Raw genomic sequence first — 70,113 nt, 5'->3', positions numbered from 1 at the left:
AGCATGCTGTGGAGAACTGGTACAATTTACTTTCTCCTCCTCTTCTGCTCTTAAAACAGTCTGGAGAACTTCTCTGTATTAATATTCTCCAATGGGTCAATATCTAAAGACTCTGTGATCCATAAAATTAACAGATTTCTTAATTTGATCTTTTTTGCAGCTTTCTAAGTCTGTAACTTTGATTTTCTTTTTATTGTTGTGAATTTCAAGAGTTAATTGAATAAAAATGTCCATTACTCTGTAATGTCACAATATATTGACTCAAATGTTTTTTGAATCACAAGAGCTTTGTGACTTCAACTTCTAAATGTGGTCTCCTGGGCATCCCCAAATTTAATTGCTTCACTATTGGTGGCTGTATTTTTATTTGCCTTGGCCCTAAGCACTGGAACATCTCCTCTTCTCTTTGACCAAGCTTTTAATTATCTGAATTATTCTTTCCTTGTTTGATTCAGTGCCATAACCTGTTTGACAATGCTCTTGTGTGTAATCAAATTTTCAGCTCCTAGTGGCTAAATGTTGGGTAAATAAATGGAGTATTAATTCTCCACCTGATTTCTGTCATCATGTGGATAAGGTGAAAAATGTCCTTTCAACTGCTATAACATGCAAAGTCTAGCAACCAAATACATAGTTTAGACGTTAATTTCTGAAAATTATCAAAATTCACATTAGGAAGTGCCTTCGATACGGCAACAAAATATACTTCGGAGAGATTTTGAAATGCTGTTGTGATGAACTGGAGCACCAACTCATAAACCGAGATGCCATTTGACACCTGACACCTACTGCTGCAGTTATTGATCTCTGCAGGAAAGTGCAGAGGTGCTTCTCTATAGGAAGGTTCTTTCATTGCTGCTCTTCTTCACATGTTGACAAGCAGCATTGACTGAGTCCTGAGGTAGCTTATCCAGCCTCTCAATGACAGTCAGTGAATGATGCAATTTGGCCAACAATGATACAAAGGAAAATAATAGCTCAATAACAAAGTTGCCTTACCGCTAACAATTAGAATCTATCAATTTGCAGCAACTCCATTGGAAAATGAAATCTCTTTTGATGCAGATTTGAAAACAGGAGTCTAAACATTTTCAAACTTTGCATCCTAAAGCACCCAAGGGACAATTTAGCCTTTATGTTCTATTAAAATAGAAGCATGTATAATCTGCCAAATTGTTAATCATGGTTGGATTTCATTCATTTGCCTGTAGTTGATTAATGGTGCTCTGCATGCTGGTGCTGGTTTACTTCACGAATCAGTTTTCCACAGCCCCACAATTAGTTACAGTGACTAAATGAAGAAAGATTAACTAACATGGTATATTGCCATAAAAGTAGTGGTAAGCTAATACCTTTAATCCAGTTTGACAAGTTGAATATGGTCTTCCTGTGTAGTACTAAGTTATGTGAAACAGAGGTTCTGTACTGAGCTAGCTAAACTAATCCAGAAAGGGCTTCAATTAGTCTTAATGCTAATGGTAAGAAAAGAAAAATTGACCTGGATGTCCAATCACTGGCCTGTCTCCCTTGCTGAAAATTATGCCAGTGCAAAAGAAAGGAATTGACTCACTTAATATATTCCCATGGTGCATTATCTTGCCTAAACAAACAAAGCTAAGATTTAGTTGCTCAGGTTAGCTGGTCCCCCGCAAGGAATTCAGCCAGTCTTATGACTACAATGTTTGGGGTACGTTTCAAGTGTATTAATGCCTGTCTCAACTGCCTATCTGATAGTAGGCACTGATACACAATTAGTTTTACCACCTTCTAACAAGTTGAAAGTCAGTTACTTGTTGGTTCTGATATAACCTAAACTGCATTCATTGTTAGATGAAATGAACTGAAGGAGTGTGAGGAATCAGAAGTGTAATATCATATCCGCATAACAATTGCAGTAAGATTAGTCTGCCTAGTATTAGAAAGTGATTTGGAGATGACGGTGTTGGACTGGGGTGTACAAAGTTAAAAATCACACAACACCAGGTTATAGTCCAACAAGTTTAATTGGAAGCACAAGCTTTCGGAGCGCTGCTCCTTCACCAGGTAGTTGTAGGAGCAGCGCTCCAAAAGCTATTGCTTCCACTTAAAATTGTTGGACTATAACCTGATATTGTGTGATTTTTAACTTCGTATTAGAAAGCATAGCATACAGCAGTTAAGTTTACACAGTTTGATACCAGATTAATTGATTACAGAAATTGATTTCCTCCATTTCATGAAAAAGCCATTAGCAAACCTACAATTTTATTTTGGCAATTGAGAAATTGTCACTGGAACAGTGTATTGAATATCAGCCTAATGTTCTTACAGATAGATGAGGTGTGTTTACCAAAAACATTATTCTGTTAGTAATACTTCTATTTGAGGTATTTTTCTGAAAACACTGCACCACTCTAATTGTATATGATCTAGCCATCACATCAATAAATATAGATGGCATCTGGATTTAAAGTATGGTATTGAATCTAGCACGTAACTAGAAGTGAATATAAGGTATGGACTCATTATATATGTAGCAGTGTGTTCTGAATGGCTGGGATTTGGTAGAAGAATTGAGATGTTTTTCTTGAACTCCCTTAAACAGGCTGGCTATTACATATTACAAAACAGAGATGATATTCAGTTTTTGTGGATAAAACAGTGATTAGTGAAGGATCTTTACTGGAAAAAAAAGTGAAACACAGCATATGGAAGAGTATGGGAAAAATAAACTTGAATTTAAACCTTCTTTGGGAAAAGGCCTCTTATTACAATGGTTATTCAGGCAATCGTTAACTTATTGTCAAGATAGTTATATTGGTGAAGACCAAAAGACTCAGCACCAGGAACAGAACATTTAATTTTGTGGGTTTTGAAATTTCTCATTCGGAGTCATGCTTGGTGTAGCCAAGTTGGCAACTGAGTCCTATAACCAGTAGGTCATTGATCCTGATGAAAGCTTGCCTCCAATGCCAGATACAGAGAATTTTCGGGTAGGTTTGAGGACATTTGAATAGTATTGACCAGTTTTTACTATAGCTTGCTATCTATATATCTGATTACAGCTTCAACCTCCTATTGAAGGGCTAGTGATAAAACAAATGTATAATGTCTCATACCCACAACCACATAGGGGAAGAAAGATCTCCAGACTTTCTTGTCTTTTAAAATTCTTTTTTGGTAAATGATTATCTGTCCTCACTAAAATATTGCATGTGTTGTTTAGAATGGTTCTTTCTTTTCCAATAGAAATTACGAGGCACAAGGAATCCAACAACAGAAAAGATATGTTCGAATAGTATATGATTTTGTGGCAAGGAATGCCAATGAACTCTCTGTCCTAAAAGATGAGATATTGGAGGTGATAAACCATTCTCTATTTATTGTATGCGTGTGTTTAATACTAATTATTATTTAATATTATGCCTCCTATTTACTCAAGATATGTTTAAAAACAAGGACCCATCGAATGTGAGTAATTTAGTACCTGGACAAGTGCATATCAATCCACTGAGAGAAGTCTGCACAAGTAATTTGTTGCTGTTCTGTGCCATTACCTGTCATCAGAAGTAGAAAAAGTTAGAGCAGTAGAGTTTTTACAGAAGTGAAATGGGGGAGGCTGGGAAGAAAAACACAGGAGAGTGTCTGTGATAGGGCAGAAGATGGGGACATATTAAATGCTAGTAGCATTTATGGTGTCATTACTCACTGGGAATAGCGCATTAGAAGTCAAGCTGTAATATTCCCCAAGTCATCGCAAATTTGAGAATTTGATGAGATGGACAAATTATCCAATTCTACCTAGCTATCTAATTTGGGTTAAAAGAATATGTACACCTTCTTTCATCTGCAATAAGAGAATAGCTACTTATTGTAATCAAACTGTCACCCAAAATAGTAGAAAAATGCAGAGGAATTGAATTGCTAAACTTGAACTGTACAATTTACACCTTTTTAAAAATTTCTCATAATTATGGACACAGACATGAGAAAAAAAGACATGTATACGAAAGGTGGGGTCAGTCAGAGAAAGCAGAGTTCTGACACCACTCCAAATCACCGATGGTTCTTTCTCGATTCTTTGCTGAGGATACAAGATTGTGGGATGTTGATTTTCAGTCACTGCTTGACAATTTGTCTGTACACTGTCTCTGAAGGTAGTTTTCTGTTTTTCCTTTGAAAATGATTTACAGAAAGGACAGCTTGCAGAGCAAAGGTGAGGGAGAATAGCTAGCTACTAGGAATTTTCTTCTTCTGCATAGGCAAGAGAGGTGGAACCATTGTCTTTGTAAGCTGGATGTTTCTGTTTTCTTGTCCATGCACCAGGCTATAGGCACCTGCCTAGTCACCAATCATGAGATTGTTACTATGATGAGCACCCCTGAACCTACTACAACTGGTGCTAGTTGAAAAGCCAATCAAAAGCACTATCTCTAGGTAGAGTTACCTTGCACACGTACGAGCAGTGCTGATTTGTCTGGAATTCTGCCTCACTGCCTGAATAAGGTAATGCTCAATATGTTCCAGTACTTTTTCTTTTAAAAGTACAAACACCTTCAGAGACAGCTTCCTTAATTTAGAGTAGTATATTTTCCTGCTTTTCAGCCATAGTCCCCCAAAAAAGTTGATTTTACAGTGGGAATAGTCAAAGGGAGTGATATGTGAAAAGGATCAAAAGATTTACTTCTTGGATGTCAAAATGCAGAACAGCAAACAACCTCTATCCAAAAACAAAACGAAGACTAAAACCTACCAAGAATCAGAGAGAAAACAGGCTTGGGGAGTTCGCAGGAGAGTGCAGGAAAGATTATGGTCTGAACTCGATACTGAGGCTAGAAGTCTGTCAACTGCCCAACTGAAAGTTTTGGTGCTGTTCCTTGAGCCACTTTAAGATTTGCTGGAACATATTAAGTTGATTGAGCACTGCAATATTTGCATGAGACCAAAGTGAAAAATTAAAGTGTTAAATCATCAAGAGCTCCAAATCAAAACTGTTAACAATCTAAACACCTGACTCTCTCCCTGCAGGTAGTGGAAGATAACAAGCAGTGGTGGAAGCTGAAGAGCAAATTTGGAGAGACTGGCTATGTCCCGTTTAATATGCTGAGTGTAGTAAATATCGATGCCATCCCCGCCCAGTCTGACTACCTTTACAGCCAGGTAAATGATACTGCACAAGAACGTCACTCAAAGATATGGTTCAGGCTGTGCATTATTAATAATGTTGTTGTAATCAAAAGATCGTCTTTTATACTAGTCCAACTTAATCAATACTGAATAATGAATCTGTAATGTTAGATGAATTATTAGTTTCTTGTGGGGACCAGTGAGAAACTTCACAATAATTGTATGTTTTATATTATTCCCTTTGCACCCCCAAGAATGCAGAAATTTTCTGCAATGAGGCGTCTTGTTTAAATGCTCGTTCTAGACATTCTCCCAGGGACAAGTGACTGTAATAGGATGTGTCATGGCAATTGCCTAATATATATGTATCTACACGGTTTGTTGTAGCACCATTATTTGTGGGGTGTTGGATTTATGTAGAGTTTAGCATGTCATACCTATCTATATTTAGTCACTTTTTATAAAAGATCTGTTTCCAGGGTGGAATCTGTGGTAGAATAAATTACAAAGTGAATTTGGGAGAGTGGGGTCTGGAGGAATACTATTATTTGCTTCATGCTTTCTTCAGGTCATGATGGCATTTTGGTGGCACAGGAAAGTTCTGTATTTGATATCCTGACATTCTGTCATCTCCTACTGTACCAAAGGTCAGTAATTCAGATAATATTGTGACAAAGAAGCTAATACTTTATCAACACTTAATTTATTTAAGAGTGGCCAACGATACAAAGGAGAAATGAGTTCAAGAGGAACCGGGCCTAATACGCCAGGCTACATTTCACCTGGACCCTTTACCGGTCCTGGCCATGTGAGACATGGAAGCCATGAGCTACCAGGACTAGCAAACAGGCCCTACTCAAGAGACAAGGACCGTAAGTAAAAAAAAGTCATCAACTCTAATATAAATTTATAGGAAAACCACATCATAACGTAAGTATCTCTTTAATAAAGAGTAGGTTTCACTATCATTTCACTGATGCATCTCCTTAATAATAATAATTAATGAGGCTGATGTTAAGGATGCACACCTTCCTACAGTGTGGAAACAGCCCCTTCGGCCCAACAAGTCCACACCGACCCTCCAAAGAGCAACCCACCCAGACCCATTCCCCTATATTTTACCCCTGCACCTAACACTACGGGCAATTTAGCATGGCCAATTCACCTGACCTGCACATCTTTGGACTGTGGGAAGAAACCAGAGCTACTGGAGTACACCCAAGCAGACACGGGGAGAATGTGCAAACTCCACACAGTCAGTTGCCCGAGGCTGGAATTGAACCCGGGTCCCTGGAGCTGGGAGGCAGCAGTGAGACCCATTGAGCCACCATGTCGCGCTCGCATTGAGTGGCCTACTCCTGCACTGACTTTCCCATGTCTACTTTGTAATGAAACTATCCTGAAATAGTTGACATGAAAGACAGAGAAGCAATAACAATCACCTGATTTTACACATCTGACAGCAAGACCTAGCCAGCAAGTAAATGTGCAAACTTTGATTGCAGTTTTAAGCTGGTTGAAAATGATGCTCACCAGTTTTCTGGAGTTCTAAGATTTGCCAACAGCATTCAGGGTTCCCTAGAGGAACATTAAAAATTGGACAACTTATCTTCAATTATTTTGCTCAATTATTTGAAAGGCCAATCATTTTGATTTCAAACCTTAGCACTCTACCATCAAACTATCCCCTGGCATGTAGCTACACCATGCTTTCCTGTTTCTTAGTTATGCTCTGCATCCTGTCCCTATCTTGTTGCTGTCCTGTCTCCACTGCTCAGGAGTAATGCTTCCTGCAATTGAATAATCTAACAACACTCCCTGTTGGGGATCATGTTTTAAAAATGGTCACTTGTGTAAGAAATACCAGTGCTCATGAGGTTGTCTCCTTCCTGAAAAAATAATGCCCGAAGGCAGAACGCAAAGTGGCCAGAAAAATAATGTGATATTTCTGAGGTCAGACATTCAGCTGGGAATTTGCCAATATCCAGAAGAGACCCTTTGAGAAGTGAAAATGAGGACTTGTCTTCAAGAAAGTCTTTGAGTATTTTGGTTTGGCATGGTGTCACTCTATAGCATTTCATCAATAAATCATGATATCAGGAATGAGCTAGGCAAAAATGAAAATGTTTTGTTTAAATCTCCAAATTTAATAAATTAAATACACATCAGGAAGCAGTGGTTTATGCATAATTAAGTAAATGTACTACAGCCATCATAATTCATTTTTCATGTGTTATAAATCATTGTTATGTACAATGCCAAAGGAAGCTGTGCAGTCTATTGAGTCAATGCCAGCTGTCTGTAGAGTAATCCAGTTGGTCCCATTTTCCTGCTTTATCATCTTGGGACCAATTAATCTGTTCCTCAGGTGATGACATATTTCAAAACATATGATTATTTAGAGATATAGACAAGCTGACTAACTTGTGCAGTCAATATAGTAAGATGTTTTATTTTGCTTTTAAGAAAATCAATTTTCTTTGATAGCAAAATGCTATGGTGCAGCCTTCTAAAAACTTGTAAAGCACTTCCTTTACAGGGCCTCATTTATTGTTTGCTCCAAGAGTCTTAATCATTTGTTGTCAAGGGTGATCGTCAGGAATGCTGTGGTACATGCCAGTTCCTGTACTCTGCCACACAGCATGCTCCTGATTTCAGTAATGTCACCAGGCAGTTGGACAGTAGATTTGTGGGGCTTTCACAGAGTAGGATCAAAATGTGTTAAAGTTTCACGAGGTGTAATGAGCACTGATTGTTGCCAGAGTTTGTAGGTAACTAGGAGGCCAGGACATTGGGATGAGATAGGTGGAGACTGAGGTGCTACTGAGACATCTGGGAACAGGATTGGTTGCCTGCATATGGGGTTATGGTGACTAGAGATTGGGAATGCATCTCTCCTTGGTGAAAGTGAGGACTGCAGATGCTGGAGATCAGAGTCCAGATTAGAGTGGAGCTGGAAAAGCACAGCAGTTCAGGCAGCATCCGGGGAGCAGGAAAATCGATGTTTCGGGCAAAAGCCCTTCATCAAGTCTGAAGCCCTCATTCTTGATGAAGGACTTTTGCCCAAAAAGTTGATTTTCCTGCTCCTTGGATCTGCCTGACCTGCTGTGCTTTCTAGCACTACTCCGATCTTGACATGCTTCTCTCCTTGCCCTGGACAACACTTCAATCAGATCTGATTTCAAAGTGAAACTGTTCCTCTTGCACCCGGGGCAGTCACTCAGTCTAGATCATGTTGGTGATTTATTGACCTGATTAGAAGACAGGTTAAGTTATAGAAGACATAGAGTAGAGAAAATAGGTGAGCATGCAAATTGGATGGATTGACCAGAGATTGACAGAGTTGTGTGGAGATTCAACTATTCAGTATGTTTATGAATGACTTGCATAATGATTATGCAAAATCTTGGGAAATATGACGGAATTTATCTTAGGAAAATGTGATGTTATGCAGTTTAGCAGGAAGTATACAGGAGCTGAATATTATCTTAATGGAGAAAGACTGTAAAATCAGACTGCAACAGAATAGAGTGACTTCGGACTCCTCTTGCATGAATCACAAGATGGTTAGCATCCAAGTTCAGCAAGTAATGAAGAAAGCAAATGGAATGTTTGCCTTTATTTCAAAGGGAATTGATTTTAAAAATAGAGAGATTTTGGAAAAGTATACAATAACATAGCTGGAACATTGTGTGAAAGGTTTTGAGCCCCTTATCAAAAGCAAAATATACTAATAATGCAGGTAATCCAGAGAAGTTTCACTCAGTTGATACTGGGTATGGAGAGATCCCCTCATGAGGAGAGCTCGAGTTGTTCGGGCCTGGACTCATTAGAATTTAGAATAAGAGGCAAGCTTTTGAAAGATACAGGATCCTTGGAGGTGTTGACATGGTAGATGTATAAAGGTTGTTTTCCATTTTGGGAGACTCTAGGACCAGAGGGCATAATCTCAGTTTAAAGGGCCATCTATTTAAAACTCATGTGAGGATAAATTTATTCTCCAAAGGTAATGAACCTGTTGAATTCTTTACCTCCGAGGGCTGTCGAACATGGATTGTTAAGAATATTAAAGGCTGAGATAGAGAATAAGAGGGTTATCGGGAAAAGGCAGCAAAGTGAAAATGAGGGTTATCAGATCAGCCATGATCTCTTTGATTGGTGGAGCAAACTTGATGGGCTGAATGGCCCAGTTCTCGTCTTACATCATATGGGAATAAATTTGCCAATTCCATAATCATTGATGGCATAGTAAATAGTTTGTTTAGAATACAGTCACTTTGTGGATGGGTTCATTGTTCTCAGTGGTGAGTTTTGAGAAGATTTGTAGCTCAGGTTGAGGTTCTGGATGTAGGGTTTGTTCGCTGAGCTGGGAAGGTTCATTTCCAGACTTTTTGTCACCCTCGTAGGTAACATCTTCAGTGGACCTCCAGGCAAAACTTGCAAGTAGAGTTCAACACAAATAAGTTCAGATCAACCAATTTGAACCAAGAAGAAAAACATTTGAGTGTTTTTGAAATGGTGACGCTCCTAAGAAGACTGGGCATTCTAAAGATTTAGGGGTCCATGTAGGAAAAGCAATTATTGTTATGAAAGCATTTTTTAAATAAAAATGTTGGTTTTGTTTTTTTTAAAAACAGACATAATGACACAGATGGATGAAGTGAATGATGAACTTTTACATTTAATAACTGCGAGCAAAACAAAACCACCTTCTCGCAATTTTATGGTCCCAAAGCAGTCATCCATTCAAATACCACTAGGTTATGAATCTAACTCAGATGATGTCAAATCCTGGTTGGAAGCAAAAAGCTTCAGCAAAGCGTAAGTAATATTTTAACATGATTGCCTACTACGTATAAGCATACAAAATGAACAAGAGAAGATCAACTGATTGATTCTAATCCAGTAACTTTGTAACATAAATCAGCCCCATCTGCACTGTCCATGTGTTCAATTTCCACAAAAAAAAAAATGTGGCATCAATTAATAACTGAAGGATAGCTTTGAAATCTAACACTGAAAACAGTCAGGTCTACCTGACAAAAAAAAATCCAACTCCTTGTGCCTATTTTTTTTTCTTTGTTGCTAGAACAGAGTCAGTACCCTAAAGTGAGGAAACTCTAAATCTCCTAGTTATAGATATTTTTTTAATTTTACCCCCACCCTACTGCCTAACTGCGGTAGTGCATATATTTTCCCCAGCACCCATGGTGTGTGTGTAGGTGCGTGTGTGTGCAGGTATGTGAGACACTGAAAGACAACAAGTGTACAACTCTTTATTCAATTTCCACCACCAGGAAGAAAGGAAACATCCAAGTGGCCAGTGACTTGTGCCTATTCTTGGAAAAAGTCATATTATTGGATAATTTAGCTTTTTTCTAGTGATGGCACCATATAGTTCTACTATAAACCACTGACTAGATTGCAAAAGAAAAATGCTTAGTGATTTTTATGTTTTATGGTCACATTTTTACTAGTAGATGCAACTATACATTTATTTGCACTGGATGGCAGGGGATGTCACAGACAAATGTTAAATGTTAACAGTAATTTCTATCCTCCTGTCTTACAGTTCTTGGGCAGAAAACAGATTAATTTTTAATGTAATCAGTTGAAGGATCTTTTTTCAATGACCTTAACTTGCCCTATTTCAATGAGATCTACTTAAAGATTACAGTTTTGAAATATAAAAAGGAGCAGGTAAAATCAAACCTATATTTGGACTGGTACGGAGGGCTGGATCAAATAGCGAATCAATTTTGAGCAGTACTTTTGCTCCGAGATGGACCAAGTATGGAGTGCACATGCAGATGGATTAATTCCATTGGCTGGCGTGCAAACTTACAAGCACCATCTATCCTCCTGGTTATTTTTCTGGAAGTAGAATGAAGGACTACCGACCAGCAAGCAGTGGGTACCTAAGGGAATTAAATGCCCTTGTGAGGCCTATTGTTGACCAGTAGATCCTCCAGGATGTTGGGAACTATACCAGCTTGTGGAGGTCACCTCCTGGTAGGCCGGATTGAGGTCAGCCCTCCACAAAGACTTTATGGTCTTCCCATAAGCCTAGTCACAACTGCGCTACAGTCACTTTGCGGATGGGTTCACCATTCTCAGTGGTGTCCTGGCTGCTGAAGGCTCAGGCCTTCACTGCTTCTGGAACGTACTCCTACGTTCTGAGACTAAGCCTTCAGTACTTCTGAAATGTAACATGAAGAATGATGTAGTATCATGTGATAAATATGACCTGATGTAATGTTGCATTAAATAGTCATCATTCTCTCATGCTTCTTTGGCCTTGATTTGCCTTGAACTGTAGACAATGTGAGGGAAATATACAGATCCCTTTAATCTGAACTCTTTTTTTTCCAAAAACAGGACAGTGGCTGGTCTGGGTATACTGACAGGAGCACAGATATTTTCTCTTAATAAAGAAGAACTGAAGATGGTGTGTGGAGAGGAAGGTGCTCGAGTGTACAGTCTAATTCAAGTACAGAAGGCTGAGCTAGATGTAAGGACCAATGTCCTGCATTCTACTAATGCCACATTTTTTTCCCATTTCTTCCATCAGCTGATTTACTATAAATGATGTACAAAGCAAAAATTCCTTCTGCATTTTGCAAGCTTGAGAAGGCACAGCAGTAAAACATTTTGGAAAGGCCTGGCAAACAGTTAAACTGTGCTTGGAGTATTTCTTCTGGTAGTATTCATGCAAACACTGACCAGTGTGTTCAAAGGGGATCACGATTATTTTACGAATAGGAAAGGTTTAGCGGGATATGGGCCAAATGCTGGCAAATGGGACTAGATCAGTTTAGGATATCTGGTTGGTGCGGACATATTGGACCGAAGGGTCTGTTTCCGTGCTGTATAACTCTGACTCTATGTCATGGTTTACTTGAGCATAGAAGGAATTTAGAAGTTGAGATCTAAATTGATTTTATCAGCTCATATAATGGATATCTAGCAATGTTAAACTGTCTAAAACTAGGTTTCACACATAAATGTCAAGACATGAAATGGACTGGCCCAAATCTCAATTATTTGGGAAGGAAAGACCTCAAGACCAGTACTTCCAGCTATAGACTCTGCTAGTGCCTATCTGATTGCAGTATTACATTTCTTTCTGATCAACATAAAATAACTCTTTTCCATGACAGTATCAGTAAAGGTACTTCTGACTGGATATGGCAGGACTGCAGAACTTAATTGAGATCTGTAAGTTGGGGGATCATTTGGTTCTGTCTATCATTTCCTGCTTAATGCTTTTTGGCATACAAGTAATCTTTTGAAAGCTTCACAATTATTACTCCCACATAACGGTACCCCTAGCAAATATTATCATTGTTTCTTCCATTTCCATGTTGAGATAATGTATCATGAGAGAAAATAAGAACAGATTTGAACAACAACTCAGCTCCAGGATATCTCTGCAAGAGATCTTCAGACTAGCCATCTTCAGCTGCTTCATTAATGGCCTTCCCTCCATTATGCGGTCAGAAGTCGGGATATGTAATCATTGGTGAATAATGTTCAGCACCATTTATAACTGTTCAGATACTGTGAATCAGATATTGTGTCCAAATGCAGCAAGATCTGAACAATATTCATGCTTTGGCTGAAAAGTGGCAAGTAAAATTTCCTGGCAAGCAACACAAATGCCAGGAAATGAGAATCCCTAATAATAGACCATCTTACCATAATCTCTTGATATTCAATGACATTATTGTCACTGAAACCTCACTGTCAACATCCTGGGGTGGTGGGGGTGGGGGGGTGGTGTAAGGTACCTTTAACTAGAAACTCCACTAGACTCTGTATATAAACACAGTGGTTCCAGGAGTAGGTTAAAGCCAAAGAACAATGCAGCAGGTAACTCACCTTCTGACTCCTTAAAGCCTGTCCACCATCTACAAGTCACAAGTGGGAAGTGTGATGGAACATTCCCCAATTACCTGGATGGGAATGCAACTTCAACAACACTCAAGAAGCTTGACACCACAAAGCAGCCTGTTTGATTGGTGCCACACTCCATCCACAACTGACGCTCAGTAGCAGCAGTGTGTCCTATCTACAAGATGTAGTGCAGACATTTACCAAAGATCCTTAGTCAGCCAGCTTCCAAACCCATGAACACTTCTATCTAGAAGGACAAGAACAGGAGATGCATGAGAACACCACCACCTTCAAGTTTCCCTCCAAGTCACTCGCCACCCTGACTTGAAAATATCTTGCTGTTACTTTAATGTCACCAGTTCAAAATCCTGGAATTCTCTCCCTAACAGCATTATGTGTCTATCTACAGCAAGTGGACTGCATTGGTTCAAGAAGGCAGCCTACCACAACCTTCTCAATGGCAGCTAGGGATGGGCTGCCCAGCCGACATCCCACGAGCAAATTGAAAACAAAATCTCTTATGCTCCTGACACTAGTTTCAGACTGGTTCAGACTGAGCTATATTGTATGCGCTGCCAACACTTACCAGTTTGTAGTTGGGTAATTTGCTGCCAGGAATCCCCTTTCTTTGGCTGTGTCTTAGGGCAGACTTGGTTTGCAGTAATAGAGTAAAACAACTAGTGAGTCTCGATGACAAGAGGCCCATGTTTTCAACAAGACGTCATTTACAGTATATTAGTAATCAGTTATAACTTAGTAAACGTTGTTATAGAGTCATAAAGCACAGAATCAGACTGGTTGGTCCACTAAACCAGCCAACCATAATTCCAAACTAAACTAGTCCCACCTTGCCTGCCTTTGGCTCATATCTCATAACCATTCCTACTACTTAACCAAATGTCTTTTAAATGTTGTAACTGTACCCACATCCACCACTTCATGTGGAAGTTCATTCCACAGATAAACCACTGTCTGTTTAAAAAAAAATACCCTCATGTAATTTTTTTCTCCTTTCACCTTAAAAATACAGCCCCCTAGTCTTGAAATCTCCCACCATAGGGAAAGACACCTACCATTCACCTTATCTATACCCCTCATGATTAGATAAATCTCTAAGGTCACCCTTCATCCTCCTAAACTCCAGTGAAAGAAGTCCCAGCCCATCCAGCCTCTCCCTGTAACTCAAACCCTCCAAGCCTGGCAACATCCTGGTAAATCTTTTATAAACCCTCTCCAGCTTAATAATATACTTCCTATACCAGAGTGACCAGAACTGGACACACTATTCCAGACTAAGACAATTAGAGATGTGGATATTGGTCTTCACCCTATAAAATCTTATGATGTTCTGCCTTTTCCCACCAATGTCTGATTGGATAGAGCTTAATGCAGTCTTGAACATTCAGAACCATCACCTGTACAACAACCTACAGCAGATGGGTACTTGCCTTACTCTGCAAAGGTTTCTGCTGGATCAGTGTACAGAATTACCCAACCAGTATTGTATTGTCTCAAAACTGGACCATATATTTTCTCACCACCCATAATCAAGGTAACTTTTTTTTTTAAAAAAGATGTTGATAACTTTATTCTCTCCTTTCCATATTCTAATTTTACAGAAGCATCGAGGAGATACAGAACTGGAAGAAATCATGAAACGAAGACAAGAGAGGATTGATTCCAGTCAATAAAGTTTCATTGCTGTTTGCTTTGCGATTGGACAATAAGACCAGAAATTAACCCTGTACAAATGGAAGGGTGGGGTCTGTTATACAGAATTAATAACTACTGATTGTTTTGTGTATTTTACTCCTGTTGTTTCAAGAGGAAAATTCCATTCAGAACCTGCGTGGCTTTCATACTGGTAGTTGGCCTGAAGTATTAATACGTGCACCATATACTTTTAGAAATATAAATATATATATTATATATGCATGTAGCTGTAATAGTGGACAACTGTGGAGCATTGTTGCCAAAACCTGAAGCCAAGTGAACACAATATAAATGTAATTTGCTCATTATTAGTTGAATGGCAAAATGATAACTCTGCAGCAAGCTCCTGACCTATACAGATAAGCTGAGAAACTGCTAATAGGCAACATTAATGGATGAATTGTGACAGTAATCTTGTAACGTTCCTATACCTGCTATTTTATTGAAGAGGGCTGGCATCTCTGCTAAAATGGAAATGTAATTGTTATGGACCAGGCCAGCCCCCTCAAAATGTTTCCAGACAATAGCCTAGACCTTAACTTTTTGTATATTTTTTTAGGCAGATGTAAAATGGATATTCCAGGGGTGATTTATCTGGTCAAACCATTCAGCTTTAAACAAATCAGAATTAATTTAAACACTATGGATGAAACATGAACAAAAGAAAACAGAATTTAGAATAACTGAACTTATTTGAATACCCAACTGCCTCTATCGCAACTTAACGAAGGAGCTAATCCAATCTCTGCAACACCCCATAAACACACCCTTGGAAAAAGGTAAATCCAAACGTAGGTTCTTACAGGCAGGAGAGCTTTCAGGGAGCATGGAATCTCTTTGCCCTGTAGCTGCTTCTCTAGGTCCCCAGCAATTTTTGACTGCTTGCTAAAATAAACCAAACTAGAAAAAAACACCTGAACTGGGAGAACTGGTCAGTCCCCTGCCATTGTTTCAAAGTAGACATTTCCAGACATATAGGAACTTCTGCCTTTATGACCTCTCTTGAAATAAAATCGAGGCCAACATAACCTTGTTAAAGGGGCAGCATTATCAGACAATACCATATAAACTATAAACACTTGCCACATAATATCAGCATTCTATCAATAATGGCTTAAATATGAGTATTGACTTAATAGTTCAGTAGGTAACTTATAAATTCAGTTATTTAAGACTTAACACAAGTGTACAACAGGTTGCACACATAATAATGGTCCTATCATTCTAGAATATTAATGTAGTGACTACCTATTAATAGTCACTATGGTACAGAATGTGAGTCTTGCTAAAAAGACATCCTGTTGAAAATTTTTATCTTGCACCCTTCAGAACAGACAGATCTTACATCTGTCTTGATGATTATAAGATGCTTCTGTTTCCAGTACAACTGCAGAATAATGTTTGCTTAGGCTTCTTGAAACAAGCATAAATCATAACACACCACATCCAAACAGACACTAAACTGAGACAAAGCATTGAACTTTGTTTGGGAACCTCCTTGCTGGAATAAAACACAATGTGGCAGCAAGAGACACCCAACATGCATTTTGCAAGTTGGCCAATCAATGGCTCAGAGCATGCTTGCTGACCAATTTACGATGATAATGATCTCCTGAAGCTGAAGGAGCCAATACGGGTCTCCCAATACAGAACATTAATTGCCCCACCGTTTGAGCTGAGTGGTCCAATACTGAGTGAGGTAAAGACAGCCTTCGCCTCTCTACTGGACAGCCAGATGTCAACTTCTCCACTGGGCAGCCAGCAACTACAGCTTTGGCCCAACAGCCATTGGTTGGTGAGCAGAGAGGATTGCTAGAGGGATGAAGTGATATCCCTGCCCCATCTGCTTGGCAGGCTGTGTCCACTCACCACCAACATTAAAGTGCTGTGTGAGACTTCACCTGCCGACCGAAAAACTCCACAATCTTCCATTGCCTTAATAGACTTGCCACTACTTGCAGGCAGGCAGGCAGTCCTCTGTCCCTGGTATACCCTCTCAAATGGCTTGGGATGTGATGATGGCCACAAATCGGCATCCTGACTGATCTTGTTAAAACTCCAGGCTCATCTACCTCATCAGGCTTTCAAAGTTCTGCCCAAGATCATTAATGTGGATACCAACTCAAAGCTGAAACAAGATCTCCATTCAACAGACATCCATGATAACTCCGTTAGGTTTTTCATTTAATTATAATACAAATTCATATACAGATTCTCTATTCAGTGAATTAATTGTAATTCTAAGAATAACTAAATGGATCCACTTCCTAATCATGTAGATCTCACATATCCAGTACATTCTTAAAAGATGCTCAATTTGAAACAATATCCATGGTCGCAGGTACACACTTGAGAATTAATGCAGTGTCCACTTTCTACAAGCAACAGTCAGTAGTAGAGTATTGGTATTTTTAACCATGGTCATTTATCATTCTGCTGGTAGAAGTTAACTCCTGGCTACAATTGTCAGTACTAATAAAAGTTAGTAAATAGCAGTATGCAAATTGGATCTTGAAATATTTTCCTTTAAATATTATTTTACTGTAAAGGTGTATATATTTGATTCTGAATTAAAATGAGCATCATAAATGGGGTCTCTGCCTAATCGATTAGAATTGCATCTGTTTACAGATGTTAGAAAATGATACAGCAATGGTAGAAAGAATTTTTTTCTCCCTTGTAATCAGGTGATTTTTAAAAAAATTATTTTGTGTCAGGGATCCAAGTTTAAAAGAATTTCTGTTTGGCAGGATAATAAGTGAATCAGTTGCCACTCTGTTCCCATTGGACATGAGAAAGAGTACCAATCTGGCTGCAATTTTCTTGTCTCAATCTGGTCCCAATCGAAGGGAAATGTAAAAAATTCACATAATATACTGGGAAGAGTTGGTTGGAGCATAATATTTTGCAGCACTGCAGTGGTAGCTTTGTTCCATTTCTATTCTACAATATTTTGTTGTGCAGTGTTTGCTGCTATTGCTAGATGCTATGGGGCAATTTCTCAATCCCAGGTCTGATATTACTTATTTTGATCATGTTAGCTCCCTATATATTCAAATGATATGTACTCCCATATCTAATGGAACATAGCAATAGTATTATTCTTGAGTTTTCATAGTTACCCATTTTTTTTCCTTTTCTCTCCTCAAGATTTTTCTAGGAAACCACTCAATACACAACTGCTACTTTCTCTTCCCTCGCCCATAGCTCAGCCTGAAATTGGATTGCAGCAATGGCAGGGTGAGCTGACCTTCATTCGCTGACCTTAATTCACTGACCATGATTTCCCTGTCCTCTCCTCATAGCTGTCATGCACTTCCCCTCTAGCTTGGACTGTCTGGAAGGTGGCAATAGGTCTCTGCATGTGGCAGTAATAGGTCTAGGGTCCCAGACAGAGGAAAGACCTTTGTAGAAACCTCAAGCTTGGCTCCTGATTTACCTACTAGGATCTCTGTTTCTGCCAAGGCATACAAAGCTGCATCTTCAGGTTTCAGAGTTCACTTCCCCTTTGAACTCTGCTTGCAGTTCTGACAATGGCATAGCCACCTTTACATTGCAGCTTTGTTCAGACAGACAAGCGCTTTGAGTTCACAGATTTGTATCGTTCACATACTTGGTATGAAACATTAGCATCAAATGGAACAGTTAGAATTTATCTGATTTCAGGAGATTATGAAAGGGGAGTTCAGCAGTTGCAAGCAAGAATTTATTTTCTTCCCATCTTTTGTTCATGCAACACTTGCCATGGTGTTCACTATATTTTTATGGTGTGAGCAAACCTGGTATAAGATTAAAAGGAAGTGAGTGGTACAGTTGATGAGGCTATACAAATTGAGAAGAAAATATTTAGGAGGTATCCTTCACCAAGCATCTGCAGATAATGCTGGCCTTTTGAGCAGATTTATCTCTCAATACTGAACTTAATGTCCAAACGGTGGTTTTACAGTGTGCACTTAAGTTTTGTAACAAGTGCTTCAATTCATCATCATGCCTACCTTGTTCCAAACAATGACCGCAATAAGGTGCTACTCATGCACCAGGGATGGCAGATGCTGCTTGACTGTACAATAGTATTATGAACCTTTTGGTACTAAAGCAGTCGTCATTTGAGGGTTACTTGTCCCGGAGTCTTCACACATTAAGTCATGACTGCAGTTTTAATGGGCAGTCTGGTCCTGTCCTAATAATAAGATCAGCAAGCAAGGCTCATGAGAAAGACCAACTCTATTGCCTCCCTAAGAGGGCTGGTGTCATGTGTCATTCTAGATATCTCATTTTTCAGGACAGAAGACCTAATAGTTTTCGTTAGAGCCAAAAAAAAGCACATCAAAGGACTCGGTTGCAGCTTTATCTGCAGATCCCCAGTGTCAGAGATCATTTATAATATGCATTTACACTTTAGAATTTCTCTTAAGGACAACAAATGCAAACACATGTGGTGCCATCAGTTGCTGCCCACCTCACATGCAATTTTACATAAATTAAAATTTCAGTTCCATAGTATTTATTTTGAATCTAATCAAAACTGGAGAATATCGGGAAAATTCCATGATTGTAACCTTGACTTCACCATCTTTCAGCAAGTTTAACTCCTAGCGAGCTTTGAGAAGATTTGTAGCTCAGTTTGAGATTCTGGATGTAGGCTTGCTCGCTGAGCTGGAAGGTTCATTTTCAGACGTTTCATCACCTGACTAGGTAACATCTTCAGTGAGCCTCTGGACAAAGGTTCAGTGACCAAACCTACATCCATAAGTTTAACTCCTCAATGAAAGGGCAGGATTGCAGAATTATGCAATCTCTTTTAAAATATGAAAGAGGTAACAGTGGTCATGATGATCAAGATTCTCAGTAATCACTAATAGACAGAGATTGCACTCATGACGTCATTTGCACAAGTAATTCAATTAAACCAGTACGACGTCACATCATGAACACTCCAACTTCCTACATTTATCCTACATTTATCCAATTCTCACAATTTCTGAAAATCTTGAAAGTAGTTTTGACTCCAGATTCTGAACAATGTCAAACAATGCCCCAGTTATCACAAACATAGCTTCACTATTCACCACAAATCTGCAAAAATCTGAATAGAGATTTTACATATTTTGCTGCTGATATGGGCAATGTTCAGATATCACTGATGTAGATAGATGTCAGAAGTCTTTGGTGTATTTGCAACTTAAAGAAGAAAGGAAGCTGAACTCCACATGATTTTTCAGTCTCTGAATGCATTTTATTCTTATTTTAATATCAAGGTCAGCCTTGATCTAATATACTTTAATGTCAAAATTTCATTGTTTAATTTTTTGCTTTTTTATTCATTAAAATAACATATTTTGACATGCAAGTTCTAATAAGAGCATTGTTCTGTTGCTTTTTACATAAACATTTTGTCAGGGAAATGAAAGAACTTAAAATTAGCTTTGTGTAAAATGAACTTCATGTTTTTCCAGTGGTAAGTTATGGAGGAGTGAAAAGAGTTATGCAATAATTAACCAAGATTTTTCAAATCTGAGAATTCATTTTTTAAAAATTAGTGCTAATTTTTAGCTCTTTTTATGAAAACAAGTCTTTATTGTAAACTGAATAAATTAAATAAAGTAAGTGTATGAAGTTTTTCTTTCAAGTAATGCTATGTTTACTACCGTGTCACCAAATGGACATTGGACAGCAGCATAAACACAAAAGAAACAAGTTGACAATCACAATGACCACTCAACCACTGTACAGTATATCTTATATATACTAGTTCACTCTCCACTTGCATTCCTATAAAATATTCTATATTAATCTTTCTCCAAATTGTTGGTTAACAAGTTAGCTGAATGAAAAATACTGACATCTGAATGGGTCAAACCATATAACTCTTTGGATGTAATCTTTATCAGAGTGAGGATATTTCTCTCTCGTACAACTGCCTATCGCACCTCCCTGTGCATCTGAATGCAGCCCCTCATTGTAAGACCACAGGGTCATCTCCTGCTGGGGGCTCTGCAGGTGTTCTTGTGGAAAGATCACCAGACACTCTGAGAATTACTAGGAGAGGAAGAAAATCCTTCATGAAGTTAAACTTTTATTTGCAAATACAAGCTGTGACAATCAGATAATGGCTTCCCAACTGCCCCTGATTCTTGGGGCCACTACTCTTTTTATACTTTTCTAGTTCCTGCGCTTATCTGATAGCATTAGCATAACCAATCATACAAGTTTGCTTTGTCTTTGTAAACTAGTCATCTTCTGCCACACTGGTCTGCTGCTTGCACTTAATCTATCACATTATACCACCATCGTCATTAGCATTAGCTCATCTATCAGTGATTTAACTAGCCTATCATAATGTGCAACCATTATCTGTTACTGGAGCCCTGTAACATGTGCATGCATTACGCCACTATGTTAATTACATAATGCCAAATTAGCTTGCATATACTCCATAGTGGTGACCAGGCATATTTCTCCACCTCTCGTGTGCGGAGCGGCAGGCACATGAAACTGAAGGGACACCCTCAGATCAGCGATATGTCAGTGTCCGTGTTGCTGGAGAGGTGTAGGAGACAGTGTAGGCAATGGTCCCTCTTATGCATCCTCATGGTGATCTGGCAGCTTGAGGAGCTCTCTGCTGTGAGAGATGTCTGTGGACTCTTGGAGGGTGGTGCCCCTGTAAGAGGTAAGAGCTAGAAGGCCAAGTTGCAGCCATGGGTCAAGAGTGATGTTTCATGCTTTGTTAATGTGTCCATTGCAAGGGGATGACAAGTGTTATTCACTTGGATGTCTGCATCCCTGTAGAAGCAGTCCCTGTCTTTTCTTTTCAGGGCAAGAACCCTTTTCTCAGAGGGAGTGAGGACATGGATGTCCAACAACCTACCACCTGTCTGATATGACTCCACCCTATTTGGGCTGTCTTCTGTAATGACATAGAGAGGTGCATGTGTAATTCACAAGTGGGTGGTACAGTTTGTTAGGATATGTGAGAGAAAAGTAGAGGTGTTCGGAGGGAGTGAGGAGACAGCTTGGAGAGCATATCTGGTTGGTGGTGTGGGAGGATGGAGGTGGGGTGCAAGAACAAGTGAGGCAAGATGTGTGCAACATGGAGGATGTCAGAGTATAGGTATTGGTAAAAGGTGGGTACAGTGACATAATGTAAGGTGGAAGAGAACAGAACAATGCACTTACGCTGATGGAGAAAAGAAGATCATTGATCTTCTTCCTGCACTGTTGCCCAGTCTTCCTACGCTGGAAATGACACTGATCCAGGTAGCAATCTCTGACTAGGCTGAGATGACATATTGATGTAGCCTCATCAGCCATTCATCTGGAAGAAGACCTTTCCCTGTTCCAGGACCTTCAGATCCCTCTCTGAGAAGCCTGGCAACACTATCACTTTCTCTACTGCCTGCTCTGGCACCTAACACAGCCAAACAGCACAGCTTGCAAGTGGCAGTTCTCCGGCAGGTTTGGAAGATGGCACAGCCATGAGGAATGCCAGTCTTAATAAGACCTCCTATGAGCAACTAACTGCTCCAAGAACGGTGTGTGGTAAGTTGGGGCTGAAATCAGACGTGATACTTGTCCTGAAGGCTGAAACAGTCATCAATGCAGCAAGTTTGCTCCAATACAGAGAGAAACCTCACTCAGCCTCATGAAGAGAATTACTCTGCCAATCTTTACACCATCATACCTCAGCCAGTGAAGCATATAGTTCAGCCCTTTGAATTTGTTACATCACAGGATAGATCGAGTGAATCCTTAGAAGAGTATAAAGGCAGTAAGAATATACTTAAGAGGGAAATCAGGAGGGCAAAAAGGGGACATGAAATAGCTTTGGCAAACAGAATTAAGGAGAATCCAAAGCTTTTTACAAATACATCAAGGACAAAAAGGTAACTAGGGAGAAAATAGGGCCCCTCAAAGATCAGCAAGGTGACCTTTGTGTGAAGCTGCAGAAAATGGGGGAGATACTAAATGAGTATTTTGCATCAATATTTACTGTGGAAAAGGATATGGAAGATATAGACTGTAGGGAAATAGATGGTGACATCTTGCAAAATGTCCATATTACAGAGGAGAAAGTGCTGGATGTCTTGAAACGCATAAAGGTGGATAAATCCCCAGGACATGATCAGGTGTATCATAGAACTCTGTGGGAAGCTAGAGAAGTGATCGCTGGGCCTCTTGCTGAGATATTTGTATCATCGATAGTCACGAGGTGCCAGAAGACTGGAGGTTGGCTAACGTGATGCCACTGTTTAAGAAGGGTAGGAAGGACAAGCCAGGAAAGTATAGACCAGTGACCCTGGTGGGCAAGTTGTTGGAGGGAATCCTGAAGGACAGGATGTACATGTATTTGGAAAGGCAAGGACTGATTAGGGGTAGTCAACATGGCTTTGTGCATGGGAAATCATGTCTCACAAACTTGATTGAGTTTTTTGAAGAAGTAACAAAGAGGATTGATGAGGGCAGAGTAGTAGATGTGATCTATATGGACTTCAGTAAGGCGTTTGATAAAGTTCCCCATGGGAGACTGGTTAGCAAGGTTAGATCTCATGGAATACAGGGAGAACAAGACATCTGCATACAGAACTGGCCCAAAGAGGATTGTTTTTCAGACTGGAGGCCTGTGACCAGTGGAGTGCCACAAGGATCAGTGCTGGGTCCTCTACTTTTTGTCATTTACATAAATGATTTGGATGCAAGCATAAGAGGTACAGTTAGTAAGTTTTCAGATGACACCAAAATTGGAGGTGTAGTGGACAGTGAAGAAGGTTACCTCAGATTACAACTGGATCTTGATGGGCCAATGGGCCGAGAAGTGGCAGATGGAGTTTAATTCAGATAAACGTGAGGTGCTGCATTTTGGGAAAGCAAATCTTAGCAGGACATATACACTTAACGGTAAGGTCCTAGGGAGTGTTGCTGAACAAACAGACCTTGGAGGGCAGGTTCATAGCTCCTTGAAAGTGGAGTCGCAGGAAGATAGGTTAGTGAAGAAGGTACTTGATTTGCTTTCCTTTATTGGTCAGAATATTGAGTACAGGAGTTGGGAGGTCACGTTGCGGCTGTACAGGACATTGGTTAGGCCACTGTTGGAATATTGCGGGGAATTCTGGTCTCCTTCCTATCGGAAAGATGTTGTGAAACTTGAAAGGGTTCAGAAAAGATTTACAAGGGTGTTGCCAGGATTGGAGGATTTGAGCTATGGGGAGTGGCTGAACAGGCTGGGGCTATTTTCCCTGGAGAGTTGGAGGCTGAGGGGTGACCGTATAGAAGTTTACAAAATTACGAGGGGCATGGATAGGATAAATAGTCAAAGTCTTTTCCCTGGGGTCGGGGAGTCCAGAACTAGAGGGTATAGGTTTAGGGTGAGAGGGGAAAGATATAAAAAAGACCTAAGGGGCAACTTTTTCACACAGAGGGTGGTACATGTATGGAAAGAGCTGCCAGAGGAAGTGGTGGAGGCTGGTACAGTTGCAACATTTCAGAGGCATCTGGATGGGTATATGAATCGGAAGGATTTGGAGGGATATGGGCCGGGTGCTGGCAGGTGGGACTAGATTGGGTTGGGATATCTGGTCGGCATGGACAGTTTGGAGCGAAGGGTCTGTTTCCATGCTGTACATCTCTATGACTCTATTTAGTGCAATCTATAGTATATCTGTGATCTAATTCGCTAACATCAGAGTCATTCCTAATGTCCCTTGAAACATTTGGCTAAGAAAGTCTCAAACTGAAAACTAACAATTGACAAAGCATTAAGTGTTGTTTGCAGCTAGAAGATTCAGAACGTGTATCAGCCTCTGTGTGTGAGCATGTTTTCTGATGGTAGTCCTGAAAGGCTGACTCAAATTTTAGACAAAGTGAATTACACAGATTATAATTGATATAAAGGGGTTTTACATATAGAATATTAAACACATTGCTATGAATTACACTCATAATATTTAATAGAGGAAGAGATTATGCAGAACATGATAGGTATATGAGAGCAGGTTAGACAGTAAATATGCATGAGTTACATGGAAAGCAGTACGTAATTTGCAGTGAATTAAACGAAAGACATAGGAATTGCATGACAATGAATAATTGACTGAATTTCATTGCAGTGAAATATCATTCTTCAAAATTACCCTTTTTACTATTTGTTGGGTGTTAAATCTGTTAAAACAATTAAGTAGATATTCCATAAAATAGCAAATATCCATTTTTTAAAATGTATAAGTAATATGTCAGAATACTCCACTCAATATTGCTGTTGTTCACACTGCAGCTATGCCCTTAAGGTTATAGCACAGTCGCAGCTTATTTCCATAATTCTGGCTTGAAAATGCATTGGCTCAGTGTAATCCAATTTCCTCATTTCAATACTTAAATATGTCATAGTTCTCAAGCCATTTGATTCGGCAACTTAAGTCAAAGTTGTTCTTCCTGCCTGTCACTGTTCCTCCAAGACTTTCACTCACAGCCAAGCATTCAAGAGAGGAAAGCAGTAAAGTGCAGAATACGAAAAACCATGGGCCCAGATATTCCAATGGCTAGATAGTCATCAGAGCAGGGCAGACTGGAATTGCACTTCAGGGCTATGTAAAATGCCAGTCGCAGCAGGCTCCATATGAATTGCCCAAGAAGTTGATTTTGATGGGCAACTCCCCTGGACTCAGACACTAGAAAGTTTGCAAAATCCTCAGCACCTTTTCCTGGTATGTAAATACTGTGGGAACCTCCCAAATTGTGTCACACTACAATCTGGCAGTTGGTTATGTGCTAGTTCAGATGGTTATGCAAAACTTGCATTGGGTTACCAAATAAATACCTCCCACTTAACCAATTATAGCTGTGGAATCCATCATCAATATACTTATGCTCACCTTTTGAAGACTGGGACTAAAATGTTGATCTCACCTTAACTAAGATGTGATCATTTCTTTCTATTTCCATAGTGCATGGTGCTTTTCCCTGGTTTCACCCCCAGTCCTCATGCCCTCTAGTGGTCAATTCATCCAATGAAAATCCTAATTCCCTACAGTACTTGCTACTGAATGGGTTTCTCTTTACTGATGCATGGGTAAAATAAGATGCCATAATAAGGAGTACAAAGAAGCAACAAATGTGCCTTAGCACGTGCCAATAGATGGTAATTTGAGTAATCAAGTTCTTCCCAGTAGGCATTGCCAAAGATGTGAGACAGAGGAGTGTGTTCAACGCTGCAAACCTAACTTTATTCCAACACATCATTTCTCAGACCTATTAACATTCCAGATCTGTGCATGTTCTCACATCCCTAATTGTCCATCCACCTCTGACATTGCCCTCATTCTAATGGAATGTTATATATTTCAATCTATGGTAAGCATTTTTCAACATTTACCAACTGGACTTTGATGCCTGAATTTCAGCCTTACCATCTCCCAAATTCTCTTTCCCCCTTTATCCCTCTGACTTGCATTGCACCTGCTCATTTGCATTTTCAGCTATTGTGGTCCTCCTATACAAGGAGTTGAACTTCTCTGGCTTTTTCTTTTGTGGGAAATGAACGACAGATATTAACAATATGTGAGTGGCATAAATGCTTCCTTACATGAGTTAACTATTGAAAGACTGTTGCCCTTTCGGTGAAGTGTCCTTGAAGACTAACAAAACATTATCAGAGGCTACGTTCATTAAAAAGGTGGTTTAGAACATAGATTTTCATTGTATATTTTCAGAGATCAGTCATTTCTTTGCAGAGGTGAGTTTCCCCGACAGCCAAATGCTGAGACAATAAGAGTAGATTAATTAATGTAGAGAGTAAGATCCTAGTTGACGTACAATATAAGTCAGCAATAGAGCCTTATATTACTTTAATCACTTTTGTGAGATCATTCAGTATCTTTCTGCAGCCTGTCGCAATGAGTATTCCACTGATGGTTTCTCGCCTAAACCTTTCATGAGGCTTCCTCTCCAACTGTCATTGCTTCGAACCAGAAGTCAGCTAGAAGTATCTCTCTGGATGGTATAAAGTATCTGGCAACCTTTACTGCAGCTGCCTGCTTTCCTTCACTCCACCCCCATCTATTCACCAACCAAGGCTGCTGCTTCTTGAGACATTCTTCTCCTTGTGCTTCCTGTTGTTCAAAGTTGAAGTTCCCTTTTCACTAACTCCCAGTAATAGCTAGACAGCACAGAATGGTATTTATTGTTTAATACTGCTGGACAGATAAGCTTTGTAATCACTGCATCAAGGTAATCTCTCACTGACCTAACTGTAAAACAAATGCCATTCTTGATTAACAGCCCTACCTAGCCACAGAGTTATCTTTTCCAACTTCCTATTTTTGTTGCATGTCCTATACCTCTCACTATTTAAAACCTAACTCTTGTCAACCTGCAGCCACGTCTCTGTAATGGCCATCAGTTTGTATTTATTTCAATGTGTGCAATTAGTTCAGTTACTTTGTATTGAATGGTATTGCATTCAGATAAGGAATGCTGAGGTTATATAAATTATAGCCAACTACCCTGACAAATCTAACTATTTCAGACACAGAGTATCTGAATGATTCTACTGCCAAAGAATTTTAGCAAAGTTGTGTGAGTTACAAAATGAAATCAATTATTAAATAGAGTCTTCTAACTGGTGTTCTAATAGTATGAATACACAAAATCCTTGATGTGGAACCTGAGGAGAAACACTGGCAGGTTAGCAAGGAGTCCCATTGGATGTGATGCCCCTGCTCTACAGCGAGGGGTCTGTCAGGTGAAGTTGTATTCTATTGTATTTTGTTTGTCCAAAGTTACAGTGGCTACATGAGAAAATCCACGATCATGGTCACTTATTTCCAGAAATTTAAAATAATGATTCCTAACTACAAGCTCCTGTGTTCCCTGAACTCTGTCCACTGCAACACTCTGCCAAGTTCATTCCAATAATGTTGCTTCGATCAAAGGTTGGTCAAGGAGATGGTTAATTAACTTGGCAAAGGAGAGGTAGTGATATTGTGATATTATCATAAGTAATCTAGAGCCCCAGTTTATTCTTCTGGGCATGTGGTTCAAATCCAATCATGGCAGATGTTGAAATTTGAATTCAACAAAAAATCATTGATGATCATCTAACTGTTGTCAATTGTTGTTTAAAAACACATCTAGTTCACTAATTTTCTTTAGTAATAAGAAGTACTATCTTTAATTTGTTTAGCCTATATATGACCCAATAGCCGCAGCAATGTAGTTGACTCAATAGCCCTCTGAAATTCCCTATCAAAATCATTACAAAGCCTGAAGTAAGGTATTAAACTGAATGAACCATCTAGCATGTATCGGAAACAACAATGTTAAATTCAGCCCTGTCAACACTCAGAAGTCCTTACTAACATCTGGGGGCATGTACCAAAATTGAAAAGGCAATTGGAATTGTACATTACATTTAATGTCCCAGACATCAGCTTTAATATCCCTGGGTGTACATCCTGTCCACTGAACAGGACAGAGTTGGCAACGTAATCACTTACAATTGGGAGGGAACTGCCTCTAGAGTCCTCAACAATGACTATCAATAAAAAGGTTTCCAGAAAGTTTCAAGATGTTAAATCAAACATGGATAAAGAACCCTCCTACTGATTATTATTTAGTCATGCCTGTAGCCAATAACGACAACACTGACATTTACCCTGAGATGTGGAAAATTACTCAGGTATGTCCTATCCACAAAAAAAGCAGAATACATCCAACCTGACCAATTACTGACTACTCTTGATTGTCAGCAAAGTGATGGAAAGAGTTGTTGACGGTCTATCAAAAACCATTGTTCAACAATAAACTGCTCAATTCCAGTTCCACCATGCCCACTAAACTCGTGATCCCATTGAAGATTTGATCCAAACATGGACAAAAGAGTTGAACTCCAGGTGTGAGGTAAGAGTTATTGCTTCATACTCAAGGTAGCATTTAACCAACTCTGGCAAACATTTAACCAACCAACAAACAGTTGTAGCCAAACTTGAATTAAAGGGAATCAGAGAGAAAATTCTTTGTTGGTTGGAGTTATACCTGATGTGAGGAAAATGAGCAATAATAAAAGATATAAGAGAGTAATTGGAGCATATGAACATTGAAAGCTTGCTCTCCATTTACAGATGCCATCAATGGCAGCACAAATATGGAGCATAGAATACAAAAGCAAAAAGGAAATACATATCTTCTATAACATCTCTGTTATGCTTCATATGATGTCCTATGTATTGGCTGCTGTTTCAAAAGGTACTTAAAAACAATAGAAAAAAATGCAATGTAGATTTAATCGGATATTGCAAGAGTTGCAAGGATTCACAGATATGAATAAAAACTTCAAAGTAAGGTTTTCTTCAACAGGGTTGAAAAAGCAGAGGTTGTCTTATTAAGATGTTCAACATTATTATTAAATTTCAAGCTACTCCATATGAATTAAGAAAAACAATTAACCTTTAAGGCCATGAGTCAGTTTGTTGGTTTTGCAATGCTTATAATTGCTCTAACAAAGACACTGTGACATAGCTGTAATGTAAATCAGAAAGTAACTTCATCATTTATCTTCAGGTCCCTTTACCATGATTTGTCAAATGTGACGACCCAAGGGAACAATAATTCCTGATCAAGTAATTTATTAAAACAAATTTACGATTTTAATAAACTCGTTGGAGACTATTCAAAGTGTCCTCATTTAACAAGTTTCCAACATATTTATTTGCATCTTGTACATTGTATTTTTGATTGTTCTTCAAAAAATTACATACAAAATAGAAATGACTTCTAGTTTAACAGACTTCTGTCAGAATCATTCATTCCTTTGCATTCTAAACCATGAAAGATATGCAAATTTAGAGCTTTATCTACGCCTATTTTTCTATCTATTTGGACAGTTGTGTAGCATGTCAACCTAATTCTCATTTGTAGCTGCTATAGATTTTGTCATCAATAGCATTCATATTATTGTTATTTGTGTGAATTTCTGTTGCCCAGTTTCTGCCCATGCCACTGAACTAAAATGAGTGTGATTGGGTCATGAATGGCACCGTGAGAGTCTCTGAGTATGACATATAATTTCCCTGCATCCTTCTTGATCTCTCTCCAGAAACTGAATGATTGACTATGCTATTTTCTTCCAATGGCTCTCTGTTACCTGGCTAAGTGGGATAGCCCAAATTTTGTTTTGTTACCTATCCAATTGTACAATGAGTATTTCCAGTAACAGCTCTGCTTTTCACTTTTGCATCATAACCTCTGAAATCTCTGAGGGTCTACCTTACATCCCATCCCCCCCTCATTTACATTCTCACCCTCTGTGGCATTACTAAAAATTATGGTATCATCTCCCATACACACATTGACAGATACCCATCTTCCACAACCTATCTAGATCCTACTACTACCTCATGTTACCAGCTTGTTTGTCCAAAGTCCAATTGTAGATGAGTTGTAATTTCCACTAGGTAAATATTAGGAAGATCAAAACTATTGATGTTGCTAATCAACCGCAGAAATTATTCTGAAGAACCATTCTGAAGAAGGGTCACTGCATTTGAAATATTAATTCTGCTTTCTCTCAACAGATGCTGCCAAACCTACAGAGTTTATCCAGCAATTTCTGTTTTTGTTTTTGTCACAGAAACTGCATCCTGTTTTCCCAATGCTGTTCACCTTTTGCTTGCAGTCTCAGGCTCCACAAAAAGTCTGTGTCCGACTTGATCATGAGATGAGCCTCAGATCTCACATCCAGTCCATCACAAGGATTCCATATTTTCATTTCTTTAACATCACCCATTTTTACTCATGCCTCAGATGACCAGCTGCTAAAATACTCATTCATGCTCTTGACATCTCCAGGCTCAACAATCATAATCTGTTGCCAGCATCCTATCTTCCACCCTCTATAAGCAATCTCATCCAAAATGTTGCTTCACATATCCTCACTTGCAATAGGCCCCACTCACTCATCACCTTTGTGCTCATTGACTTTAATTGGCTCTGCATTTTCAATTGCTCCTTTTTTCTAATCCTTGTGTTCTAATCCCTCCATGGCTTTGTTTCTTCTTATCTGTGTCATTTCCTACACTCCTTTCAGACCCTTCATAAAAGTTAAACTCTTGGTTAGGTATTTAGCCATCATTTCTTATATTTTTCCTTGTCTTCATATCTATTCTTATTCTTGTTATTTGTGAACCTTGGGATGTTTCTTACACTAAGGTGCTGCATAAATGTTAGTCTTTGCTGAGTCAAATTCACTCTGCAAAGAACATAAAGATTCCCAAAAAAGAGGTCTTTACCATCATTTTTCTAGAATATATTATTTATTAATTCTAAATTTTCTTTTCTAACTTCTGTATTTGAAACAGCATTTCATCAACTAAATAGTTATGTTATGTTTTGGAATAATGTTTTCACTGAAATTGTGTAACAGTTTCAGAATCATTTCCCTTATTTTCTGACTCACTCGTAAATCTTATAAGTACGCTGTTGTTATGACACGGAGACAGTAAACCGAACCAAATCAGTCTACCTCTGTCTCCAACAACACAGCAAATTTAAAACTTTCAAAGAACCTAAAATATTGACCCTAAGCAGACTTTTTGAATAACTTATCCCAAACTCTATGGATAATCAATTCTGTATACCAGTTTGTATCTTAAAGAAAAGACTAAAGAAAAAACAATTTACGAAAAATGTAGTGACTTTAGCTGAGTTAAATTAAACAACAAAGCAATCTAGTTAATATCCATGCTTTAAACCCAAAAACCTTGTTTTCAGCCTCATTCACACAAAAACAAATAGACAAATAAACACAGTTAAGGAATAAATAAAGGCAAATAACTAAGTATTACTTAAGTGGTTCTCACAATGCTAATTTCAACATGCAAAGATGGTGGTTTGCTGTTGATTTTCTAAAGCTGTCAATTAGAATCCCCTTCACAGTTCATTCAGATAAGACCATAAGACATAGGAGCAGAAATTAGGCCATTCAGCCCCAATCTGCTCTGCCATTCAATCAAAGCTGATAGGTTTCTCAACCCCATTCTCCTGCTTTCTCCCCATAACCTTTGATCTTCTCGATAGTCAATCTATCTCAGTCATAAATATACTCAATGACCTGGCCTCCACAGCCTTCTGTGGTATTGAATTCCTTAGATTCACAATCCTCCGACTGAAGAAATATCTCCTTATTTCCATTCTAAAAGGTCTTCCTTTTACTCTAAGGCTGTGCCTTCGGGTCCTAGTCTCTCCTGCCAATGGAAACATCTTCTCAACATCCACTCTGTAACGGCATTAATACTTATAGCATAGATTTCTAGTTTCTGACTTTGCAAGAGCTGCTCATGCGATGTTAGGCAGGGAGCATTCAAGTCTTCATGCAATGGCACCAACAGCCAGATTCCTTTTCTTCAGAAAATGTAACCTAAAACCCAATTCAAACTCGACCACTCCCTAACAAACATGAGGTTCCAATTACCATTCAATATCTGTCATTTGCCAGTCTTGTTGGAATGAACCCTTTACTTGTTAATAGCCAACTTCCACTATCTGTTTAAACATGATGCTCTTTCCCGATGACAAAGCATCTGCAGAACCCTTTGATCAGGAACCAACTTGTAATAAACCTACAGGCTTTGTCTCACAAATAAGCAAATGCTTATTTAGTCTGTTTTCTTTTTGACACAAACTGTTACCCAAAGTCCAAAAGATATCTTTAGCTCACATTTCCCAGCTCACAGCTCCAAACCAAAACTGATAAAAGAATAAAATAAACATTACAAAAAACAATGTGGGCTCTAACATGCATCTTTGGTCTCTATATACAAGTTAATATTTCTAAATCATTATAATTTTTCTGGAATCTTATCATTGTTCTGGAATGCAAAAGTCTTTTGCGCATGCTCGAACTTAAGGATGTATGATTAAATTTAACACTTCCCATTGGAATTTTATTTTGTAGGGTTTCATCATAGCTTTGACTTAGTATGTGACTAGACTGCAGAATAATTTAATTGTCAATAGATTCAGGGACAGAATGTTCAGCAGCAGTTGGTTGTTCGACAAGCTGCATTTATATAACATCAAGGGCACTTTAATGCAAACATGGCTATGGTGCTTTATAATGCATTGAAAAAGAAAAATTGACATGAAGTCATGTAAGGAGATATTAAGGATAATCAAAAGCTTGCACATGGAGGTAGGTTTTAATGAGGTCCTTAAAGGGAGAATTTTACATGAAGTTTGAATGTGATGTAGTTACCTCTAGAGTCTTAAATCACAGCAAAGATAAATATGAGAGTATGGAGATAAATTAGTGAGGGTGGATTGAAAAACTACTAAACATCTAGCAGATTTTTTGGGACGAGGCTTCTATTCCTATGGATTAAGAATTGGTTAAGAGACAGAAAGCATAGAGTATGAATCAATGGATCATTCTAACATTGGCAAGCTGTCACTAGTGGGACATTGCAAGGGTTGGGACTACATTTATAATTGTTTGCAATCTATATAAGCAATTTGGATGTGGGGACCAATTGGAATATTTTTAAATTTGCTGATGACACCAAGTAGGGTGGGAATGTAAGTTGTGAGGAGGCAACAAGAAGGCCGCAAGAGGTTTTGGATGGACTAAGTGAATAAACTAATATATGTCAGATAGAATATTTTTAAAATAAATATGACATTATTCACTTTGGTAGAAAAATAAACAAAAGACAGGATATTTCTTAATTGGTGAGCGGTTCACACGTGTGAGAGATAAAATGAGTCTGGGTGTTCTTATTCATGAGACATGAAAATCTAGCATTCAAGTACAGCAAGCAATTAGGAAGAAAAATGTAGGAGGTCTCATTAGTAATTTTGTAGACATCATGAAAACTGTTGATAGTGAGGAAGGGTGTCAAAGGATACAGCAGGATATAGATTACTTGGAAAGTTGGGCAGAGAAATGGCAGATGGAGTTTAATCCAGATATATCTTAAAACACCTAAAGGTGGATAAATACTCGGGACCTGATTGGGTCTACCCTAGAACTCCGGAGGAAGCTAGAGGAATGATTTCTGGGCCCCTTGCTGAGATATTTGTATCATTGATAGCCACTCATGAGGTTCACTAACGTGGTGTCACTATTTAAGAAAGAGGTAAGGAAAAGTCAGGAAACCATAGACCTGTGAGCCTGACATCAGTGGTGAGCAAGTTGTTGGAGGGAATCCTGAGGGACAGGATTTACATGTGTTTGGAAAGGCAAGGACTGATTAGGGATAGTCAATGTGGATTTGTACGTGGGAAATTATCTCACTGACTTAACTGAGTTTTTTGAAGAAGGAACAAATATAATTGATGAGGGCAGAGTGGTGGACATGATTGATATGGATTTCAGTAAGACATTCAACAAGGTTCCTCACGCTAGACTGGTTAGCAAGGTTCAGATATAGAACTGGCTCAAAGGGATAAAACAGAGGGTGATGGTGGAAGGTTGCTTTTCAGAATGGAGGCCTGTGACCAGTGGTGTGCCACAAGGTTTGGTGCTTTTCGTCATTTATATAAATAAATTGGATATGAACATAGGAGGTAAGGTTAGTAAATTTGAAGATGACAGCAAAGAAGGTTATAATCAACTAGGAGAAAGTGAGGACTGCATATGCTGGAGATCAGGGTCAAAGAGTATGGTGCTAGAAACACACAGCCAGTCAGGTAGCATCTTAGGAGCAGGAGAGTCGACGTTTCGAGCGTAAACCCTTCATCAGGAATGAGGCTTGTGGCCCAACAGGGCTGAGAGATAAATGGGAAGGGGTTGGGGCTGGGGCAGAAGGTAGCTGGGAATGTGATAGGTAGATGAAGGTGGGGATGATGGTGATAGGTCAGAGAGGAGGGTGGAACAGATTGGCAGTGGAGGAGGCCCAGGACTTGTATGTCCTTGGTGGAGTGGTAGGGAGAGTTAAAAAGTTCAGCCACGAGGCGGTGGGGTTGTTTCATGCATGTGTCCCAGAAATGTTCTCTAAACTGTTCTGCAAGTTGGTGTCCTGTCTTCCCAATGTAGAGGATACCACATCAGGAGTATTGAACACAGTAGCTGACGTGTGTAAGTACAAGTAAATCTCTATTGAATATGGAAGGTTTCTTTGGGGCATTGGATGGTTGTAAGGGGGGAGGTGTGGGCACAGTTTTGCAATTCTTGCGGTGGCAGGGGAAGGTGCTGGGAGTGGTCGGTGGATTGGTGGGGGGCATGGACCTAACAAGGGAGTCGCAGAGGGAATAGTCTTTACGGAAGGCAGATAGGAATGGGCAGGGAAATATATCCATGATGGTCTGTTTGTATTGGCGGAAATTGCGGAGATTGATGCATTGTATCCAGAGGTGAGGAAGGTGGGGATCGGGCGATTCGGTCCTTGTTGCAACTGGAGGGGTGGGGTTCAAGGGAGGTGGTGTGGGAAGTGGATGAGATGTGCTGGAGGGTATCTTAGAACGTGAGGGAGGGGTAATTGCAGTCTTTGAAAAAAGGAGGCCATCTGGGATGTTCTGTGATGGAATTGGTCCTCCTGGGTGCAGATGCGATGGAAGCAGAGGAATTGGGAATAAGGCATAGCATTTTTACAGGATGGAGGATGGGGGGAGATGTAGTCCAGGTAGCTGTGGGAATCGGTGGATTTTAGTGGATGTCAGTGTTGAGTCGGTCACCGGAAATGGAGATGGAGAGGTTCAGGAAGGGGAGAGAGGTGTCTGAGATGGTCCAGGTGAACTTAAGATCAGGGTGGATCATGTTGGTGAAGTTGATGAATTGTTCAAACTCCTTGTGGGAGCACGAGCTGGCACTGGTACAATCATTGATGTAGCGGAGGAAAAGGTGAGGAATGGTGCCAGAGTTGCTGCAGAAGATGGACTGTTCCATGTATCCAACAAATAGACAGCATGGCTGGGGCCCATGCGGGTGCCCATGGCTACCCCTTTGGTCTGGAGGAAGTGGGAGGATTCAAAGGAGAAATGGTTGCAGGTGACACCAGTTCAGCCAATCAAGTGAGAGTGTCAGTGGAAGAGTACTGGTTGGGTTGGCGTGAGAGGAAGAAATGGAGTGCTTGGAGGCCTTCATCATGGCAGATAGATGCGTACAGGGACTGGATGTCCATGGTGAAGATGAGGCAGTGGGGGCCAAGAAAGTTGTGGAGGTGGTGAAGGACATGGTCCCGAACATAGGTGGGGAGTTTCTGGACCAAGGGGGATAGGATGGTGTCAAGAATTGCAGAGATGAGTTTGGTCGGGCAGGAGGAGGCTGAGACAATGAGGCGAATGGGGCAGTCAGGTTTGTGAATTTTGGGTAGGTGGTATAACCGGGTGGTGCAGGGTTCCCGGACTATGAGGTTGGAGGCTGTGGGTGGGACATCCCTTGAGGTGATAAGGTTGTAGATGGTCTGGGAGATGATGGCTTGATGATGTGAGATGAGGTCGTGGTTGAGGGGGCAGTAGGAAGAGGTGTCCCGTGAGTTGGCACTTGGCTTCAGCGGTGAGGTCGGTGTGTCAAACTACCACTGAGCCCCCCTTATCTGCAGGTTTGATGGTGAGGTTGGGGTTGGAGCAGAGAGAGTGGAAGGCCTCACGTTGTGAGAGTGAGAGGTTGGGGTGGGTGAGGGGAGTGGACAGGTTGAGGCAGTAAATGTCCCGGCAGTGGTTGGAAATAAAGAGATCGAGGGCAGGTAACAGACCAGCACAGGGTGACCAGGTCGATGGGGTGTGTTGGAGGTGGGAGAAAGGATCCTCAGAGTGTGGGCACAAGTCCTGGTGGAAAAAGTAAGTCCAGAGGTGGAGGCGGCAGAAAAAGTGTTCGATGTCGCAACGCGTGTCAAAGAAGGTTATCTCAGAGTATCTTGATCAGATGGGCCAATGGGTTGGGGAGTGGCAGATGGAGTTTCATTTGATAAAGGTGAGGCGCTGCATTTTAGAAAGACAAATCAGAGCAGGACTTATACACTTAATGGGAAGTTCCTGGGGCATATTGCTGAACAGAGAGACCTTGGAGTGCAGGTTTATAGTTCCTTGAAAGTGGAGTCTCGGTTAGATACGATTAGGATAGTGAATAAGGCTTTTGGTATACTTGCCTTTATTGGTCAGTGAATTAAGTAAAGGAGTTGGTAGGTTATATGTTGAGGCTGTAAAGGACACTCGTGAGGTCACTTTTGGAACACTGTGCAATTCTGGTCTCCCTGCTATAGGAAGGATGTTGTGCAACTTGAAAAGGTTCAGAAAGGGATTTATAGGGATGTTGCCTGGTTTGGAGGGCTTGAGCTATAGGGAGAGGCTGAATACGCTGGGACTATTTTCTCTGGAGCGTTGAAGGCTGAGGAGTGACCCTTTAGAGGTTTATAAAATCATGGATAGGGTAAATAGACAATATCTTTTTCCTGGGATGTGGGAATCCAAAACTAAAGGGTTAAGGTGAAAGGGGAAAGATTTAACAAAGGGACCGAATGGGCAACGTTTTCACCCAGAGGGTGGCACGTGTATGGAATGAGCCGCGAAAGGAAGAGGTGGAGGATGGTACAATTACAACATTTAAAAGGCATCTGGATGGGTATCTGAATAGGAAGGACTTAGAGAGATATGGGCCAAATGCTGGCAAATGGGACTAGATTAATTTAGGATATGTGGTTGGCATGAACGAGTTGGACCATCGGGTTTGTTTCCTTGCTGTACATCTCTATGACTCTAAGTAAGTGTGAGGACATGCACTTTTGGAGGTCAAATGCCAGAAGAAAATATACAGTAAAGGGCAGGACTCTAGGAGCATTGATATAAGGAAAGATCTTGGGGTACAAGCTCCCTAAAATGTCAGAAGGTGTATGTCATTCTTGCTTTCATCAGTCAAGGCATTGAGTATTGGCAAAGTCAGCAAGACATGTTACAGCTGGATAAAACTGTAGTTTACAACACATTTGGAGTATTGTGTCTAGTTCTGGTCATCACACTAAGGGAAGTATGTGGTGGTTTTGGAGATGGTGCTTGGATTGGAGTGTATTAGCTACAAGTAGAGGTTGAACAAACTTGGATTGTTTTTGATACAGCATCAAAGTCTGAGGGTCAACCAGATAGAAGTATATTAAATAACGAGAGGCATGGATAGGGTGGATCGTTGGAATCTTTTCCCAGAGTGGAAATGTGAAATATTAGGGGACATAAGTTTAAGGAGAGAGGGAAAAAGTTTAAAGTAGATGTGTGAGGGAAATGTTTTACACAAATGGTGGTAGGTGACTGGAATGCACTGCCAGCAGAGGTGGTAGAAGTGGATATGATAGCAATGTTTAAGAGACATTTTGACAGACACGTGGATAGGCAGGGAATAAAGGAATGCAGACCATGTGCAGGCAGATGGGATTAGTATACAATTACATCATGATCAGCACAGACAAAGTGGGCCAAATGGCCTGTTCATCTGCTGTACTCTTCTACGTTATCTTTAATGTAAAGCAGTATGTTGGTATTCATTACAAAGGGATTGGAGTACAGAAATAAATATGCCATCCTATGGTTGTATATAGCCATGTTGCAACCCGAGCTGGAACATTGTATACAATTTTCATCTTTTTATCTAAGGAAGGATATGCTTGCCAAAGAGGGAGTGCAATGGGGATTCACCAGATTACTTCCTTGGATGACAGGATTGTGTTGTAAAGCGAGAATGAGGAAACTGTGGCTTTACATTCTGGTGTTTAAAAGATCAGATATCTCATTAAAGCTTACAAAATCTTGTATAGGGCATGACAAAATTGATATAGATAGGATGTTTTCCCTGCTTTGTGACTCTTGAATCAGAGAAACAATCTCAGGGAAAGGGGCAGACCATTTAAGATTGAGATGAGGAGGAATTCTTCACTCAGTGGTTGGTGAATCTTTGGAATTGTGTGCCCCAAAGGGCTGTGGAATCTCAATCATTGAACAGATTCAAGACAGAAATTTATGGATTTCTGTAGATAACTGACATTGAGGGATATGTCAATTGTGTTGGAAAGTGACATTGTCAAGATGATCAGCCATGATCTGGTATGGTGGGGCAGACTTGATGGGCTCAATGACGTACTCTTATTCAAATGTTCCGATGTGGCATATAAACCTGAAGAGCAAGACTTGTTAACAGTATTAGCATACAAGGAGCAGGAAGGCAAGTCAGGTGAGCAGCAAATAATGAGAATAGGATTGAGAGTACAGGAAGAAATGTCATGGACATGCTGAGGGCAGAGATGCCATGAGAAGAGAAACTAGGGAAGGACTCAAAAACATGAAAAAGAGCAGTCAACCACGACTGATTCAGCATTGTATAAAGTTCAAAGAAAAAGTTTATAAAGTAGCCTGAATTAGCTGTAAATCTGAGAATTGGGAAGTTTTTCGAACACAGCAGAGGAGCAGGACCAAGAAACTGATAAGGAAAGGAAGAATATAATATGATTGCAATCTATTAAAAAACATGAAATAGACAGTAATAACATTTACAGGGACATAAAAAGAAATTGTTTTGTTCAGATGAATGTGGATCCATTATAAGCAGAATCAGGAGAAGTTATAATGAGGAATAGAGAAAAAGCAAAGAAGTTAAACGATTACTTTGCGACAGTTTTCACTAAGTTACAAAAAATCTCCCAGAGTTAGAGATCCAAGTGATAAAGGAGAATGAGAAATGGAAGGAAATTAGTATTCGTAAGAATATTTGTTAGAAATTAATGGGGCTGAAAGATAAGAAGTTCCCAGGACCTGATATTCAATGTCACAGAGGTAGATAGTCAATGGTAGTCATCTTCCAAAATTCCACAGATTCTGGAGTAATTACTATTGATTGAAAGTTTGTAAATGCCATTCAACTATTTAATAAAGTAACCCGAGGAAAATAATTGTGCACTACACAAGCATCAGTCTTAATCAGTAGTATGAAAAATACTAAAATCAATCATAATGACATGATAAATGGATCCTGAATAAAAATGATCTATTTGGGCATTGCCAGAATTGATTATAATAAAGGACTGGCTAAAATACACAAAACAGGGAGTAGGAATAACTGAGTCATTTTCATGTTAGCAGACTGTGAATAGTGAGGCAACGTGAGGATCAGTACTTGAGCCCCAGCTGTTGCAATATATATTAATGATTTGGATATGGGGACCAAAAGTAATATTTGCAAATTTGCATATGTTACAAAGTTAAGCAAGAATGTGTATTGTGAGGAAGATATAAATCATTTTCAAGAGGATTTCCTCATGCTTAGTAATTGGACAAGAACATGGCAAATGGAATATAATGTGGAAAAATGTAAGGTTATCCTTTGAGAGGAAAAACAGATATCCAGAATATTTCTAAATAGTGAGAAGTTGGAAAATGTGCAAAAGGACCTTGTCAATAAGTCACTGAAGGCTACTAGAAAAGCTGATGGAACGTTGGCCTTTATTGCAAGTTGATTTGAGTACAGCAGTACTGACGTCTTGCTATAGTCTTGTATAGGAGCTTCTTTAGATCACATCAGAAGTAGTGTGTGCAGTGTTGGCCTCCTTATCTCAGGAAAGATACTATTACCATAGAGGGACTGTAATAAATTGTCACCAGATGTTCCTGGGACTGTGTGCTAGTCCTATAAAGAGAGATTGGGCAAACTAAATTGTATTCTTAGAATTCTGTATTCTCTAGAATTTTGAAGAACAAGAGATGAAATCATTGAAACCTACAATGGTGAGTGTAAAACTGGGGGACACTGTGAAAATAAAGAGGTGCAGATTAGGATGCCCTTTGAAATTTCTATCTCAGGGGTAATGAAAAATTAATCTTCAAGCATATTAAGTAGATATTAATAAATCTTTATTAACGATGTAAAGGTTTATGAGGATAGTATGGGTGAAAGACATTTAAGTGTTCAATCAGCTATAATTGTGTTAAATTGTAAAACACGCTTAATGGCCTGATCCAAAGAGCAGTTGAAGAGTAGGCAAAGAAGAAGACATTGAGAAAGCTTGAGTTTTTTTTATTCAGTGAAATCGAACAATATCTAGAGACTCAGTTGCTGAGACAGGAACTGTATTGAGGATTTCAATCTTTGCTCATAATAATGTGTATAACAGGAGGAACAAATCACTGCAGATGCTGGAATCTCGACTGAAAGCAACAAATGCTGGAGGTCACAGCGAGCCAGGCAGCATCCATGGTTGTCCACCTGATGAAGGAGCAGCGCTTCGAAAGCTAGTGCTTCCAATTGTTGGACTATAACCTGGTGTTGTGTGATTTTTTTAAATGTTGTACACCTAAGCTACACATCGCTGGACACTATGGGTCATTTAACATGGCTAATCCACCTGAGTTGTTTAACTATCACTGCCTTTAATAGTGCACAGTGGAGGAAAGTTACACAAAGTGACGGGAAGCATTGAAATCCTGCCAAGAGGAAGTTGCCGAGAACCACCAATGCCGGAATAAAGCTGAACAGGTTCCCATTCTCTACAGAATGTATGACCACAGTCCGCGGCTGGTAAAAAGGCTAAACCTCTCATTGGCTGCTCAGATCACTACATCATCACCGCCTGACCATGATGTCGGTCATGGGGAGCCCACCCTCTGACCAATCCGAGTGGAGGTGGTGCTTCTCCATGCGGATTGTGCAATCCTCGCCGGGGACGTCCATTGTCTGCGCGGCTTGTCCCGGAAGCCGGGGGGGGAACTGCGATTGGCCGCGGCGTTGTCCATTCGCTCAACCGATTGGATATTATCCGGCTTCCACCACGCCCCCTCCGCCAATCAAACCTCACCCCCTGCTGGCCTTGTCAGCTGCCTATTGGGCGGCTGAGGCTGACATGGCGCTCGATTGGTCGGTGTCGTGCGTGACGCAGATGGGACCGCCCCCGCCCCGCCTCCCTGGGGCCTTCCGCCCTCCCCCCCCCCTCCCCATAAAGCGCCCGCCGCTCGCCCACTCCCGCTATGGCAAATTGCGACCCGACTAGTAAGCGGCAGAAAATGGCGTCCGCGCTCGATCAGCTCAAGGAGTTCACGGTGGTGGTGGCAGACACCGGGGACTTCAACGGTGAGGAGGGGGGCGGGCTTCGCCATGGCAACGGTGGTGGTCTCTATGGTAACGGGCCGGTGGAGAAGTCTGAGCCTCTTATTTGTTCCTTATCCCACTCCCTGGTTAATGAGCGCTTTGATAGCAAGGAGAGGGGGAGGGGGGGAGGGTAAAATCCACGGTAAGGGTCTCCAGAGCCGGCCTCCCAGTCCCACCTCCCACCCCGGATCCAGACTCGGCCTACCTCCCCGCCGGCTCCTGTGAGCCTGTATCCCCATTCTTGGGGTAGCTGCCGGTTTCCTTCGTGCCGTCGTGGCCCGGTTGGTGAACAGTCGGCTCTTTGCTGAGTCCCCTGCAGTGCCGCTCTCCCCACTCCGGAGAGCTGAGCACACGCCGGCGACACCAGGGGTGACATTGTACCGCGGCACCCGGGGTGTCCTGCAGTTTTTCATACGTTTCTTCCCACCCCCCCCCCTTAAGTGCTCGGCCGAGGGAGGCCCTTTCGGTTGAATGTTAAGAATCCCATGGCCTTAGTTTTAAAGGAGGGCTGGGGAGTTATCTGCTGTGGTAGCCCATGTTTACCCTTCAGTGGACATCACTCCTGGTAGAGAGGGCCTTATCGTTATCGCATTGCTTGTGGGAGTTTGTTTTGTGCAAGTTGGCTGCTGCTTTTCCAACGTTCCAACAGTTAGTCAGAGATGTACACCACGGAAATAGAGCCTTCGGTCCAAGCTTAAAAATGTGTTGCTGGAAAAGCATAGCAGGTCAGGCAACATCAAAGGAGGAGAATCGACGTTTCGGGCATAAGCCCTTCCTCATTCCCGAAGAAGGGCTTATGCCCGAAACGTCGATTATTCTTCTCCTTTGATGCTGCCTGACCTGCTGCGCTTTTCCAGCAACGCATTTTTAAGCTCTGATCCCCAGCATATGCAGTCCTCAGTTTCTCCTAGTTGATTTTAACCTACTGTGAATTCTCTTGCAAGGATGCCTTCCTTGAAGAAGTGCTCCTCCTCCCTCTACAAGGATCAGTGAGTCCCTCTCTCTCTGCACCCCCCAGGTCATCTCATCTGCCGATTTCCTGAAGAAGGGCTTATGCCCGAAATGTCGATTCTCCTTTGCTGCCTGACCTGCTGTGCTTTTCCAGCAACACATTTTTAAGCTCTGATCCCCAGCATATGCAGTCCTCACTTTCTCCAACCTGTCCATGCCAACCAGATATCCCAACTCAATCTAGTCCCACCTGCCAGCATCTGGTCCATATCCCTCCAAACCCTTCCTATTCATATCAGGAATCCTGAAGAAGGGCTTATGCCCAAAATGTCGATTCTCCTGTTCCCTGGATGCTGCCTGACCTGCTGTGCTTTTCCAGCAACACATTTTCAGCTCTGATCTCCAGCATCTGCAGACCTCACTTTCTCCTTCCTATTCATATACCCATCCAGATGCCTTTTAAATGTTGCAATTGTACCAGCCTCCACCACTTCCTCTGGCAGCTCATTCTATACACATACCACCCTCTTGGGTCTCTTTTATATTTCTTCCCCCTCTTTCTTTTCTTCTTTCTCCCCCCCCCCCCCCCCCCCCCCATGCTAAACCTATGCCTCTAGATCTGGCCCCTCACCCCAGGGAAAAGACTGTCTATTTATTTTATTCATGCCCCTCTGATTTTATAAACCTCTAAGGTCACCCTTCAGCCTCCCATCATACATCAAAAGTATTTCATTGGCTGTAAAATGCCTTGGAACATCTAATATTCATGAATATTATATAGATTTGTTTCTTTTAAAACCCTGGAAGATGGAAGCTGCTAAGCCCATTCTCCTCCTCAGTCAGATGCCTGTCTGCAACGCTCCCTGCTATATTGTTAAGCAGGTGACAAAAACTAAAGATACACCACATAAAAGGATTTGATTTGACACATAATGTCTATGATGCTTTAAAGCCAAAACTCATGGGTTTTGTTTCACATTGTATAGTTTGCTGATTTGGTTTTTGAGACTAAGGTGCAGATTTCATTGTTTGATATTTTGCTTTCTGATATGAGTTAAGGAAGATGATTTAATGGCTTCTATCTTCTGATTTTAAAAACTTTGAGAATTCCATGTAAATACTGAATGTTTTAAAGTGCTTTAGAGATGGATGGGAATAGGAAGTGTGGCTTAATTTCTGATATGGGTGTTGGTTTTGTGGTAACTTTATTTCATCATGTGGATCTGATCTGTCTGCATTGCAACATATTCTCTTGAATAGAAAAGATATGGAGGCAATATTAAGCAGTTCTTGTAAGCTGTTGTCCTTTTTCTGTTCCTGTAGCTAAATGAGACAGGCTTGGATAAGTATTTTTCTAATCAGCCTGATCAGAAATATTACTAAATGCCTCTGGAGCAAGTGGACATGAATGGGACATTCCTGTGTCAGAGATGGGGGCAATAATGGGGCCCCCTGGATTTTTTTGTTTCAATCAATTTGTTCAAGAATGTTACACCTTCTGGAGCAGGTGGGACTTGAACCTGAGCTGCTTGACTGTAATGCTCATTATAGTCAAAAGTGAATTTGAATTAGAGTTTATTTGTCATTCTAATGGCCAGAACATTAATTCATTTTTATATCCAACTCTTTGCACAAGGGAATTCTGATTTGTCTCCTGGTCTTAAAGCTACAATGTTTCTAGCTGCCCGAGAGATAAATGCAACTGTACTGTGTGATGTTGTTGAATGCTGTTCCCCATCCAGACTGACTGAGGTATCCCAGTTAGGAAGTCCAGGATCCAATTGCAAAAGGAGGTTTCTAGGCCCTGCCGATGTTCCTCAGTGCCTGACTGGAAAGCCACAATAGTGTTGAATGCAGAACTAGTCTTAAGAACAGTAATCTGATGTAGGTGTTCTCCAGGTGGGTAGGTGAGGGTTAGATGGAGTGTGGAAATGGCATCACCTGTTGAGTTTGGGGGGGGGTTGCAGGGATGTGGTGGTGATCTTCCTCACTGCCGTGTCATTTTGAGCCTCCAATTGTGTAGAAGTTGTTCAACTCATCCGGCAGGGAGGTATCACTACTACAAGCAGAAGATGCTGTTCTGTGGTTGGTGGTGGCCTGGATGCCCTTCCACATTTCTCCACGTATCACCATTTGTCCTGAAAGTGGCTGTGTATTGTGTATGCACGTTTTGCCTCTGCCCTGGGTCTGATTGGCACTTGTTGTTAGGGCTGCCTTGTCATCTGCTTTGCAGGTCGAATCGCACTTCCTGAGCAGTGCGCACACCTTTGCGGTCATCTGCGGCTTCTGGTTGGGGCGAGAAGTCATGGTCTTGGACACAGTGGTGTTGTCAATACACTTGCTAATGTAGCAAATCAGTACTCCCAGCTGATGGAATCTCCATCGGTTGCTGCCTCCCTGAATATGTGCCAGTCAGTGCACTCAAAACAGCCTTGAAGAGCAGAAATGGCTCCTGCTAGCCAGGTTTTCACTTACTTCAGAACTGGTTTGACACATGAGTGGTCTGTATGCTGGGGTTAGCATAACAGATGTGGTCTGAGGTGGGGCTGGGGCACCATCCTGTATGCATTGGGGCTGTTTGTGTAAACAAGATCCAGCATGTTTCTTCCCTCCTAAGTCCATATGCTAATGGAATTTAGGAATTTGGGACTTGCATGGTTAAAATCTCCAACAACAATAAACAGTCCATCAGAATGTGTCCACTAATAGCCCCATATAGTTCAGAGTGCCTCCTTTACATTGGCACTGGGAGGAATATAGTCCTTCTCTAAGGACAGCAGTGAATTCCTGTGGCAAATAAAAAGGTCTGCATCTAACTATCTCAAACATCCACCAGTGAGTAGTGTCTGGAGCCTTACCACACAGCTGCATTTCTTTCGGTGTAAAACCAAGGCAAGCCTGTCTAACTGGATTAGTGTCTAGAACTGTTGCTAAGCTGTTCTGTGAAAACAAGTTCAGTCTCTGAACTCCTGCTAAGAGGTCTGCTGCAATCACAGTCCAATTTATTGTCCGGTGAACCGAATGGACGTTGGAGCTGACCAGCTAGTGTTTGTTTTAGCCTAACAACTCCTCTGCTTCTGCCTCTTCACACCACTTCTGATGTCTCAACATCTAGCATCAGGCAAGGCAGAGGACTGGAGGCCTGGTCTCCACAGCAAACATCACTAAGCTCCAGAGCTCTCCACTCTGGTACATTTTTTTCAGCCAGTTCCTGTACTATAGCAGTGTTTGTTTGGGGGGGGGGGGGGTTTGGTCATAAGTACAGTACTTGCATGCCTGCAGGATCAACTCGATCTGTATTGAAATTGACTGACTCTGTCTACTTGAAGTAATTTGCCTTTTAATAAAATGCCTGAAAGTAACTCTAACAAATGCAGATGTTTTTTAAAAAATAATATTCTGATCTATATCAAGAATAGGAATAGTTAGAACCTTTTTTAAAGTGTTCATTGCTGTAATTTGAGTCACTCCATTCCATTGAGAAACTTGGTCATGCATTGTTCAAAATGTGGGCAGGGCACAAATTGCTTAGTCACTTTGACTTTGCAGAAAACCATGATGTACAGTTCATCTGTAAACTAGATTTTCTTGCAGTATTAGCAATGCATTTATGCTATTCTGTGGAGAATGAAGCTAAACAAGTTCACTATCTGTTGACTACAAATGCATTTGAATCCCTTTGTATGCATGTCTGACAATCTAACATTGGGGTTACTGTTCCAATAAGTGTTACTTGCTCTGATTAGTTCTCGATAAGTTCAGTGATCACACCAGGAAATGTTTTTAACAAATTGCAGTGCAACAGAAACAATGAGTCTTGGTGGGATGTTCTTCAGTGGGATGTGTGGATGCAATGGGCCAAATGGCCTGTTCCCACACTAGGCATTCTGCATCTAAAACAATTTTTTTATAAGTATGGGTGATTGCAAGCATCATGTGATCAGCTTAAGTATCCTTCTGATGGCTTGATGTCAGTATGTATCTTGAGTACTTTTTGATTTTTTTCCTTTTACGTATGGCATAATTGAATTTGCTTTTCATGTACAGCCATTGATGCATACAAACCTCAAGATGCCACAACCAACCCCTCGCTCATACTTGCTGCTGCTCAGATGCCAGCTTATGCAAAGCTGCTTGATGATGCTATTGACTACGCCAAGAGTTGTGGCGGGTAAGACCACTTAAGCTGAAGCCATATGGATGGCGATTTTTAAAATTGTGATCCAGCAATAGGTTTTAAATGGAATCTTTTCCCTTGATTATAGTAAATTAAAGGATTGAATTTGTCGGCAAAACTCTTTAAAACCAACACACTAGGGTAGTGTACTTAGTTTCCAGCATTTGAGAATTGCTAATATTTCCAACTTTACTTTGCTTCAAAAAGTAATTGTAGTAACATTTATTTTGGGTGTCAAGTTTTTGCTTAGTTTGAACTCTAATGTGCTGCTGCTTTTAAAACTCATGCATATAGTACCAAAAGTGTATGTTAAATAAAATAGCTCATGTTTTCATCCTGTGATGTTGTTGATTGCTCCTGTCCTGTTTTGAGTGAGTGTAGCTCATCCCAGCTAGAGGACAATCAGTCTCCTTCCTCTGTCTGACTTACCAAGCCAGTCGTAGATATACAGCATAGACAGACCCTCTGGTCCAATTCTTCCATGCCAACCCCATATCCTAATCTAGTCCCATTTGCTAGCACTTGGCCCATATCCCCCTACTCTTCCTATTCCTATTCCCTTCCAGATCCTTGTTTAAACCTTGTAACTGCACAGCCTCCACTACTTCCTCTGGTAGCTTATTCCATATGTTCACCATCCTATGCGTGGAAAAAGTTTGTCCTTTTTTTTAATCCTTATACTGGCAATCCCCCACTCACCCCAAACCTATGCCCTCTAGTTCTAGCTTTCACCCCAGGGGAAAGACCTTAACTATTTATCCTATCCATGCCCCTCATGATTTTATAAACCTGTAAGGTCTCCCCTCAGCCTCTGACCCTCCAGGGCAAACAGTCCCAGCCTATTCAGTCTCTCCAATTTAACTTAAATCCTCCAATCCTGGCAATATCCTTAAGTTTTTTTTTTAGCCCTTTCAGGTCTAGCAACATCCTCCTGATAAGAGGGAGGCCAGAACTGCACACAATATTAACCAAAGAATAATCTGCGAAGATTTCCCGCTTCATCTAAATGCTGTTCCTCCGACATCTCTGGAAACAGGGCAGTTTACAGTTTTTGAGAACAATCTATGTAACACTGTATTATCTCTCAGCCCTCCATGGCTTCCAAATTGCCTGGCTGATTGTCTGATACCTAATGCTAGAAGCTCCCCTCCATTAAACAATGGGAAGATCTTCCCACTATCTTCGGTTACCATCACCAGCCCTTTTCAGAGCTATTGGAATGGCCCTGTCCCTTAAGGCAGCAAAATGATATTTGAGCCAGGTTGTCCCATGAGCTGTAGACTATGTATCTGTCATTTTCAAGACATTGTGTATTTATTCACTCCTTAGAAATGTATAAACACTTAAAGGGCTTCACAGTAGATTTTTCTTTGCCCAAGGTGTCTGAAATTTAAAACTTGGGTTACAACCTCTGAATAAGGCACTCCTAGTTTTGGACTAGGATGTGCAAATACACTTTTATATTGAGGTGGTGAAATTTTGTAATTCTCCATGCCATTAGGACTGCTCCACTTACTAGTTGCTTAGATACTAAATCAAAGAATTAGGGTAATCATGGAGAAGTTGAAGCTGAGATAGAAGATCCTCAATTTGAATGGCAGGGTGTAGCCTGAGCTGACTAGCCTACTTTGATCATTGGTTATTCTTTGGTCTTCTATAGCAACATCACTAATCCTACCACCATTTATCTGCTGAAATTGTCATTCATGCTTTAGTCACCTCTTGACAACTATTCCAATGCTCTGAGCCTTCCATCTTCCTCCATGTTTGGACTTGCATTCAGTACAAATTCGGCTGCCCGCATCCTAACTTGGGCCAATTCCATTATCGCTCAACATCAATGCTCACCTGACTTCCATTTGTTCTTAGGTTATGCAATACTCCAGTAGAAATCTCCATCCTTGTTTTCAAACTTTTTTCCTTCCCTACTCCCTTATTGTGACCAGTTATCTAGTGTGGGTACATATGTTTGTGCTGTTGGGTTTAAGAACTATCTCTGATCAGCCTTCTAGCTATCTGTACGAATGACTGCTTTGTGGTTTGGTGTCAAACTTGTTTGTTTTTTGTAACACTTGCTACAAAGTGTGATGGGACTTTTACACTAAAGGCACTCCTATAATGTTTGTTGTACTTCTGTGGATTACTTGAGGATGTGTGATCAGAATTATAATGGTTGGCTAACCAATCTTTCTACCTGACAAACTAAATAGTTAACTGAAGTCCAGCAGTGAATTAGTAGAAACAGAATTTCACAATGCTTCCCTAATCCTAAATTTCTTTCACTTTTTTCAATTTTTTTCAACCTTCCCTTGACCCCTGCACTGTGACTTGAGATTCTGACAGTTCTAGCTGCTAATACATTCAACTACATCAGTTTATTACATGATGGCTATTTCACATTGAATGGTCTTGCGAGCTAAAGTTCTGTGTTTTTTTAGAATGCCTCCAGTTACTCTTGCTACCTTTCTTGATAAAGCCATCTGTATTTCTTAGTTCTCTTCAAACTTGACATTTTGATTTGAATTTGTGGCTATGCTGACTTTTCATCTTCCAAAGGAATAATCACATGGCTATAATCTCATTTTATAGTAAATGTTTTACTTGCGGTTTTATTTCTTTCCTTACACTTTTTTTTTCTTTGAAAAACATGTGAAATGAAGTTGTAAACAATTCAATCCTTCAAACCTGCTCCACTCATTTCTAATGAAGATGGCAACTTACTGGGAGGTGGTATCATTGGGTGAGCAATCCTTACCCCTGGAGTGAATAATCCAGGAACTTGGGGCTATGAATTTGAATCTCTCCATGACACATGACAAAATTTGAATTCAACAAAATCTGGGAGAATGAGGACTGCAGATGCTGGAGGCATGAGTTGAAAAGTGAAGAAGGGCTTATGCCCAAATGTCAATTCTCCTTCTTGGATGCTGCCTGCCCCGCTGTGCTTTTCTAGCACCACACTTTTCAACCCTTCAATAAAATCTGGAATGGAAGAACAAATCTATTCAAATAGCAACTATTTTAACTACTGCCAATTGTCCCTCAAACATAAATGGTTCACTAATTTCTTTGCTTTTGGCAAAGTCTTCTGTTCTTAGCTGGTCTGGCCTGTGTGTGACTCCAGAGCTGTAGCAATGATGACTATTAACTGTCATCTGGGAAATTAGGGATGGGCAATAAATGATACCCATATTTCATGAGTAAATTTTCATACTCTTCATCCATTCAATATTCCCAAATATACTGATTTCTGTTTCCACTTTCTGAATGAAATGAACCTCTTTTAACTGGTGTATTCTAAAGTTTACAATGTTTTGACTGTAGGAATTTTGAAAGAATAGAAATACTTGTCTGGATGAACGAATGTAGCTCTGACAATGCATGTGAAACTTTACACCATCAAAGGGAAAGCAGCATGCTTGACCCAGCATATTATTTTCCACTTTGTTCACTCTCTTCACTGCACAGTGGCAGCAGTGCATTCTATCCACAAAATGCACTGCAACATCACAAGGCTTCTTGGATAGCACTTTACAAATTCATGATCTTCTCCACCTAGGTGGAGATGGGTAGTAACTGTACAGGAAAACTGCCGCATTCAAATTCACCTCTAAGCCACCCTGACTTGGCACTCTTATTTTGTTGAGTCAAATTCCTGAAACGCTCCCCACAACTGCACTTTGGGTCTACAGAGGTATATGGACTGCTCAACGCAGCTGTCATGAGCTCTAAGTTGGACAGATACTAAACATTGGCTTAGCCAACAATATCCATCCACATCCCGTGAAGGCTTTTTATTTTTAAATGACACCAGTCCCTTTATATTGCAGGGAAACATTTGCATTTGTTAACCTAATTGCTTGCTATGCCTCCAAGCAAACTTTTATTTCTTGTATCAACTGCTCCAGATTATTCATTTATACCAGCATCTTCTAGTTCCATTTTAAGATTGTCTCTTCTGGTTAACTTTCTTTTTAGGCTTACTTTCATTCCCATGATGCTATCCTGCCCACTCAACTATCTCCTCCATACCCTTTTTCCTATGGATTTGCTGCATCTTGGCACTTTTTTCCTGCCAGACCTGTATTCGGGACTGTATATTAAACCATTATGTTGCTTTTATTCATGTTAGTGACTCTATGCTGAAACCGAAGCATAGATCTTCGCAGTACCTTGATTAGTTAATTAGCTTTTTTAGTATTTAAACAGTTCGCGATCCATCTTTGGCTAGGTATTGTATACCCAATAAAACAATACAAAACCTAATTCTGATGTCATGTGTAAAATGTATTGTATGCTTACAGATGTTACCTCCATTTTGAAATTTAAAATTTGTAATTTAGCTGTTTGAGGTAAAAGCATTTTCATTCTAAGCATTTTCACATCTTAGCCTGGTTTTGCATTAACTTAAACGGTCAAAATAACCATTATACCATGACCCTTTGACGTGACTTTCTTCCATACAGAATGTCTAACCCACATTAAAAAAAAGTTTTGATTCCTCACTTGCTTGAGTCACTTTTTTGAAAAAATCTCAATCCTGTGTTCTTGTTGAGACAATGTACTTTTTTTCCAGATCAAAGTCTGATCAACTCTCCAATGTCATAGACAAGCTGTTTGTCAATTTTGGTGTCGAAATTTTGAAGAAAATTCCTGGCAGAGTTTCAACTGAAGTTGACGCAAGGTACTAGAACTTGAAGCTATCTACCAGATATTTAAAGTGTCTTCCCAACAGAACAATTAGGTTGTCCAAGATACTTTATTACTGTCCATTCTGAGCAGTTGTGCAGTGTATTAATATTATGTAGGACTATGAAGTCTCTTCCTGATCTCTTTTTAGTTTAACAATGCTTTTTGTTTCCTTATTTTAACATAATCTTTCATTGGTGAATAAGCACACAGCCACAAGATAAGTTTATTAAACAAAAAGAAATAAAAAGCTAACTATAGTTTGAAAGACTTCAAAGCTCATGGCAAAACCAATTTATTGTCTCAACTCCATCTCTTTACATCTATTTCAAAATCTAGACATTCCTTCCCATCAAATCTAAGTTTGATTTAACTGCTTGTTCTCAGTTCTGTTTGAACCGCTTTTTTTTCCCTCCAGTATTTCCACAATTGAGATCTTTTGGCTTTTCAAAGCCTCTATCTGTATCTTCTAATCGCACTCTTCCTGGTCTGGATTCTTAATGTTCTTTCTTTGAAAAACCTTATTCCATAACTCCTCTGAGCAATACCACCATGACATAGAGTCCCCACAATCTCTACTTCAGGTGAATTTATGCTCATCTGTTTTCTCAGTCATACTCATTTTATGTTTATAGTTCCAGAAATATAACCTCATTATTTTTTCAACCCCCATAAGCCACCCAGCCAAGCTTTATATTAAAATTATGATCTCTATAAATCATGCTCCAATCCTCCTATGTACTTTTTTAATCCAACCCCTACTTCCTCTCCAATCCTGACTAGGAACTAGATTCCCATTTGCCCTACTGCCACTGGATCAAGAACCAGACATCCTTGCTAAAAGCACAGTACCAGCTCTAGATGCACTGCAGCAGTTCAAAAAAGGCTGCTCACTATCATAGGCAATATATGCTAGTCTTAAATGACATGCCCCCCCCCCCAATAGGATAAACAGAACTGTATCTTTTTGTTTATAGTTTTAATCAAGATAATCTGGAAGTGCCTATCTCTTTGGTTTTTGATACTAGATTATCATTTGACAAGGATGCCATGATCCAAAAGGCCCAACGCCTAATTCAGATGTACAAGGATGCTGGAATTAACAAGGATCGTATTCTTATCAAACTTTCTTCCACATGGGAAGGTATCCAGGCTGGAAAGTAAGTTCTCGTTTGTAACTACACTAATAGTTTAAATGTCAAACTTAAATATGGAATGAGTTGCCATGAATATTGCACATTCTATAACTTTTCACAAGACCAACAAAATCTCAATTCCAACATCTGTCCAAAACAGAATGCAACTGATGTTTTTAATGGTCTTGTTGGAGTTGTACTTCATCACTAGATAATGTACTGGGGATTGGGGTTTGATACAAAAGGAATTTCTTAAAATTTGAATTGTGAAAAACATGGTGATTAATACCCTTTTATAATTAGGGAAGGGAAACTGTCATCCTGGCCTAGCTTGAATGTGACTCCAGAACCATAGCAGTGACTTTTTTGTATCAAACTGTTTTTAAAGTTTCAAAAGAATGAAACCTGATAGACTTGGCATTGCAAATTTCAGCACAAACCCAGCCCTGTCAATCCTTTAAGTGCCTCCATGCCCCCATTCAGGGGCACTTTCAGTGCCAAAATTCAGAGCTGTCTCTCAGGTTTGTAATTAAACAGTCTGTTAGTCAAGTGTACAGAATCATACTTTGCAGGCAATGACCCAGATGTTCTGTTGACCAGGCAGTCATAAACTAATGTAGACAGAGGTTGTGCATGGGGATTCTGGAATCTCCATAGTACATTTCTATTGTCCTCTCAATTCAATTTCCCACTGAGCAATTCCTCTATATATGAACTGTCTCTCCACTTAATTTCATTGAAACTCTGATTTAAAGTAAATCACTTATTCTCTAAGTCAACTATTAACTAGTCTAACCTTGAATCATCTGAAGGTGCTGGATACTATGGCTCTGGACCCCAACTGCATTAGTGATGGTACTGTACATATCTACTCCTGAACTTGCCATGCCTCTAGGCACTGTTTAGTATAACTACAGTAGTGATATCAACATGGAAGTTTGCTCAGTTGTCTTCTACATGCAGCAGGAGAAATCCAACTCAGCCATCTAAAGTGATAGAAGGGGGTCACTGATTATGCTATTTAAACCACATTTGCTTAGCAATGTCCTGCTAACAAGAGAACTTGGTATTTGGAGTTGCCCTTGGCTCAAGGACCCCTCTGAAGGAGTTCCTCAGGGTTGCATCCTAGGCCCACCCATTGTCTGCTTTGTTAGTGACCTTCCCTCCATAAAGTGAGAAATGTCATGTATAGTCATTAATGAACAATGCTCAGCACCATTCATGAATCCTGTTGGAGATGGGAGAAAAGTGGGATGTTGGATAAGCTATTTCATTCTGACCTAATGAGAGCAGAAGAAAAATTTGCTTGATATTGTGTTGGTGAATTTTTCATAGTCAATTTTAGATTTTGAAATCTCTTGGGTAGTTGAGTTGAATATTAAAAACTACAAAATGCTTATTTTCTTCCCTACTGACTTTTGCTGTACACAACATTGTTGAATTGCTATGACTAGTTTACTGTTCCAAATAAAGTATAGTTAACCCTGAGTACTTCTGTTTTAGGTTCCTTGAAGAACAGTGTGGCATCCATTGCAACATGACGCTGCTTTTCTCATTTGCTCAGGCAGTTGCCTGTGCAGAGGCTGGGGCAACATTGATTTCTCCATTTGTGGGTCGCATTTTAGACTGGCATATAGCCAACACTGATAAGAAAAGCTTTGAACCATCCATGGACCCAGGTACACTTGTCTATCCATTTGAATTCTGTGGCAAAACAGTAACTCTTGTTGCTACTAGTTTAGCTATGGCCTGCAATTGTCTAGACATTGATCATGGGCTCCTTTTTCTACTTGGGGGTTTTTGAGCTGACCTCTGACTCTTTGTCTGTAGCAAATGATTTGCTGTAAAAGTCAAATAGTATCTCATACCACTGACTTATCCCTCTTTCAGGCAACGGTCTCTGTCTGAGACAAAAGTAGACTGCACCCTTTGACTCTTCTGTGAACTTGTATCTCTGCTGTCACTAAAACCAGCCTAATTCCACAGCCTTAACATGGCCTGACTCCACTCCAGCTGAACTCATTCATTGCTAAAACACTAATTCTTACTGTATGAGGCAAGACTTGACTAATTAGTGCGTTCCAAAAAGACCTTGGCATATCCAAAGTTGTAACTCATTTCCTATCTCCCCTGTGCTCTGGTTTACCACTCTGGATCACAGTTGAACTATGCTTTGTTTTAAGAAATTCTTGTTTTTAACCTTTTTGATGTCTGGCTTCTGTCTCTCTAACATCAGCTTCTGGCATCTGCATTTCTCCTGATTCAGACCTTGAGTATAACAAAACTTACTGAGATTGCCATTGTTTCTTAGTCTTTTGGCTGCCAAGACTCAAACTCTTAAATTTCCTCCCTAAACCTTTTCTAGAACTCATTCTCTCATTCTTCACTTTGACACACTTCTAGAAAGTTACTTCCTTAGCAATGCTTTAGATCACTTTTGACTTATTTCCTTGTTTGGAGTTGAACCTTTTTATAACATTCATGTGAATTGTCTTTGCGTCTTGGTATTTTTGAAACAGTGGCTGCTTGAAGTAGTGATTCAGCACATTGGGCTTATGTTGGAGTGCAATGACCTTTGTGCTGAAGTAGTCACTTCTGTAGAATTAGACACTAATATCCTGTAAAATACTTTGCATAAGTTTAACTCTGGCTCTGACCTTTTTTATATTGCATAGTGCAGTAGTGGGACTGATTTCAAGTAATGTTTATATGTGGGGCTGTTGCTATAGCTTATTGGGAAGTCTTCTGACAAACTACCAATTGGCAGTTTACCTGAACAAAAATGCACAAAACTACACAATGGGCAGCTGAAACATCAATAATTTGGCAATCCACTAAATCCTTTTACTCTAACTTTTTTAAATGTTGACACTTTTTTCGATTCATCTTTTCTGTTGGATTGCTGGACTATGTTCCTGTTTGGATATTTTGAATTAGTAAGTTAACTATACCATTGGTTGGTTTGATTTATTTGTCACATGAAATTAGACAGTGAAAAGTATTGTTTTGTACTGACAAGACAAATCATGTCTTGAGGACAGCTACAGAGAAAGATAACTTCCAGTTGGAGCAATAAAATACTTTTTAACAATTGTTCTCGTGCTTGCCTATACTTAGATACAACTTTTATAAAGAGATCTCTTGCATGGGATCCATTTTTAGAGGAAAGTAATCTGGTTTTGTCACCTGACTTTTATATTTCATAATCCTGATTTGCCTATAGGTGTGCAGAGTGTAACAAAGATCTACAACTATTATAAGAAGTTTGGGTACAAGACTATTGTCATGGGAGCATCTTTCCGTAATGTTGGTGAAATCAAGGCATTGGCTGGCTGTGATTATCTTACAATATCTCCAAAACTGCTGGAGGAGCTTAGCCAAGACAATGAAACACTAACACCTACTTTGAGTGTTAACAAAGGTAAGATGAAGGCAGATGCAAGAAATCTGAAACCAAGAATGCTGTGGTTCTAAAGACCTTTTTTATTGGACTTGCAGTGTTAATTTTTTCTCAACAGATCCTGTTGAGTTTCTACAGCATTGTTTGCTATAAGCAAGATTTTTTCCAGCTGAATTATCAAACGGTGCTCTCCTGCTGTCTTTAGTGATGCAAGTTTAATTGTGGTGTATGTCAATCCCAAACAACTCTGCTTGCATTTACACCAGGGTAATTTGGATTTGTTTTGAAGGAAGATCTGGCTACAGTTAAATGGACTTTGTAGTAGGTTGCTGCTTCAATGTATCCTTTTAAGGAAATAATGTAAAATGTTTCACTATAACACAAACAAAATTCATCAAAAAATCCATTGTGGCTTTGCAAGGAAGCTGAATATCAATTAATTTAATGGAGGAGATTTATAACATGAAAAATTAGCCTAGAGATTTTAGAGAAACAAAAGTTGAGGAATAAATGTAAATTAGCCAAAATAAACATTAACAGCTAGATATTAACTATTTTAAAATGTAGAGTGCCTCAAAAGGGCAACTTTAGTGACAAAGGTTGTGGAGAAGAAATTGTTACAATAGACCAGTTTCTCACCAGAAATAAAAGGCAGTAACTGCCTGAAATAACTTATTTTTAATGTTTGATTGCATTTTTTCAAGTAATATTCATTTTTGTCAAGCCTTTTATCTTCAAGAATAATTACAAAGGAATACCCAAGAGAAATTGGTACTTGTACTGTGGTCAGAGGTCTGATTTTTAGGCTGGCAAACAAACTTTGGTCGAGGCAGTGCCTTGGAGAATGCATCACTTGAACACTGCTGGTTAATTCTGGTTAACACATTCTGTTCTGAGAAATGATCCAGAATGACTCATGTATTAAAATCAGTTTAACTGTATTTGCATCTATTCTGAACATTCCCCTCTAAATGTACATATTTTCCAGTACATGCATGTGCACATACTAGAAGTCAACTAACAGTCCTATATGGGTTGATGAAATTTGCAGATTTTTGCACAATTGCAAAATAACAGCTAATGTTGCACACTGGGTTTTTCAAGTAGAGGCTGGTTGACTCTGGCATTTACTGGTGTGTTGCCCATGGTAATGCCTTTACTGATCATTCAGTCTAACTTGTCTATGGCAACCACACCTCCTAAATCTGGTGGTAGATTTGATCACTGAGCTGCAAGATTTGTTCTCTGATCTCTTTCATCCTGATCCGTGAGCCTTCAATGAAGCACTGGTGTTTTGTCCCACTTACTATTGGTGTCATGGTCTGTTGTGGTGATGATTATCACCTCCTGTTTTGAGGTTGTGGTGTCCAAATCATTTTGGAGTTCCAGTTTGAATGCCAGACCTCTAGAAATTCCTGTGCATGTCTTTGTTTAGTCTGACCCAGGATGGATGCATTATCCCAGTCGAACTGGTGTCCCTCCATCTCTAAGGATACTAGTGATAGTGGGTCATGTCTTTAGGTGGCTAGTTTCCTGTCTGTCCAATGTAATGCTTATTGCAGTCCTTGCAGGGTATTTTGTATCGGGTGTTCATTCTGCTGGTTGTTGGAACAGGTCCTTTTTAGATTTGTCAAGAGCTGTTTGTGTGTTGGTAGGTTTGTGGGCTACCATGATGCCAAGGGACTAGGGTAGTCTGGTTGTCAACTGAGTCTTTAATGTATGGTAGTGAGAAGAGTCTCTGGATGTTGTCATCTTTAGGTTTCTTGTGTAAGAATTAGCAGACTGTGCTTATAGAGTACCTGTTCTTGAATACATTGTATCGGTGGTTTTCCACCGCTTCTAGTAGTTCCTGAGTGCCGCAGTGTGTCATGGTTTTAGATGTCCTGATGCAGCTCTATTTGTGTTGTTGGAATGATTGCTCCTGTAGCAATCTGGTCAGTGTGCGTGCCTTTCCTATAGACACTGGTCTGCAGCTCTCCATTGGCTTTCTGTTCTACTGTGACATCTAGGAAGAGAAGTCTGTTCCTTTTTTGGTCTCTGAACAATAAGCACAGAGGAAGGGGATAATTCTGAATATTTGAAGTGGTGGTCCTGATCTGATCTTTGATCTCCAATTGTATTTCTACTAAACTTTTTTTGTGTGGTATCTGACTTAAATGTAGATAAGTGTTTGAATACTTTTTAAAATGTAATGATCTCAACTCATATTTGTACAAAAGAAGAGGCATGAACAAGTGTATATCTTCAGATAAAGTTTGAAAGAACTGGCAATAATTCTGGTCCAGGAGGCAGACCCTAATTTATACCAACTGCTAGTTTTATTTGTTGCACAAACCTAGCTATTCTTACATGGAGAACCTTGCATCACTTTTAATCTAGACTCCCTCCTCTGGGGTGAGGCAAGTATTGTCACTGACAAGAGTGCTTTGTGGCAGAACCTTCAATACAGGTGCATGTCTATTTTTAAACTGACTTTTTTATAAATTCTTTATGGGATTGAAGGATGCACATACCTTTTGAGAAATTTGGTTCCAATCAAGTTAATTCTTTCTTTCAAAATGGTGGCAAGTCCCTGCAGAAAGAAAAAGATCAACTAAAGTCCTGAGGACAGTTGACAGCATATGCAAGTGTATTTAATTAACATTTAATGTTTTTAGCTCACTAGTATACTATGGATTAATGTGTTTAATGCTCTGTGAAAGATCATAACTTGAGGAACCACTTTTCTTGCCTCAGGTGGCTGTGTAATGACTGAAATTTCTGTATGCGAACTCTTTTCATATTTTAAGCTCCAGAATTTTTTAGAAAACCTATATCCTAAAAGTTCTTATTTACCTGTGTGCAGCCCAAGCACTTGACCTACAGAAAGTTGAAATGAATGAACAGACCTTTCGATGGTTACACAATGAGGACCAGATGGCTGTGGAAAAATTATCTGACGGGATCCGCAAGTTTTCAGCTGATGCAGTTAAACTAGAAAACATGCTAAAGGTATGGTTGAAAATTGACTGACACACCAGATATAGTCAAGTGTGGTGCTGGAAAAGCACAGCAGGTCAAGCAGCATATGAGAAGCAGGAGAATCGACGTTTTGGGCGTAAGCCCTGATAAAGGGCTAATGCATGAAGTGTCAATTCTCTTGCTCCTCTGCTGCCTGACCACCTGTGCTTGTCCAGCACCACAGTTTCAATTCTGATTTCCAGCAACTGTAGTCCTCGTTTACATAAGGGATCGTGCTGAGTTGGAAATCAATTAGGCAGAAAATCTTGGAGTTGAAAAATTGAAACCCAGAATTAGTTCAATGTGTGGACTTGTTGTGCCAAAGGGTCTGTTTCCACACTGTAGGGATTCTGTGATTTATTTCAGTCATAAGATCCTCTTGAGGTGCAAATCTAATGCTGTCTTTTCACCTGGTACTGAAAGTACTGCTAACTGCCTCTTAATGGAAGATCCACTAGTGTGCTCAATGCACACATCCTAATAGGATAACTAACCTGCACTTGTTTACAAGAGCTGGGGCAGATGTTCATAAACAACTCTTTTTATTTGCATTGGAATTGACTGCAAAGAGCAACACTTCAGTTGGAGCACTGGTCAATGGAGGCACCTCCCCAAGTTTTCTGTCATGGAGGTCAAGTGAGGAAAGCAGCATTCAGCAGGGACATCTTAAGGAATCAACTCCCCCCTCACCCCCAAAGAAAAGCAAGCAAACGGCTTGGCAGCAGCTTCCTAATGGCATCTGTTCCACAGTTCTGATCTGTCAACAATTTGAAAATTATTTGGTCTGCTCCATGTGACAGCAGCACTACAACAAATATGTAGCAATCTGGAATAACTTGGTTTATTAAATTGAGTGGTGTGAATAGGTTGAATAACAAGGCCTTTTCCCGGGAAAGGGAGTCCAAAGCTAGAGGAGACAGGAAAGATATATAAAGGACCTGAGGAGCAATGTTTTCACACAGGTGGTGCATGTATGGGATGAGCTTCCAGGGGAAATGGTGGAGGCTGGTACAATAGCTACACTTGAAAGACATCTGGGTATATGAATAAGAAGGGTTAAGAGGGATTATGGGCCAAATGCTGGCAAATGGGACTAGATTAATGTAGAATATCTCATCAGCATGATGAGTTGGACCAAAGCTGTAAGACTGATTTAACATTTAGAAACCCATAAAATTTAAGAGCTGGAGTAGACTACTTAGTTATTCAAGGGTGCAGGCCTATTCAGTATGATGGCTGAGCATCCAAATTAGTATGCTGTTCTGCTTTCTCTCGTTTTTTAAATCTTGCAGGTAAAGAGGGACTGTAGGTAAAGCTCCTTAACCTGAGCAGGTTTCTAGGTTGCTTCCATACATGCCTGCCAGATTGTACTCCCTTCAACATCACAATAGTCTAAGAACTCTACTACAAATTTGGCAAGTCAAAAGCACATAATGTGCAAATTGAATGGCGAGCCATTTAAATAAAGCATGTTCAGTTGGGGAATATGTAGGATGGGGAAGTTACTGGTCTTGGCTAGTCCAGATTGAATAACATGCATCAAATCTGGTGTTGTCTATCATTTGCATTTTGTGGAAAAATCAAATGTGGGTATAGAATGTACTTGTGCCACCATGGTATACTGCACAGGCTGCTTTCAAAGTGTCTGAAAGCAATGTCCCTTAGCGATGCTTTTGGTAAAATGTCTTTTTTAAATTGATGTGGATATCTGGAAACCAAAAAGTTCTCTTCTTTCGTTTAGATCAGTGCATTGGAAAAAGGAAACTAGTTGCAACACATCTGTGGGAGATTTAATCTAGTCTAAAACATTTTGCAAACTCTGTGACAAACCTAATAGTGCTTAACTTTTCACCTGAGGTACTGCCTGGTCACCAAATGCCATGTTGGCATCTTTAATTCAAATGAGCTGCTTCACCATCCTGTCACCTTAACTAAGCTACAGTAAGTTTAATTTTGTGTATAAACACAAATGGTATCCAGGATAAACCAAGACTAAAATTGTAGAAATGGAGTGATTTCTGCAACTTGTACCCCACTAGTTTTAAATTCTGCAAGGATGGCATGAGTAATTGCTCTTAAGGGTTGGCATGTATACCAGATTTTTTACCAGTGCATGTTATAACTGACTCTTCTGTTTTATGTTGATATTTGTTTGTTTGTTTTGCAGGAACGGCTTTTTACTGCCAAGAATGGATGCTAATTGTCCCTTAACTTGCACACTTCCCTGTTTTGAATCGTGTGGTTAGATGGCTGAAATTTTAAATTTTCACTTTGACCAACCATGTAAAAGGTACACCATACATTGTATCATTGGTGTATCCGTTATTGAGCAGTACTTAATGTTGGCTTGTGCAATACAGTGCAGCTCTTCCTAATAAATGCATAAAACTACTAATGTGTTGGTTGCCTTTGCTGTGAGATTTCTATTTCTTAACCCATCAGTTGCTCTTTTTGTTTCTATTATACAATTTGATCTGACTATACTTATTGTAACATTGTATGGGTGCAAGAAACAAAGGGTGTTATACTAATGAGGTGGGAAGATATTGGTTAATTGTGGCAGTCTAAACTTATTTGGTAAATTAAGTTGAGTTCTTGGCATACAAGGCAGTGACCAAATATATTGTTTTTGAAGATTTTGTACAGATCTGGTTACCTGTGCAATGATTGTAAAAATCCTTGCTGACTAAACGATAGTAACCAACATGGCTTGAGGGATCAAGAATTTTGTGCAGATTCTGTAGGAGAAAATGGAAGAGGTAATCTAATATTATGAAAAGTGTAGTTGGGCTGGATGGACATTGAAGAATTCTTCATTTATGAAGAATATTAAGCAGCCAGTTGCACTTTTTCCCCAAGCAGGTTATCAATTGAAGTACAATAGATTTATGAAATCTTGTCTGTTATGATAAATGGACTGTGCAGTGCAAATTGTGTTCAAGATTGAAAAGTGGTAAAGCTGAATTGATATTGAAATTCTTCTGACGTGTTAGATAATGTCACCTCAATTTTTGGGGAATTTTCATTTATATGTAATGTTTTAACTGATTTAAGAATATAGTCTTGATTTTTGCCACTTGTACCACATGGTGGAGACACTGATTTATAATTGTAGTTGCAAAAAAAGTTGGCAGCAAATGTCCAATGTATGTAAGTACTTAAGACTTTTTTCAGACTTTTTATTCTTAGAAGAAATTGCTTGCACTTCTAATTCATCTACAATAAAACTAATTGAATAACTTTATTTTCATAAGTGTGGGTGCATTGAGATTCTTTAGTACACTTAATTGCCCTGGATCATGCCCTATCCTATTGCAATAAACTTCCATTTCATTATTCTGTTGGTTTTCAATTATTTCTATCATGCTCTTGAGACACGAAGGAATGAGAAACTTGTTTACTGGGCAATTAACACAACAGAATGAAGTTAGTTGTCAAAGTCTTAGTTCTAGTCTATATACCATAATTCATTTGGAAAAAATTGGAGTTCCAGAGAAGCAGTATAAGAAGCTGAAGGAGCAGGAAACAGAATATTGGTGTGTAAAAGCTCATCTGGCTAGAAGTCGTCAGCATTTTTGGTATTTTCTAGCTCTTTTTTTTTTAATCTCATCACAACCTGACAAGAACACTGCTCTTTGCCAGGCTTCTTCTGAATATGGTTCTACTGAGACCTTGGATAGAAAATGTCTACTGATCCATGTGCGTCAGCTGCCCGAAGCAACAGATTTGTGGGTAGTTTTGTCATGACTTAAGCTGATTTGTTTAATCCAGGAGTGAACATAGGTTCTCGCATGACTGATCACTTTCCTTGGTTTTCAACCACTGATGTTGGCGATCTTATCTGCAAATGATTTACTAAGGAAGAAATTACTACTTGTCATGGCCACCATAAATAACAACTGAAGATGCTGAGTATTTTCTCAACCAGAGGGAAACTTATTGATTTTTCACATTGTTTAGAGGATTTTCATGTTTGAATTTTAAAGTAGAACTACAGTAAACAATTGCCACTTCTTTCAACTTTCCAGAACACTAACCTCTGAAGTTTAATCCAGAAGTGATTTCATGATTGGATTTGTATTTAAGTGTGTACATGTAAAAACTATTAAAATGTATGCATTTCTAGGAGCACTTTCTTTTTTTTTCTCAGGGGAAGAGGTCCACATTTCTCCTAAAGTTGCAGTCCAAATCTAGCTTTATCTAATGAGCAGCCTATTCCTCTTTTTTTGACTTCAAACTGAAACCAGATTAGTGCCCCCACTATAGTTTCTCTTGAATAAGGGATTGAATCACTCTCCAATTGTTGCTCCAAACTGCATGCCTTGAAGAGGCATTTTATGTTGACATCTCTTATTGGAGTTTTTATGGGATGAAACTAAAATTTCAATGTAAATTAACATGTTAATGAGAGAAACTGATTTAATGTAAGGGGAAAATAGTTGGCTAGGCACATGCCTTACTTTCTATGGTATGCACATGATAAACTATCTGAAGATAGCAGAATCCACAACTGAGTTCCTGGGAAACAGTGAATGATTGAACAATCCTGGATTCAAATTTTTCTTTTTAATGTAAGTTTTCTCCACAAGAGACTCGCCTTGAAGCTTCTGAGCAACTGTAGGTGGACCACAAGATCTAGCCCTTTCCTTTTTTTTTAAAAGTATTGGGTTTAGAATGAAGTGCTGGTAAAGAAAACTCTAGCTTGCAATTAAGCTGCACATGAACACTTTCTTTGTTTACTTATGGCAACCTGTTTAATTTAGGTTAGAACTTTCAGTAATGTCCTGCTTCTGTTCCCTCAAAATTGAAAGAACGAACAAGTTGAACATGAAGGTTTGAGCATTAGGATAGAAGTAATCTTTTCCTTTCCGCACTGCATGTGAACTATTAATACATTGCAATGTGAAACAGTAAAACTGTTTGATTTACTAACCCAGCAAGTCCTGTTTTCAAAAGATGCTGCTATTGACATTTGCCCAGACTCAATATTTAATTGTGATAGCATTCAATGTACAGGTCACAGGTATTCCTGCATTTTTGATTGTCTACTGTTCTGAATTAATGCCTCAGCTAAGAATCACTTAAGCTTCAAGTAGTTGCAATGGCCTGGGTTAGTCAGCTGATGACCCTTCTGGGTTGACCTGAAAACCCTTTCTTCCTCCATTGTCTTGAAGTCACAAAAAGACACTTCATTGCAGATGGTCAGCACTGGGGCAGTCATTGGTATAGGTGGTGCCAAAACCAAGATTAGTTAGATATTTAAATTATTCAATCACAGATTGGTTTTATTTTTTAAACAGAATTCCCATAATTACATTTGATGTACAAATGTTTTATGTAGGATATTTTGTACTGAAGCAAGCCATTTAGCCCAGCACTTCCCTACAAGAAACATGTTCACTTATCCCTAGTCATAATATATGAAACTTTTCTGGTTACTTAATCATGCATGTGAAAGAATTTGGGAACTATTTCAAATAAAGCTTGTTCAAGCAATCCAAACACTTGGAAATTTTTAAATGTTTTAAGCAAAAAAGGAGGATGTAGCTTTGTATACCATGTGACTTTTTAACCTTGATATTTACATACAATCTAAGTTTACATCTTTTTGTACATGCTTCCACAACTCCTCCCTTGCCTAGCTTTATAACTCTACAACCTATACAGATGCATCCACATTGCTGTGGCTCTGGAGTCCCATGTAGGTCAGACTAGATGTCCTTCCCTAAAGGATGTTAATGAACCCATGGATTTTCCATTGGCAGTGGTTTCATGGTCACTAGACTCCCTTTCCAGATTATTAATTTTAAATTAACAATCCACCATCTACTATGGCAGGTCTGCAGAGCATTGCTTGGGCCTCTGGGTTATAATCTAGCAATTAATGCCACTAGGCCTTTCATTTACTCTTTGAATATTTTTTAAACCAAACTGTTTATGGCTTGATTTTTATTTTCTGAAACTTTCCGGCATAGTCTTGTGACTTTTTTTTCTTCATGAGACTGAAGCAGAAAGGATCCAGTTTTAAGCAGAACTAAGTGAAAATTCTTAAACTACAGTCCCACAAAATCCATGACCTGTTTAACGATCTACTTAATGGAACTTTTTCAAATCTGCTCAGTACATATTGGCAGGTCAAGAAGTAAAATCTTAAAGGTAGATCTTAAATTCTGTCTGGCAGGGAGGAGCAGCAAAACAATGAACTTTCAGTTTAGTTTTCCATCATGATTATTTTCCCACCCATTGTTTCTCCATCGCTGCTTCAGACCAACTGATACGATGCTGGTCCAGAGTAAGTGAGCATTTGGGCTAATTATTTTGATGTTCTAAGCCTGCTACATCTGTAAACGAAGCCCAGCCCTTGATGTGAAATGCACTTCACACCAGCAATATAGGTCAGCTGGTTGCCATGCAGTACAACAGCAAAAGCTAAAAGTTATAAAGGAAACCATGCCAGAAATAGGTTAGACTATCTGCAGTGAGAGCTTGGTTGACATTCCAAGTTGATGTTTCATCTGAACTTAAAGGTTTTGATCAAGTAAGTGGAGGGTGGTGGTAAAAGGAAACGTGCCTGAGAAGGGATTAAAGTTGAGAAATTCCCTAATAGGAAGATGTGTCATTAATGACCAGCAAATTATGTAGACCAAAATGAAATATTATGCATGTCATGTCCACTTTTATTAGTGAAAATTTATGACAGTGTGTTGTTAGTGTCTATAAATAAAATATTTGAAATAGTGAGTGGTTAACCTTTCTATAGTACTCATTGTATAACATGCCTTGTGCAAGGGTTTTGCACGTCTCTAATACAGTCTTGTATAATATACACAGGAGTATATTAAGGTGTTAGGAGAATGGCTTCCACATAGTTTGACAGGAAAGATTTAACTGAAGACTTCAGTAAAACTACTTCTGACCTTTGAGCAAGGAGGAAGTTGATCACTTGCCTTAATAGGTGAGTAGTGCATGGTACAAAACTTATTGCACGGATGACGTCTATTTATTACCCATACAGGACATAACTGATTACGTGTCAAAGTATTTTCCAGTTTCATGGGCCACGTAATGCAAATATATTTCCTATATTGATCTTAATTTTGTCAAAATGCACCCTCTGGAAAATTTATGCAAGTATGATTAGTTTTTGCAATTTATTTTTCTAGCCAATGAAAATCTAATTAATTTAATATAAATTTAACCTGCCAGTGGGAAATTGGTTTCTTACTTAAACCCTGCTGATTCTTCTCTCTTTCTGACCATGGAAGTACTATTTTTAATTATCTATCTGCTGTGTATATTGCGAATAAGGGAGGGAAAAGCTCAAGCCAAATTATATCAAGGATATCCATATAAGGATGACAAACTATATGCAAAATTTACCATTCCAGTGAAAAAATCACTGGTCTAAAGGTGTACGCATCTCTAATTACTAAGGTTGGTATGTGATATTTCTAATGCAAAATATCCAGAGAAATAAGATTTGAAATGACTACATACTTTTGTCAAGCATCATTCACTAGAAATCCAGGTCAGCAATGATCTCATTCATTCTACCCAAAGAGAATTGAGGACAAATGAAGACATTTCTGAAATAGAAGGAATCAAACATTGGATAAATGTAACTTGCCACTTAAGTATTAATTTTTAAATAATAGTTAAATATTGAGCACCCACAGTACTTTGCTTTAACCTGGAATGTTATAGGTGTTCTTGAATGCAGACATGAACTTCCTCACTTTCTTGGGGTTATAAATTGAATTGACCACTGCAATTATCAGCAAATTACTTCTGATCTTGTGGGAGAAACTCATTTAAAATACATAAAATGGTTGAGACTAGGACTCTTCCTACAGTGAGGATGTAGGGCTGAGAAAATTTGATACCCAATAACAGCAGGCGCCTTCCTAGCAATTTTTGAGAAGATTTATAGCTCAGGTTGAGGTTCTGGATGTAACTTTGCTCAGAGTTGGAATGTTCATTTTTGCCACCACTCTAGGTAACATCAGTGAGCCTCTGGTGAAGTGCTGGTGTTATGTTCTGCTTTCTATTTATGGATCTTGGTTTCTTTAAGATGGGTGATATTATTTGTGGTCCTCTTTATCAGAGGATGGTAGATGGAGTCCAAATTGGATGTGTTTATTGATGGAGTTCTGGTTAGAATGCATTGCCTCTGGGAATTCTTGGGTGTGTGTCTCTGTTTCAACTCGTCCTAGGATGGATGTGTTGTCCCAGTCAGTGATATCCTCCTTCATCTGTATGCAAGGATACTCATGACAGTGGGTCATGTCTTTTGGTGGCTAGTTGGTGTTCATGTATCCTGGTGGCACGTTTTCTGCCAGTTTGCCCGATGTAGTGTTTGTTACAGTTCTTGCAAGGTATTTTGTAAATGACCATTCTTTTTGCTGGTTGATTATGGTGTCCTTTAGGTTCATCAGTAGCTGTTTGTGTCTTGGTAGGTTTGTAGGTTACTATGATGCCAAAGGGTCCAGGCTAATCGGACACCTTGGCAGCATGGTAGCCCACAAACCTACCAACACACTGAAACAGCAACTAATGAAGCTAAAGCATCCAGTGAAACAAAAAATGCATGTCACTTACAAGATACCAAGCAAGAACTGTGTGATGGAGGCACAGAGATGGACCCTCATAATCTAGAGTTAAATCAGTTCACATTTTGGAGAGCGATCCTTCCTCTGAACTCTGATTTCTCTCCACGTGCTGCTGTTGTGGAGAAAATACAGAGAAACACCAGGAGAAGCAGAGTTCTTCAAGAAGTAGGTCTTTTATTTGCAAACAAAAAACCGTGACACTGAGAAAGCAGATTCTTGAAAGCCCCCGAACCTCAGGGTAAGTGGATTTTTATATCTCTTGTTAGCTTATCAGCATGTACCTCACTCTAGCTACACAGTAAACCAGTGATGTTAGTTCCCATTATCTCTTTAGTTGTACATTCTACTTAATGTTATTCCAATGTCAGTTAGATATTTATTGCTAACTCTTGCAACGATGGTCTTTCATTCCAGACCCTACTTAATGTCGTGATTAGATATTTATTATCAGCTCTGCTACAGTGATCGTCCATTCCAGACTAACCTGTCATAGATATTTAGCTATTCCATCTATTACAATAGTCTCCTGTCTCAAGCTACCTCTACTAATTAGATATTTTAATGTAATGTCCCAAGCATTTATGGTCCCAATCCTGTCATAATAATACTTAACACAATTAATAAAGCAAGTTTCTGTTATCTCATCTCGCCATAGTGACCTTTCAGCCTTAACCTTACTCTGCGAATTGGTGTAAAGAGCATTCTACTATGGTTATCCTATCCTACCTTCCACAGATTGCCAGTGGTCTTCATGCTTTAACCTTCCCATACTTTCATGTTCTTTATTTTCCATACTGCCAGACCTGTTTAGCTTTTCCAGCAATTTTTGTGAATTAATGATTTATCTTGCCAGTACCAGTATTCAGTACTTACTGATGTCACTGATTTGTAGGATTGACTCTCCTTCACCTGGACTTCTTGACATATGAAAGAACCTCAAACCTTGGACACTGCTGCAAATAAAGACTACCCTCTGACAACTACCTAAAGAAGGAGCGGTGCTTTGGAAGCACTAGCTTCCAGATAAACTTGTTGGACTAACCTAGTGCTGTTTTTTTTTTAACTCTGACAAATATAAATGCTAAATTCAGACATTTGCTCAGCATGAAGAATTCAATGTCATTTAGTACTATCATACCTTGCCTTTCGTTGCCTGATGCCATCAAGCGATTGTCCCCTTAATGCAATAGATTGGAACCTGACCATTGTAACAATGAGCTCCCATTGAGGAGGAAAATGGGTTACTTGAATCTTTGTCCCTCCAAACAGCAGGAGAGATTTGTGCTAATCCAGAAATGCACAAGAGGCATATACCAAGTGCCATTCTCGTAGAGAGTCTGATCTTGGCAAAGGATTGAGTCCTGACATGTGTTCCCTCAATCTCCTGAGTTCTGACCACACTTGACACCCGCAGTCAACCTGGCTTGTGGACCTATGGCTCTCACCAGAAGGACCAACCATGTGATGGATTGAGAGCAACCAAATCTGGCAATAGAGGCTAAGAAAGTTTGGGCCTAGGGTAAGAAAGGTTTGGTCAGAAACATATGGTTTTTGCTTCTGGCTTTGGACATTGTATGATTTTGTGTTTTGGGTCTAAGTGGAGGTTAAATTGTGGTTAAATGAAAGTGTTATAAATCTCTAAGCCAGTCTAAGTTATGTATCAGGGCATTAGGAGATGTATTTTGATAAACAAGTTTGCTTTTGAGTCAAATACAGTCTGCGGTTTCGTTCTTTATAAAATCCTGAAGTCCATGAACCATTGTAAGTATAGAGCAGGAGCTGCTTATATGATGAAGCAACTACTGACTTGTCACCAAAAGAGAAAATGCTGGAAAATCTCAGCAGATCTGGTAGCATCTGTAAGGAGAGAAAAGAACTGATGTTTCGAGTCTTAACTGACCCTTTGTCATGTGAAGCTCTACCTGTGAAGTGAATTGTTGATATCAAACACAAAACATGGTCTCTTTCAAATACATGACTTTTTTAAAAAAAAATTGGTGTTTAGTTGGACTAAAGTCAGTGGACGCCTTCAGCTGTGGTGTTATGTGGTGGAAGCCCTGTCGAGTAACTGCCTGAAACAAGCAAGTACTTGGAAACACAGCTCATTCTATTTCCAAGTGAACATAACGATTAGCAAGAAAAATAGTGTTGCAGTCTGCTGTTGTTGATGATGAAGAAGCTCTTAAGTTATGGAATTGAGATGAAGAAAACCTCATATTAGCAGAGGAACTAATCCTTAGCTGAGGTTGCAGAACTGGCAATAACTACTATGAGAAAAGGTGTAAAATTAATTCAATTAGTTGTGAATTTGTGCCATTATCAAACACCATAATGTCATAGAATTAGTGACTACTTCAACTGTGCTCTAAACTCGATTAGTGAATTCTGTCACAAAA

The 70,113-nt window shown here is 39.7% G+C and overlaps 2 protein-coding genes and 1 long non-coding RNA gene across 5 annotated transcripts in view; all 3 read left to right on the top strand.

The window, feature by feature from the left end:
- Positions 1-20,323, top strand: part of eps8l2 (EPS8 signaling adaptor L2) — a 178,622-nt gene extending 158,299 nt beyond the window's left edge. For all 3 annotated transcript variants that reach the window (XM_087996608.1, XM_087996610.1, XM_087996609.1), the window contains exons 16-21: positions 3,229-3,340; positions 5,008-5,139; positions 5,819-5,978; positions 9,744-9,927; positions 11,485-11,617; positions 14,622-20,323. In XM_087996608.1, coding sequence (XP_087852734.1) covers positions 3,229-3,340; positions 5,008-5,139; positions 5,819-5,978; positions 9,744-9,927; positions 11,485-11,617; positions 14,622-14,693 — 793 coding nt within the window. In that variant the 3' untranslated portion in view covers positions 14,694-20,323. The remainder of the gene's footprint in view (positions 1-3,228; positions 3,341-5,007; positions 5,140-5,818; positions 5,979-9,743; positions 9,928-11,484; positions 11,618-14,621) is intronic.
- A 21,274-nt stretch (positions 20,324-41,597) lies between these two features.
- Positions 41,598-61,499, top strand: taldo1 (transaldolase 1). Its single transcript, XM_043705994.2, has 8 exons — positions 41,598-41,737; positions 46,754-46,877; positions 51,460-51,567; positions 52,601-52,732; positions 54,212-54,387; positions 55,932-56,129; positions 58,954-59,099; positions 61,276-61,499. Exons 1-8 carry the CDS (start codon positions 41,635-41,637, stop codon positions 61,306-61,308), a joined length of 1,020 nt encoding a protein of 339 aa, XP_043561929.1. The 5' UTR covers positions 41,598-41,634; the 3' UTR covers positions 61,309-61,499.
- A 2,392-nt stretch (positions 61,500-63,891) lies between these two features.
- On the top strand, positions 63,892-69,428 carry LOC148146977 (uncharacterized). The gene is made up of 2 exons (XR_015760187.1): positions 63,892-66,063; positions 68,610-69,428. It is a non-coding gene; the product is annotated as an uncharacterized LOC148146977 (long non-coding RNA).
- Positions 69,429-70,113: the final 685 nt, after the last annotated feature.

Source organism: Chiloscyllium plagiosum, unplaced genomic scaffold (assembly GCF_037043375.1).
Source record: "Chiloscyllium plagiosum isolate Xiang-an unplaced genomic scaffold, Cpla_swu_hap1 HiC_scaffold_18, whole genome shotgun sequence".
In the NCBI taxonomy this organism is placed as follows: Eukaryota; Metazoa; Chordata; class Chondrichthyes; order Orectolobiformes; family Hemiscylliidae; genus Chiloscyllium; species Chiloscyllium plagiosum.
Note: the sequence above shows the minus strand (reverse complement) of the source record. Positions and strands in the feature narration are given on the sequence as shown.

Coding starts and splice junctions, on each gene's coding strand:
- taldo1 (XM_043705994.2), top strand. CDS start 41,635: ATGGCAAATTGCGACCCGACTAGTAAGCGGCAGAAAATGGCGTCCGCG. Junction 56,130..58,953: donor TACTTTGAGTGTTAACAAAG/GTAAGATGAAGG, acceptor ACCTGTGTGCAG/CCCAAGCACTTGACCTACAG. Junction 59,100..61,275: donor AACTAGAAAACATGCTAAAG/GTATGGTTGAAA, acceptor TTTGTTTTGCAG/GAACGGCTTTTTACTGCCAA.